The following is a 72,089-nucleotide window of genomic DNA, read 5'->3' as shown; positions in this document are numbered from 1 at the left end:
TAAAATTAAGCACAAAGACTTGGCTAGATTCAATCAAAACTTTACTCGACTATCTCATGAAAACACTCGACTGAGTATAAAAGAAACAAAGAGCATGCATAACTCACTCGATTGATAGATTCTTAATAGTCGATTAAAATATATCTTTAGAAAACATATAATTGACTAACTTGAAAATCACATAGACGAATACTCGAATAATTTTTCAAATAATAAAAACAATTGTGTAAGGCTCTTAACCAATAGATATTTGATTGATTTGAGTATATTAGTCGATTATAGAAATAGCTTTACTTCATTCAATGTATGCTCAAACTTTGATACTCTTGTAGATACTTGGTTAATCTCAAGGCATATTTGTGTAAAAAGGATTTACACATGATTATATGAAGTTCCAAACCCAATTGAAACTTTTAGAAGAGTATACTTTGTATAACACATATTCGAGTTAGAACTTTGAAATAATCAATTGAATCCCTTCAACACTCGATTAGTCATGAAGACAACGTTGAGCAATATTTTTGAGAAGGCTTTTATACTTAGTCAAATTTTGAAAAATATTTTCTCAAGATTTTATCATGCTCAATTGATATATATATATATATGTACGAACATATTTTGTCATTTTTGGAAATACATAAGTATATGAGTATGAATTTTTCAACACAAAAATATTTAGAGAAAAATGTTTTGCAGCTCATCACTAAACCAAATTTACCAAAAATCATTTTTTCAAAAATATTTTCTCCATAAATCAAAACATAAATTTCTCAACACAGTTTAAAAATAGATTAACATTGAGTATCCTAAGCATATATAGTGATTAATTGATAAGATATACATTCCTTTTATCTATTGCCATTTGCTTTGCTAAGACATTTGCTGGGGAAATTGTTGAGGCACTTACTAGGGCACTTGCTGAGGCACGTGGTCTGGCTCTTGTTGGGGTATTTCCTATGGCACATGGTCTGCCACTCTTGGACTATAAAGGAAAATTTTGAAATTAAACAAAATATAAGTCCATTTATGTAAATTCGATAAGGGTGACAACATTCATACCTTGGGAGGTCTTAGTGCTGCTACTTTATCCTTATTTGGGCAACCTCTCTTATTGTGACCAGTTTTCAAGCAGTGTTGGCATGTCATATGCATGCCATGCTTGCCGGTCATGCCTTTGTTTTGTTCATCTTCAGTAGCATCCCTAATTTGATTCTTTTTTGGTTTACCGAGCATTTTCTTATATGGAAGAAGCAATATGAGAGCAGCATAAACCCTTGGCCACATGTTTGACCCATTCAATGGCTCTAATGCATACTGGTATACCTTAGAGTATTCTGATTTTTTGTATTACAGATCTACATAAGCAATTAGATCATGCTTCAGGAAATAAATAGAGGCCAAAGTATGGGAGATGGGATGCCACTTAATTCCCATTGTCTACAAGAGCAAGAGTGTCGATCTAGACTCACCAGATAGCTTTGGTCCCCAAGACCAACTTAGAACTTATTTCCCACAGTAGGTTTTATAGTGCAATACTTTGTCCCTACCTTTTCCTTTTTTAACTTATCCTTGATACAATTGTTAGCTTAAGAGGGGGTGAATTAAGCTTTTTCACCTTTTCAAAATCTGAACTTAAATAACTGAAATTGAAATAAGAATGTAGTAATGGAAAGAATGCAACACACTTGATTTAAAGTGGTTTAACTATATAGCTTAGTCCACTACCTTGGTTTACAACTAAGGATTTAGAAAACACACACTAAGTGTATTTTACTATACCTTATACCTTTTAACAGGTTTAACTACACAACCTTTACAGTTAGGCTCAACCACTGTCTTTCAAGGATAAGGCGTAACCTATATAGTTGGTTTTTTACACTCGGCTTAGCCAAAATCAATACACAATGTTTCAAAGGATCGGGCGTAACCTTTTACAAGTTTCACAAATCTTGCAAAAAGATTTCTCAAGAGAAAAATATGAAATGAAATAGTAAGCATTGAAACTTTTCTCTTGAAAGAGAGTTACAAGATTTGAATGTAAAACACTCTCCTAAAAATGTCATAGAAGGATTTAGAAAATTAGCTCGTGAGAAGCAGGAATACTTAGAAAATCATCATTGAAAGGTTTTGAAGGTAGTTCTTGAGTTTGTGTTCAGTTTTTCTAACCTTTTTTAAGCAGTTTCATCTCCTATTTATAAATTTCCTGCATTTAATGTTTGTTGACATGGCAAATGATAATTAGAATGTTTCAATTGTCTCACAATTGTCATTTTTTTTGTCTCTTTGAGCATTAAACAACAAATATAAATTCACAATAGTACATACATGTTTGAAATGCATTTAATGAATTGAAAATATGAAACTGACAGCATTCAATGCGTCCAACGACTATATTTTTCAAAATATGATAGTCGATACTCGACTCTCATATAGGCTTACAAAACTAAAATAAAATCTTACTCGATTAGATATATGATGTAATTGATTATATGAATGGCTTACTCGAATATGACCAAATCCTTACTTGACTAATATAGGAGCCACAAAAATTTGCATAAATCACTCGATTACATGACTAAGATTACTCGACTAATAAGGATCTTTACTTGAGTACAAATACTTGATACCCGATTATCCTTAAGACCAAAAACTTAGCTAATATCTAACCTATCTTTACTCGATTAAAAAGATTATTCACTTGAGTATAAAATTACATTAGCCAATTATCAAGAAGGTTTGACTAGATTAAAAAGATGCTCAGAAGTTTAACACAAAAAATACTTGGTTTTCAGAAATGATTCACTCGAGTATAACAAATTGATGTTATATTAAAAAGAACTCCTTATTCAATTAAATTCAAGATAACAAAAAGTTGCATAATGCACTCGAGTAGGAATTATGATAGTCGATTATAAAATATTTTTACTTGATTAAACTGATACATGTAATCGACTAATTTTGAAAACAAACTAAGTATTAGTTGATTGGATTCAAAGCATACTTGATTAAACATATTTTCAAAAGCTTTACTCAATTAACACATAGAGATTACTCGATTGGCTCTCATAAGCTTTATGAAATACTTGATTTATATAAACATATACTCGACTATTTTTAAAATATACTTGAGTATAAAATTATCAAACTTAAGAGTATTTCAAAATGTTTTAGAAATCATCAATAAACTAAATTTACTGAAAATATATTTTTAAAAGCTATTTTCTCAATAAGTCAAAACGTAAGGTTGCGTTCTCTTTGTTGTTTTTAAGTCATTTTTAGTTTTTGATTTTCTAAAATAATGAAAACGCGTTCTCTTTGTTGTTTTTAAGAATATATTTTGGAAAATAAAAAAAAAATTTAAAGAAAACTCAAAACAACAAAAAGTTGTTTCGAGTGTTTTCAGCCAAAACAAATTCTAAACTCAAAACACATTTATTTATTCATATTTTATTATTGTAATGGGAAAAAAATTAGAAAGTTCATTAACTTTAAAATGTATATATTTTTTTATTAATATATTAACATTAAATATTTCTAATTTACTGAATAATCAAATTTATTGAATAAAATATCATTAAAAAATTATTTTCAAAATTTCAAAGAGAACGCGTTTTCTAATTTTCTGTTTTGAGAAATAGTTTTTCAAAATGACAAAGAGAACGCGTTTTCAATTTTCTAAAAACAGACTACCAAAACAGAAAACTGAAAATGAATTCAAAATTCAAAACTAAAAATTAAAAAACAAAGAGAATGCACCCTAATTTTCTCAACAATCCCTAATCCTAGGACAAATTTCATCTGAACACTTCATCATCATCTCCATTTTTTCGTACATTATTTTTGTGAAAGCTGTTTGGATCTTTTCTAACATGTCTATAATTGGTATGTTTCTGGCCTTGCATATATAACCATTGAATGTTTCAACCAAGTTGGAGATGATCACATCACAATTCGGCCGAGTATTGATGAATACCCTATAAAGATTATTTGGATGTTGCTTCATGAAATCATCATGTATAGTGGCATCCAACTCTTGCAAATCTTGCATGCACCTAAAAAACATCCCTCATGGGTTGCATTAACCACCTTCTAGAACAATGACTTGAATTCTATCCCCCTGTGCAACTTTTTCTAGTTGGCATAAATATGCCTTGCATAATTTCAATGTTTTGCATGAGCTACCAAGTCCTTGATTGCTTTGGCAAAACCCTTTTGTTAATCACCAACAATTGTTAGGCTAAGTCTATCAACAATGTTAAGGTCCTCCAACAACTACTCCAAAAACCATCTCCAATTATTTTCATTTTCACCTTTAACCACATCTTAACAGATATGAAATATTTGATTATTCCTACCTCTTCCAATTGCACTCAATAATGCACCTCATATTAGGGTCTTTAGAAAGCACCCATCAAGATAAATACAAGGCTTGCAAGGTTCCATATATCCCTTCCACGAACCTGAAAAGCCTACATACAATCTTTTAAACATAGGTTACCCACTAGGTCTAGTAGATTGAAGGTTTACCCCAACTCTTGGTGTATCAATGTAAGGGTTTTACCGATTTTTAAAACTTTTTAGAAAAACCATACAGAATGCAGTGGAAATAAAAGAGAGAATCACCTTGCAAGACTCGGTATCAAATGATCTAATGCATTACAACTAAAACCATACCCTAACATTTACAAAAATATACCTCACGGAGATTTCAGATCTAATGTAGAGGTTGGAATCCTCCCTTTGGCAACAATGACTTGCTTCTGAGCACTCATTCGGATAACCAATCTGACCCCCCAAAATACAAGGGACCTAGCTAGTCCATACTCCAAGTAGAGGTTGAAACCAATAAGAATGCTTATGTGCTAGCCAAGCGTCTTGTTGGTGAATCAAGCTGGAAATTGGTTCAACAAAGAATACCCAATCCAATAGACAATCTATTTGGATGGGATTGCTACTCTAGTAATCAAGAGATTAGAGGAGCAAGAAGGAGAGCAATAGGAAGGGTAGAAGGCTCTGGAATTAGAAGAAGAAAGAATAGCCAAGAGAGAAAAATAGAGCATCAAATGCAGCCGCAACACTCTATCATTTCTTCTTCTTCTTCACTTATATACCAAGCCCTACAAAATCCTAGCATGCCCAATATTCGGTTAATAGCCAAGGAGAGAAAGAGAAAACAAGTGGGAGACAAGCTCACGTCATAAAGAGTACACCCTATCCCCTAAATCATTCTCCCACCGACCACTTTAACGAACCGAAGCAAAAACATGAAATCAGGTCATGAGATTCATGACCCTCTGCAACATAAATGGTTGACAGTTCAAAGGAATTGTCGATCGATTGGCATGAACTATTGATAGCTTCTAAGGAACTGTCTATTAGATATGAGCCTTGAAGACTGATTCTAGTGACACAAAGGGACTCGATCTTGTAGTTCTTTAAATATTATTTAAATGGCAAGTTTATGTTTTTATTTAAATTGTAATATGATTTAAAAAGAAAAACATATATCCATTAGTATAATAAAGAGTGGATACCATTCTTAAGAGTTAAGAATACGAGTTACGGATAATCCACAATTCGTTATACTATAAACAAGTTCATGGCCGTAGAGTTCCTAATCTGGATAATAGCAACTCGTAAAGGCCAGCACATCGTCTTCCTCCTTCTTCAGTATGAGATACTAAAAAGATAAGGTTGATGAGTCTCATGTTATTCTGTATGAGATATAGAAGAAAGATGAGTGGGTGCTCGTTGTAGGAACGAGTACATTGAACGGGACTGTTAACATTAAATCACATTGGTTAGATCTCACGGTTCAATGATTCAATGTTAGCTGCAGATGTGCAACTAGTCCTTAGACCTGAGATGATATGTAAATCTATGTATTGGTGGATTAAGATATCAATATTATTATATGGTTATTCTAATCAAGAATAATCATATGTATCTATGTGCTTAATTTAGTGATACATGAGATATGTGTGCATCAGACATGGAATCTATCACATTGAGATTTATGAGGAGGATATCATGTGCGATCTAATAATCACTTGACAATAAATCATTGGCTGAGGTAATATGACAATGGAATTTGTTTCATAAGGATTGTGTCATAATTAGTCAAGATTGATTTTAGATTTGATCATATGACGAGATTAAGAGATTCTACCTATTGACTATGATCTCATATCTTGTCGAGATATAGGATGATAGAAGGACTGTATTGCATGGTAAAGTAGTAAAATGTTCACAATACCTGTTTCATAATAAATTGGATAATCATGACATATTGCTAGATGTCACTCATGATTTACGAGAATTAATCGTTGATTATTCTTGTTGCCAATTTATTTGTGAACCTAGAAATTCCCACTCAAAAGAAATCACTTTCAAGGAAAGATGGATAAATTAGTAATTTTATAATTATTAATAATAGTGCTTGTATTTATTGGATAAATAAGAATAATTAAATGATTATATCGTGAATATATATTGATTTAATCATTAATTGGATTGGGCCTTTTGCTAGCATATTAGGCTTGGCCCAATTGCACTATTCGATTGGATTTAAATTACACTCTATTTGATTGGGCTTAGCCCAGTAGTATAAATGGGATGGGCTTTGGAAGCCCAACCCATTACAGGAGTAAGGTTAATGGAACTCTATAAATAACTCAATTGACCCTTCATTTCTTTCTCTCGAAACATTTTGAGTGTTGAGAGAGTTTTGATGAATTGTGTGTGAATCCAAAAGGTAAGTTAGAAATTTTTGTGAAAAATTTCTTCTTCTTATCTTTCTCTTGATATTCTTGGAAAAAAGTGATTTTGGGTGGACCGACTCGGCATCCTACACTTGGAGGATTATACGGGGAGAAACCTAATGGTGAAATAAGATTTCATCTAAAGGGTAATTTTTTGTTTATGCTTTCAATTTCTTAAACCACATTTTCTAAAAAATGGGATACCTTCAAACAATTTTTTTTTTTTTTTGTTGCACAGATGATAAGATCTATATAATCTCAACAGTGTATTAAAGCCATTGTTTTTCAGATTTATGGTTTTGTTCATGTGATTATTGGACACTAAAATTGGTGTTTTTGAAAAATAAAAGAATTACCATATGAGATCTAAGCATGAGCTGCGTGCTAGCAGCACCGGAATTTGTTCTGGGGTGGTTGAGCAACACTGGGGGTACTCAAGGGGCTACTAGCGCGCAAGGCGTGGGCTAGGCCAGCGTCTATCTCAAAAACACCCATCCCAAGGACCTTCCGATTGAGACGGCTCTATACACACTTCTACCCCACAACTCGAACTTCATTTGACTCTCCCACCTCTTTAGCCTTACCCTTATCTGGAATGATGCAAGAAAATATGAGTCACAAGGCTCAACATGTATAACTAAAAGAAAGTGAGCATAAGAATGATGGGTATCGAGAGGCAAATTCACCTTTTTCTATCACTTTACATGATAACAAGACGAAACATGCATTTATGCTCATGTGCAATCTTTTAAAACCATGACCATGGGACCAAAGTCCAAAACCATAGGCCAAAGTCCAAATCATAACCATGGGACCGATGTCCATATCATAACCATGGGACCGAAGTTTGACTCTGAATTGAAGCTTTCTTTGTGGATGTATCTTGCGAAATTCGTCCGCCACACGTATCATGAAGCCTTTACATATTTTAAAACCATTTTCGTGTACATGCTCTTTGCATCATTATGCTATGCATATTATAATAACTTATCATATATAACTGACATACGATTATCCAAGGCTACATACATGGGAGAACAAAACCTATGCAAGATAACATCAAACATTTGTATGTCCTCAATAAAGGATCATTCCCAAAGGAAGATAGGGTGATACAAAACCCTATTTGAGATTCAATAGGTATAAATGAGAACCATGACAAGTTATCAAAGTAACCACATAGGCCACATGCAAGTCGAACCTTCCATAATCGAGGGTTACTTACTCTAAACTCAAGAAATTTCGACATCATAGAAGTAAGGGGAATAAAGTATTAAAGAGCTTGCAAGATAGAGGGAATGTGAAGGAAATTGCAAGAAAAGAAGAAGAACTTGCAAAATAGAAAGTTAAGAAACATGAACTTGCAACAACAAGGAATAGAGAATGGAACTTGCCTTAGATATTTTCCCTTAACCTTTGCAACGTACCAAGGTAGCTGACATCATAGTCCAAGTCCCCACGCCACCAAAATCTTCCCAATCTCTCCAAAATTCTCCATTTTCTCTCAAACATCCATCACATATATATATAGGCTAAGAGGAATGAATGTTGTAAGGACATCGTGGCAGTAGGGAATCATCAATTTCTGGGGTAAAAAGGGCTTGGGACACGTGGCATGGGGGTTGGTAATAGGTGGTTGCGGTTGGTAGCCGCATGGCGCGCTGTAGGGCCGCCCGCGCTAATGCTCATGGGCGCTATCTAGCGCCCTGAAACGACATCGTTTGGCTCCTGGCTAGATTTTTTAAACCCAACATTTTCCTTGCATGGATGTGGGTTTGATCCCGCGACCTCCCCCAACTCCTTAAGCATGCACTCCAACTCGCCTACAAGCTCTCTTAATTAATATTGCACACAACTTATATTTAAGGTAATTCAACTTATATTACACTTAAACCTCAATATTTATGAATAATTGCTAAAACTCTCTTGATAAAAAATACATTAAGTTGAATTTTTCCACTTAATTCCTTACACACAAATTTACATTAATTCATAAATAAATGGGTCATTACAAATCCTCCCCCCTTAAAAGAATTTGTTCCTCCAAATTCGTATCTAGTTATTCAAACAACTAAGGGAATGAACGCTTTATTTCTTCCTCTAACTCCCATGTGGCTTCTTCCAGACTGTGATGTTGCCATTAGATCTTTACATAATGAATAGATCAGTGTCTCAACATTCTCTCTTTTCATTCTAGAATAGCCATTGGCAGTTTGTCATGTGACACATCTTCCTTGACCCTATGAGTTTGATAATCAATAATATGTTGAGAGTCTGGCACATACTTTCGCAATATGGACACATGGAATACATTATGAACATTGGCTAATAATGGAGGTAAGGCTAGCCAGTAGGCTAAGGATCTTACCCATTCCAAGATCTCGAATGGTCCTATATATCGAGGACTGAGTTTTCTTGAGATCTCGAATCTTCGCACGCCCTTCACAAGCATTACCTTTAGCCATACATGACCCCAACCGCAAACTCGAGGTCACGACACTGTCTATCAGCATAACTTTTCTGCTTATCCTAGGCCGCCTTCATTCTGGCCCTGATAAGTCGGATCTTCTCAAAAGTCTGGTCAATTACTTTTGGCATGAGTAAAGTCGTGTCTCCTACTTCTTCCCAACAAATGGGTGATCTATATAGCCTACCATAAAGTGCCTCATATGGTGGAATCCCAATACTGGAATGAAAACTATTGTTATAGGCAAATTCCACTAATGCCAGATAATCATCCCAGCTACCGCAAAAATCTAGCACACAAGCTCTTAACATATCTTCTAGGGTTCGAATAGTCCATTTGGTCTGCCCATTTGTCTATGGATGAAATGCAGTACCAAATTTTAATTGAGTCCCCAAAGCTTCATGTAAGGCCTCCTAGAACCGAGAAGTAAATTTAGGGTTGAGGTCCGATACAATACTAGCTAGAATCCCAAGTAATCTTACTATCTCCTTAATATACAACTTAGCCAACCGATTTAAAGGAAATGTCGTCTTGATTGGCAAGAAGTGGGCTGACTTCGTTAGTTGATCTACTATTACCCATATTGCATCATGCCCCTTTGAAGTTCTAGGCAACCCTGTGATAAAATCCATAGCAATGTGATCTCACTTCCATTCTGGGATTGACAACGAGTGTAACAAACCACTAGGTTTCTGGTGTTCTTCTTTCACTTGCTGACACACCATGCATTATGTGACAAACTTGACTATGTCCCTTTTTATACCATCCCACCAAAATTGTCATCGTAGATTTTGATACATTTTTATCGTTCCTGCATGAATGGTATAATAGACTTTATGAGCTTCAATAAGAATTTCTTATCTCAAATCTTTATTCTCCAGTACACAAATTTGCCCTTGAAAAAGTAATAGTCTGTTGTCTCTCCGGCTGTATCCTACGGCCTAGAATTTCTCCATGTTAACTAAAACTTTAGCTAGCTTCTCATTAGTAGACTGTTTGACCCAAATCTGTTCAATCAATTTTGATTGCACCTTCATATAACCATAAAACACAATTGATTATTCCTTAGACGGAGAGATAGAGAAACCATTTAACTGCTCCATTCTTGCACCATCATAGTTGCAATGGACACTCCCCGTCGACTCAAAGCATCAGCCTCCACATTGGCCTTCCCTGGGTGATATAGAATGTCACAATCATAGTTATTAAATAACTCTACCCACCGACGCTACCTCATATTTAATTCCTTCTGGGAAAAAAGATACTTTAAACTTTTATGGTCCGTGTAAACCTCTACCTTCTCACCATATAGGTAATGTCTCTAAATTTTCAGTGCAAACACCATGGTAGCTAATTCCAAATCATGTGTTGGGTAGTTCATTTCATACTTTTTGGTTGCCGTGAGGCATAGGCATTTTACGCGACCATCCTGTATCAACACACATCCCAACCCTATATGAGAAGCATCACTATATATGGTGAATTTCTCCTCGCTCCTAGGGATAGCTAATACCGGGGTGGTAGTCAGTCTCTATTTCAATTCCTAGAATCAGGTTTCACACGCCTCATCCCACTCGAACTTTTCCCCCTTTCGTGTTAATTTAGTCATAGGAGCAGATAAATGGGCGAAACCCTCTATAAATCTCTGGTAATAGCTATCCAAACCAAGGAAACTACAAATACTATCGTAGGCCTTGACCAATCAACCACACCCTTGACCTTCTTGGGGTCGACTAAAATACCCTCTCCAGAGACTACATGAGCCATAAATCCCACTCATCGCTACCAAAAGTCACACTTATTGAGTTTGGCATATGATTATTTTTCCCTAAATCTCTGCAAGACTAGTCTGAGAAGGACCTCATGCTATTCTAGATTTGGTGAGTAAATGAAAACATCATCGATGAAGACAATTACGAGGCAGTCTAGATACTCCTTAAAGACCCGATTCATTAAATCCATGAAAACTACAGGGACATTGGTTAATCCAAATGGCATAACCACGAACTCATAATGCCCGAAGCGGGTTCGAAAAGTTATTTTCTGCACATGTTCCTCTCTAACATGCACTTGGTGATAAATAGACTTCAAATCAATTTTTGAAAATATCAATGCCCCTCGAAGTTGATCTAGTAAATAATCCACACGCATCAGTTGGTATTTATTCTTTATGACTTGATTTAACTAATGATAATTGATACACAACCTCATCGATTTATCCTTTTTTTGTACAAATAATATCGGAGCACCCCATGGTGACGCACTAGGATGAATGAACCCCTTATCAATCAACTCTTGCAATTGAGTCTTTAACTCTTTCAATTCATTCGGGGCCATTCTATAAGGACATTTCGAAATGGGTTGGGTGCCTAACACTAAATCAATAGAAAATTCTACCTCTCTTTGAGGTGGCAATCTTGGCAATTCATTTGGGAACACGTTAGTGAATTCACAAACTATCGAAAGCTCTGATAATTTTGCCTTATTATTCCCATCAGTAGTCACAAAGGCAAGGTACGCCTCACAACCGTGTTGTACACAACCTCACCGATCCATCCTTTTTCTGTACAAACAATATCAGAGCACCCCATGGCGATGCACTAGGATGAATGAACCCCTTATTAATCAACTCTTGCAGCTGAGTCTTTAAATCTTTCAATTCATTCAGGGCCATTCTATAAGGAGTTTTTGAAATGGGTTGGGTACTTGGCACTAAATTAATAGAGAATTCAACCTTTCTTCGAGGTGGCAATCCTAACAATTCATGTGGGAACATGTTAGGGAATTCACAAACTATCGGAAGCTTTGATAATTTTGCCTTATTGTTCCCATCAATAGTCACAAAGACAAGGTACGCCTCACAACCATGTCGTACCAACCTTTTTGCCTTCATTGTCGAGACCATTGGGATTGAGCTCATCGTCTTAATACCCTTATACACAATAATTGGTTATTGGGGTAACTCAAAATGAATCATCTTTCTCTGATAATCAACCTTAGCATAGTGTTGAGATAACCAATCCATACCTAGGATAAGATCAAAGTCCTTGATACCTAGCACCACTAAGTTTCCAAGGCATTCCTTGTCACACACCTTAATTTCACAATTTTGGGGTACCTTACTACCCATTAACACATCCCCAAGTGTAGACACAACCAGGTAATATGGAAATATAGTTATAGGGAAAGGAACATGACATATAACATGCAGTGCAATAAAAGAATGAGTGGAACTGGTGTCAAAAAGCACAAGCACATTAGCACCATATAAAGAAAGGATACTTTGAATAATCTCATTCCTTTTCTCTGCATCTGCTGCCATCAAGGTGAACACCTTTCCCTGCACATGGGATTTGTCTGTAGTAACAAGGCGTTGCGACATCGTCATCTGTGGGACTACTCCTTGAGCCCTAGGTGATACTGGCCTCTGGTTAAGTTGGGGTCCCTGTCCTTTGAATCTCTGCACTTCATACTGAGACTAGGCCAGTTACGAACAATTATTTGCTTGGTGCCCCTTCTGACCACATCGAAATCACTGCACCTCTACATTAGTCATTGGCCTATCTTGACTACGAGGACATTCCCTTCACATATGCCCCACCTATTTGCATAAATAGCAAACTCTACTACCAAAACGACATGGTTCCTTATGTCTCTTGCCACAATTATCACATGGCAAAATTCTTATCATCCCACTTTTCGGACGTGCTTCCCATTTTCTCTTCTTATTACCCATTCATCTTTGCACCCCTTGTCCATTCCCTAATTCAGTCTTGTCTCGCTCAATGACGTAAGCTCTCTATACCAAAGTCGAGTAATTCAAAATCCTTACTCCAGCTAGTGCATGTCGGATGTCAGCTCGTAGACCTTTTTAGAATTTTGTTGCTTTCTTTGCTTCAGTTGACACCAATTCTGGAGCAAATCTAGCTAAAAAAATGAACTCGATTTCATACTGGGCCACTGACTTACTTCCTTGCACTAGCTCAATAAACTCATATGTCTTCTGCTCTCAAATCTAGTTAATGAAGACATTTAAGGCACTTAAGACACACCTTTTTACATCACTCTACATGATAACAAGATGAAACATCCATTCATGCTCACGTGCAATCTTTTAAAATCATAACCATGGGACTTAAGTCTAACACCATGGGATCGAAGTTCATATCATAATTATGGGACAAAAGTCCGTCTCTAAGCCGAAGCTTTCTCTGCAGATATATCCTATGGAACTCGTCCCCTGTGCGCATCATGAAACCTTTACACATTTTAAAACCATTTTCGTGTATATGCTCTATGCATCATCACACTATACATATTATAATGACTTATCATATATAATTGAGATACGATTACCCAATGCAACATACATGGGAGAACACAACCCATGCAAGACAACATCAAACCCTTGCATGTCCTCAATAAAGCATCATTCCCAAAGAAAGATAGGGTGATACAAAACCCTATTTGAGATTCAATAGGTATAAATGAGAACCATGACAAATTATTAGAATAACCACATAGGCCACATGCAATCTAACCTTCCATAATCGAGGGTTACTTACTCCAAACTCAAGAAATCCCGGCATCATAGAAGTAAGGGGAATAGAGTATAGAGGTAATGTGAAGGAAATTGCAAGAAAAGGAGAAGAACTTGCAAAATAGAAAGTTAAAAAACATGAACTTGTAACAACAAGGAATAGAGAATGGAACTTGTCTTAGATATTTTTCCTTAACCCTTGCAATGTATCAAACGTATCAGCGTCACTGACATGACAGCCCAAGTCCCCACACTACCAAAATCTTCCCAATCTCTCCAAAATTCTCTATTTTCTCTCAAACATCCATCACATATATATAGGCAAAGAGGAAAGACTATTGTAAGGACTTTGTGGCAACAAGGAATCATAAAATTTTGGGGCAAAAAGGGCTTGGGACATGTGGCATGGCAGCTGGCAGTCGCGTGGCGCAATAGGGTCACGCTTGGTTGCGCGCATAGGCACCATCTAGTGCCTGGTTGGGGTTTAAAAAACCCAGTTTTTCCTTACATGGCCGTAGGCTTGATCCTATGACCTCCCCCATATAATGAAATACTAAGGCACAAAATACTGAGATCACAAGAAGGAGAGAAAGAAAACTCTCAATAATTTTCACTAATCCAGATAAAATGAAAATAGTACTTAACAAACAAGAGGTCCAGCTATATATATACATATCATAACACCTTTAGTAATAAACAACGCCTAGGCACCTAACTAACATATAACCATAAGAATAAGAAATACAACGACTGATAAAATGAGCAAATAAGACAATCAGGAACAACAATACAAAATACTTATGCTTCCACACTTTCCCTCAAATCAAACTCCTCTGTAGGAGAACACTCTGTGATCTGTAACTTGTTGGAACATGGAGTATCAAAAGTAGTTCTCTATACAAGAGACACCTTAAGTCCAAGCTTAGTATATATAAATCAAAATTGATCTCTAGCCAGACTTTTAGTGAATAATCTAATATCTGATAGGCTATAGGAATGTATCGGACTTCAATTTCACCATTCTCAACCTGTTCACGTATAAAATGCACATATATCTCGATATGTTTAGTCCGAGAATGTAACACAGGGTTTTCAGCCATACTTTTTGCTGCCAAATTATCACTCCAAACCACTAATTTAGCATGACATGGATATCCCAATTTAGTAAATAAAGATCTCAACCACAGCAGTTCAGTAACGCCAAGGGCTACAGCTCTATACTCAATTTCTCTTACTGATCTAGCCACCACAGATTGCTTCTTAGATCCCCACACAATCAAATTGTGTCCAAGGAAAACACTAAATCCACTAGTTGACCTCCTAGTCTCCTTACAGCCAGCATGGTCTGCATGTGTACACTGTTAAAGATAGATCACCAATAGAGGAAGAGAACCACAAGCCCAATCCAATTATCCCTTTGATGTATCTAAGGAGCCTCTTATAGGTAGTCTAGTGTTGCACTTTAGGAACAAACAAATATTGGCTTAACTTTTTAACAACAAAGGCAATGTCGGGACGTGTATAGGTAAGATATTGGATAGACCCAATGAGAGTTCTATATAAAGATGGATTAGGAAAAAATCACCTTCATCAGTTAAAGAAACACCCGAAATCATGGGTGTATCATAAAGTTTACTGTCTTGGATGTTAGCCTTTTTCAACAAGTGTAAGACATATTTAGATTGAGTCAAGTACAGACCACTGGTATCTTGAAAAGCCTCAAACCCTAGGAAATAATTAACTGAACTGAGAGTCTTTAATGCAAAATGTGTATCCAAATCAGCAATACAAGATTTAAGGGCCATATTATCCAAACCAGTGAGCAAGATATCATCCACATAAACTAGAATAACAAGACATAGGCTGAGGTCCATTTAATGAATAAGGATGCATTAGATGTTTCCCTAGAAAATCCCCAGCTCTATAAAGCCATCCTCAACTTATTGTACCAAGCCCTAGGTGCTTGTTTAAGACTATACAAGGACTTCTTTAATTGACAAACATGTGAGGGAAACTTAGAGCTAACAAAACCTTCTGGTTGGGTCATAAACATAGCTTCTTGTAAGTCTCCATTTAAGAAAGCATTATTTACATCTACTTGCTGCACATCCCATCCAAAGGCTACTGCTAAAGAGAACAATACCCGAATGGTAGGTGCCTTTACCACCGGACTAAACGTTTCACCATAATCCACTCCAGGATTTTGTAGAAAACCCTTTGCAACTAATCTGGCCTTATATTTAAGAATAGAACCATTAGCCTTATACTTGACCCTAAACACCCATTTGCATCCAATCAAATTCATATCCTTCAAAAATAGTACAAGAACCCAAGATAATTGCGGTGCAATGCAGAAATCTCCTCCTCCATGGCTTGGACCCATCATGGGTCTAAGAGAGCCTCACAAACTGAATCAGGGTCAAGAGTGCTTACTAAAACATGAGGAGAGATAGAAGCATTTTTGGTTTTGGATCTAGTGACCATAGTGTAATACCCGGTATTACATGGTGTTGAAAAATAAATAAATAAATAAATAAATTTTGATTATTTGGTCAGGACCTTGGGTGGTCCGGGAAGCCCAAGGGTCAATCTCGAGAATTAATTAATAAAATTGCTGAGTTGGCGGCCTGGAGTGCCTCGGGACTTGGATGTCCAAGGAAGAGAGCAAGGGATTGGTGAACATCTCGAGGCGAGGTTTATGACGCTGGAAGTAGTCCGATCAAGAATAATTTTCGGAATAAATTCTGTATAAGCTCGAGTGGGTGCTAGTACCGAATGGTCGTAGGGGACCTCCGGGAAGCTGAGGGGCCATAGGGGTGGTCCAGTTTTGTGGGTAAGGCAACCCTTAAGCGCTTTCAAGTCGAATAAAAGTCTCGTGCAGGCGCAAGGACGAAATCGGCATTTTCGAGTAAAAGTCAATTATTAATTTTGGAGAATTAAGGTTTGGTGGCTTATGGGTAATTAATTAAACTCTTGGGTGGGTCCAAGTATAATTATTAGAATTCCCAAAGTGCAATTAAGGTTTCCTTAAGTGAAATTATGGAAAATTAGGGGGTTTATTATATAAATTATATATATATTTATTCTTTAGAGGCGCGCGTGTAAGGAAGCTTCAAGGAAGCTTCCTAGTCTCTGTATTTGAAATGTAGAGAGCGAGAGCTGAGTGAGGGAGATGAGATCGAGAGAAAGCCATGGCCGAGAGGAGCGAGTTCGTGAGAAAGAGAGAGAGAGTGAGAGCTTTGTGAGGGAGAAGAAAGATCGGCCATGGCAGTAGCTGCCATGGCCGACGATGGAAGTAGCAACCGTGAGGCAGGTGGCCATGGCTGCCCGATGATGGAAGAAGAAGGCAGCAGTAGGCAGAGCAGCGAGGCGCGCACGGTGGAGCTCATGAAGGCCGGAGGTGGAGTCGGCCAGTGGTGGCTTCGGCACCTATCAGCACCAGAAGCAACCGTCAATGGCAGCGATTAAGGCTTGTGGTGAGGGCGGTTCAAGGCTAGCTGATAACCAGCGTTCGCATAGTGGTCGGGAGCAGTTCGTGGCAGTTAGTAGCAGCTGCAACGGTGGCTGGTGGTCCATGCGGAGGTGGCTGGCGGTCGACGGGCATTGTGTGCGGGTAGGAGCTGCGCGCGGTGAAGAAGAAGGCGGAACAGTGGTTGCGCGGGAGAAGATCAAGGAAGAAGAAGAGAGAAATAAAAAAAGAAAAGAAAAATAAAATAAAAGAAAGGAAGATAAGGTAAAAATAGAGGTAATAGATGAAAAATGTCCAAAAATTCCAGAAAATTCTGGAATAATCCTAAGAATTATTTTGGGGCTTGACGAGCATGCCAGAGGCTCGAAATTTGGATTTTTATGCGCAAGTGGCTTCCCGAGAGGCAAGGCCGATGTGGGCGTTTAGCCGCTTTTCTCTCCAGATTAATCGAGGTAATTAATTTAATTATTTTCAAAATAATTTCATTATGTGAGATAATGAATTATGTCATATTGGTTGGATTGAACCCTCGGTGGGGTTGATCGGAAGTTGTTGTCGAGTGAGTTTTGCGATGGGTGGTGAAGTTGAGGGCATTGGTTTAATGCCGGATGTTAATGGAGTTGGGTTTGTGTGTGTCTGCATCTAGGTTCGTCCGGGGAGGTGATGATCCTAGTAGAGCTTGGAGTTCGGGCTAGTATTCTCGCCGAGGCAGAGATGAGGCTTCGAGCCAAGTAAGGGACGACCCCATGTGGAGGAGGCCTTGTAAGTTGGTAAATGTGTTTGATAATGTTTTTATGTTGCATTTGCATGTAGTGGTTAAAACTTGCGTGATGCGAGATCTAGTGGACCTGTGGCTATAAGGAGGACTAGTGTTGTAAGGGATGATAGGTTAATGCCTCAAACCTTGGAGGGTTGTGAGGATGAGTGGGCCTAGCTTCATTTGCATGCATTGGCATACATAAACATGGTTATATTCATATTTACATGCATTGCACCCTTACTGAGTCTTATGACTTATGAGGTTTTACCTCATGTGTAGATGTTGCAAGTCCAGATGCAAGCAGGGATGGCACCGGGAGGCTGTTGTGGCAACTAGCTGTGTTGCCCGAGTTGTGTATTTTATTATCTCTTGTACATAGCCATGTGGTGTTATGTATGTATACCCTTGTGAGTAAATGTATGTGTTGTTGAGCGTTAAATGTAATTAATTGTTGTAATCATCATAGTGTGATAAATGATTGTGAGATTGTTCGTTGTATATGGCTTAGTTGGAGAAGCCGAGTTTCGGACCGAGTAAAGATCAGCGAGGTATGTTCTCATAAATCCCCAATACTCAGCGAAGTGTTTGTTATGCTAGCTTTGTGCCTGGGTCACCTCTGGCTTACTATGAGGCGAGCTGAAGAGAGGTGAAGCTTACTCGGGTTTCAGGTCTCGGTCCGCTGAGTTTTTCTTGTTTGAGTTGGGATCGATTCCTAAGTGGAGCAAAGGGGAGGACGAAGCCTAGTTCCCACCTAGGGCATTTCCTGTTGAAACATAGTCCAACCCTTTAATTGCGGTTCGTCGGGTGAGTAATCCGGTCGATTATTTATCGGTGGCGCCCGTAAGTGGGAGCAGGTCGTTACACATAGGGTGAATAGAAGGTGCAGGGGCAAGTTTGGATCTAGGTAAGGAAGTCTTTAAAACTGGCAGTGAAGCAGAACATGGAGAACTTGAGCTAGTTTGAGAAGCAGAAGAAGATGAAGACAAAATAGGATTAGGAGATAGTGCTACCTGAGGAGGTGAAGAAGAAAATGACGAAGAAGAGGATGGAAAAGAAGAAAACATATATATCCTTAAGGTAGACTTAGACACAGATGAAGAAGATTCAAGAAACAAAGTGGGATAAGGAAATTCGATAGGATTGAATTTGACATGATGTGACACATATATCTTTCCCGATGGATGAAAACATTTATAACCAGTTTGAGTGTGACTATATCTAATGAAAACACACTTGGATGTATGAAAATCAAATTTGTGCTTGTTATAGGGTCTAAGGTAAGGAAAACAAGCACAACCAAAAGGTTGCAACAAGAAATAATTTGGTGAATTATAATACAACAGTTCAAAAGGAGTTTTAAATCTGAGAGGAGAAACAGGTAAGAGAATTATAATATGAACTACAGTTTGAAAGGATTCAACCCAAAAATTTATTGGCATATGAGCATGAGCCAATAAAGTGAGTCCCATTTCAGCAATGTGCCTATGTTTTCTCTCAGCCACACCATTTTGTTGGTGTGTATAAGGACAAGTAAATCTAGGTTGAATACCTTGGCTTTGAAGATAAGATAAGAATGCTTTAAACTCACCCCCATTATCAATTTGCAAAGCCCTAAGTTTGGAATTATATTGCAATTCAACAAACTTGTGAAAAATGACAAACACCGATAAGCATCAGGTTTCAATTTCAAAGGATATAACCATGAATACCTAGTACATGCATCCATAAAGACAATGTAATATCGAAACCCTTCAGTAGATAAAGATGGAGAAGGTCCCCACAAATCAGAATATACCAATTCTAATGGTTTTGTTGCCTTAATTTCACAATCAGCAAAAGGAAACTGATAGAGTTTACCAAGTTTACAAGAGTCACAAAAGGATAAGCCAGACTGTGAAAAAGAACATGAATTTTATTCAACACTACTTTCAGTACATTTAATGATGGATGTCCTAATTTGGCATGTCATTGTAAACTAACAGTATTACATTGAGTATTTGAAGGCTGCTCATAAACAAATGAGCTGAGTTTATTACAACCAGAAACAACTGAATCATTTGACAACAAATGGACATTTGGAGAATGAGGATGAATTGAAATGCTGGAAACAGCATGATCAAGAGCTGGTGATAGCCGATATAGTCCATCCTTAAGACCTCCCTGAAGTAGCACTTTCCTGGAATCCTTGTCCTTAATCAAACAAGAAGTAGCATGAAATTCAGCAACAACATTGTGATCACGAGTGAGCTATGAAACACTAAGTAAGTTCTTTTTCATGCTAGGAACATGCAAAACATTGGGCAATGAAATGATAGAAACAGGTTGCTAGTAAGTATATAAATTGCTATAACCAATATTTGATATAGGTAAGGTCTTGCCATTTCCTACGGCTACTTTGTCATCACCAGTATAAGGAGCATGGATAGTGTTGTGGCCAGAAAACCACGATAATAGAATTTATAGAAAGGGAAAGCTGGAGCCGAGGCAGAGCGAAGTTGACATCTGGTCGGAGCCTGTTGACGAAGATAGGCATTGGGTGGCTTCAGTCATCGATGTCCTGACCGGGGTCGTAGATGATCTCCTGGGGATATCTTTGATATCGCTGGGGATTACCCTCCTGTATGCTTGGGTCATATTTGAGCTCATAGACACAAGTTAGAAGGCACGTGGGGATTCCTCGCCCGTGTATGCCCTCCAATGCTTAAGTTAGTACCAATAGGAAAGAAAAGCGATAGACAAGTAAAGCGTGATATAATTGAATAGGGTACGGTTATACCTTACCCCGTCAAAGAGGGTTGACCACGGTATCATTACACGAAATAGGGGGTCGACCTGCACATTAGCAGCGATTGCACGGGCTTAAGAAGAATCCCCCCGAAGGACCGGTCTGCCTAGGGGGTCCTCCGGGAGAAGGTGGGCCTAACGGCGAGCTGCCGAAGTAGGGTTTTGGCCCCTGAGGGACCTACCCGAGCACAGCTTTGAGCTTAATGAGATATGTCTCGAGGTGGCTCTTACTTGACCACTCCTCCCTTAAGGTATATATCTCATTCCACGGATATAAGCATATTGAGTTACATCCTATGGACATATCATGCATGGCACAATATAATATGCATTATGTTACATGAGATAACAATTCATGGGCATAGTTACAATGCCTGCTGAGTGTATTATTAGCTATGCGGGCGTGAGGATGCACTTGGATGTGGGGCCTACCATGGCTTTAGTCAAACTAGCGTATCCATCATCTGGGCATGTACATTATATTACACACATGGACATGCGCATTACACATATGTATATATATATATATATGCTGAGCTGGTTATAGAGAGAGACTGCTGCGACACAGACGAACAATTGCCGGGAGAATGAACAACCACCAGAAGACATGACGCCAATTGTTGTCCTTGACGAGAGAAACGCAGCCCTCTCTGCAAGGGCTATTGCTGCTGCTGCCGAGAGAGAAATTGGGAGAGCTTGTTGGTGGACACTGCCATGGCCGCGGAGAGGGAAGCTTGCCTTCCCGAGAGATCACCGAGAGGGGGGAACCTCTTCAAGAGAAGCTGGTTCTCTCCGAGAGGACCCTAGTTTTTTTCCAAGAGAGAGGGATCCTCTTCGAGAGAGGAAAACCTCTCTCGGAGAGAGATCGATAAAGAGCGTGCACGCGTGTGAGAGAGAGAGAGAGAGAGAAAGCTGATGAATAGTCCCATTCTCTCTTTGTCTTTTTCCTCATTTATACCCTTGGCACTTTGGTTTATTACACTTTCACCCTTCGCCTAAGCTTTACCTTATGCCACTTTTGCCCCTTAAATCCTATATTATTCGTTTGGCCTCCGATTTAAATAATTTCTTCGCCGTTCGTCCACGATTTTTTCTAGGGATTGAAACCTGGGCTTGGGACCACTTTTGGGATTCACTCGCCTAGGCCAAATGACTGAATACCCCTAGGTGGATGCTCGAGAATCCTATGGCACAACAATACAAGAGGTGCAGCTATATCTATATAATAAGGCAAGAAGGTTTTTGAAATGTCTCAAATGTATAGACATTTCAATAACTGAGATTAATTTGGCTGAGATGAATGGCTGAGATTACTCTATTCATTTGTGTGTTCCCTTCAATTTTCCCTCTCTATCTTTGTCTCCCTATCTACCCTCTGTCTCCCTACCTTCCCTCTCTATCTCTCTCTCATTTTCTCTGTCTACCCTCTTTATCTCTCTCTTCCTCTCTATTCTTCTTCCTCTCTCAGCGAGAAGCTCGTTGTCTATAACCTTTCGACAAGACTCTGACCCCCGTGGGTCGGGGCAAATGACAGTGGGAGGGGCAACCTGCAGGCTGTGGCAGCGGGAAGGGACAACAGGCGGTGCGAACGGTGGGGGGTCGACGGGTAAGGGCAGTGTTCTTTGCAGTGGTAGAGACAAGGCGGTGCGAGCACAAAGGGACGGGCGACAACTTCCACCGACAGTCGCGTTCCTCGTGGCCGCCGATGGTTGTGATGATGGGTATACATGGAAGAGAGAGAGAGAGAGAGATGATGGGTGTAGGTGGAATTTAGCATCCCCAAACCCAGCGATTCGGGGGTGCTGGGCATCCCAAGTTCGGGGATGCCAAGCACCCCCGAATCCCATCCCTCACTTCTCTCTCTCTCGGGGGGCCTCGAACTACTTCGCTGACCGACGGCCATAGCGGCTTGCCGATCGTTGTGTGTTGTGTGTGTGTATATATATGTATATGGGTGTTTGTGTATTTATATACTTAACGGTGTGTATGTGTCTATATATAGATGGATGAAATAAAAAAAACAGTGTAAGTTTTTAAACACACATAAACTGATAGACGGCCATAGCGGCTTGCCGGGCGCTATGTGTTGTGTGTGTGTATATATATTATATGTATATGGGTGTGTGTGTTTATATATGTATATGTGTGTGTGTGTGTTTATATACTAACTGTGTGTATGTGTCTATATATAGATGAGTGAAATAAAAAAAAAAATAGTGCAAGTTTTTAAATTTTTTATTTTTTAAAAAATTTATTTTTTAAAGCATTTAAATATCAACCGTGTAAGTTTTTTAATTTTTTTGAAATATCATATAAGCTTTAAATAAAAAAATACCAATAGTGTAAGTTTTAATTTATAAGAATTTGACATGATGATTCAATTCTAAAAAAAATATTTTTTTTAAATAAATGCTAAATTGGTTAATCTATTCTATTGAATTATTTAAAAAAACAAATATTCAAAAAGAATTCATTTATTTTTTTAATTTTATTTTTGTTTTATTAATTTTATTTTTTATTTTAGGCATAATAAAATATTTTTTAAATTAAAATAATATAAAAATCAAAGAGTTCCCGACTATGCATGGTCAGGGAACCCAAGGCTCTAACCCCGAATCGGGGTTCCCCCTCCCCGTGGATGGTAGCGGACATGGCGGCCGTTGATAAATATTATTTAATATTTAATTTTTAATTTAATTTATTCAGATTATAGAGCATTTAGTGATGTGTTTTATTATATAGATTTAGTAATTTTTTTTCTTTTTATTATAAAACGTTAACAAATATATAATAAATTTAATTTTTATTTTTTGTTCAGTATTTATAATTTTTTTTGCAATATTAGTGAACATTATTATATTTTAATCTTAATATCATTTACACCGTGCTTTTAGGCACGGGTATTCACTAGTATACATACATAGCGTAGCACCTTTAGTAATAAACAACGCCTACAATACCTAGGCACCTAACTAACAGATAACTATAAGAATAAGAAATACAACGATTGATAAAAAGAGTAAACAAGACAATCAAGAACAACAATACAAAATACTTATGCTTCCACACCCCAACAACTCCTTAAGCACGCGCGCCAACTCGCTTACAAGCTCTCTTGATTAATATTGCACACAACTTATATTTAAGGTGATTCAACCCTAATTTTCAAAATTACACTTAAACCTTAATATTTTTGAATAATTGCTAAAACTCCCCTGATAAAAAATATGTTAAGTTTAATTTTTTTCACTTAATTCCTCACACAAATTTACATTCATTCATAAATAAATGGGTTATTACATGAAATGTCAGGATAAACGTTATCTATAAGAATTCTAATTCTAATAAATCTTTAAATATTAACATAAACATTATCTGAAAAAATCCTAATACTAAGGGATTTATGAAAGCTCTATGCTCGACTATAAATAGATAAGCTCTTATTTCAAAGATATACATTTTTTATAATGATTTTGATGATACTGGACCGATCACCGAGGTCTGCCTTGAAGTAAGTACTTGCAAGGGTGGGGCCTTTAATCCCCCAGGAGAACTCCGACGCTCAAGTTAGTAGAAGAAGAATGCCCAAAATGGAAAATCACACAATAGTCAGATGATCCATACCTGTAGAAGTTGACCGCTATTTAAAGATAGCGTAGATCATACTCTGAAGAGATAAGATAACCTCTAAATAATAGAGATAATCTCGGTTGACCGAGTCAGCCTCGTTCAAAATCAAATATGGATTGAAGATCTAGATGACATGTGGCGCTTCCTGAGAGTGCCATGTGGCGGCACCGGGTTGGTATACTTCGAGGGTAGTATAGTAATTTTGCCCTTAGTAAAATATCCCCTCATCACTTGCCCCCCCAACTCCTTGAGTTGTGAGGGTGAGGAGCTCGGGCAGCTGAAGGAGTAGTCCTCTAAGCTTTTCTGCTTTCCTGTAAAAAGGAGTTCTGCAAAATAAATAAATAAATAAGATTAATGATCTCAATTATTGGCTCGCTTCCCAACTCAAGGTCCCATCACCCTTCACATGGCCCTCTAAGGACTCTATAAAAAGGGATGTGGGCATGGTCCCCTCCTCCTAAGAATTATTGGAGTGAGAGCATGTTTGGGGTGGAGTAAAAAGGTAAGAGGTCTTCCCTATCTTTTTCCCTTTTTTTTAATTTGCTTTTTATTTATTTGCTTTTTTATATTTCTTTTTGGTCTCGGCCACACTTTTTATTTTTTTATTTTTTTTTTATTATATTTTTTTTGGGCGTGGCCGAGACCAGCGGTCTCGGCTGCGCTGGCGGAGGCCGCGGCCTCAGGGCCGCACGCCTCGGCCGCGTGGCTCGCGCGCTCTAGTCGAGGTTGCGCGGCTTGCCGTGCCCTGGCCGAGGCCGCGTGCCTCGGCCGCGCGCGGGCCCTACTGCCTTCTTAATTAATTATTATTATTATTATTATTATTATTTTTTTATACGCCTGCCTCTCTAATAATAATTTTTTTTTTTTTTGCAGGCTTCTCACAAAGCACGAGAGACTCCAAGCGGCGCTTTCAAGCTTAACAGATGACGAACCGGCTCCCTCATAAGGGTTTCTCTCGTGCATTCCCTTTCATCTTTGGAATTCTTCTCATTCGCCGGTATTCCTTTGCCTCTCTTCTCTTATTTTTCTGTGGTTTTTCATTGTCTCTCTTCCCATATCACGTTGTTTTAGTAAGTTGATCCCCATAACCTCCTCTAGCAACCTGGATGGGAACATCTCGGACTCTTCTAGCTCCTCTTCCCAGTCTGGTATGCAAATAGGAGACGTTGGGACTTCCCGGCCCTATCCTGATGCGTCATCTTTTGATAACTATACTGACCTAGAGTTAGAGATTTATCATAGTGGTCTCCCTGATGACCTAACCCCTATTTATTCTTCCTTATCCGAGAATGAGATCTCCGGGTACGCCCAAAAATATCATCTCCCCACCAAGGGCTATTGGTACTTTGCACCCTCTAATCTTAGAGTCCATCAATCCCCTCATGGGGGTTTAACCATCTATGAAGCCTCTCTTGAAGCCAGGTGTCGGATCCCTTTTGAAGGCACCCTAGCTGAGATCTTTCGCCTCGTAGGATTATCTCATTCTCAGCTAGTGCCCAACGGGTGGAGGAACTTAGTCTCTTTCGTTATATGCTGCCGGGGGAGAGGTATCGTCCCTAAAGCTGAGCTCTTCTTAAAAATTTTTCGCCTTGTATGTGTTGATAAATCCAAAATTCGCTACTCGTTCAGTTTCTTGTAGATACCTCGTCCTCTTTGAAAGGTTGGAAAAGTCGATATTTTTTCATGGGATCTTCCTCCGCTACTATGGGTGTGCCCACCGCCTAGCGTTGGCCTCCTTGTACAAATTTTTCACGTGAAATGTCCCCTTTAGAGAGGAGGGATGCTGAGCTGTTGATGGGTTTGGAGCACGTCAGTACTGCCAGATTGATTAACGAGCAGACTCTGTCTCTCGGGGGGTGTGTGTCGATATCCCTGTCCAGCAGCCGACATTCCCTTAGATTTATTTTTTCAATCCTTTCGTTCTGCCTTATGTCTCCTATTTATGCGCACTTCTTTATCCTAACCCTTGATTTTATTTTGTCATGCTTTATAGCCAAGATGATTGACGACGCGGAGCTATGGGGGACCGATAAGCAGGCCGCTGAAGAGGCCAAACGGGCCCGGAAGAATGCCAAGCGACATACTAAAGACTCTCGGCTCCCACCTCGACACAAAAAATCGAAGGCCTTTGGGTCTCGCTCTTCTTTGCCCCGAGCCGAGATGGGGGGCTCCCAAGGCACTGAGCCTTTTTCTGACATAGTCGAGGGGGAGGCATCCATTCCTGCCCGGGCTCTTCACCGACCAGACTAGAATGTTCATGAGTCAGACCACAGCAGTGAAGCCTGGGTGGCGACTCAGCTTATTCAAGGTCTACCAACTCAGGCGGACCTGGAGGGGGCCGCAGATCTGACTTCAGAGACCTTGGAGTCGTGCTACTGTCAGGGCTTGGTTTAGGTTAGTCTCTTGGTCCTTCTTTATCATGGAGAACTTTTGGTTCCCCCATATTCTAATCTTTGCCACTTGCATGCAGAGTATTGTTGCTCAGAACGAGCTCCAAGGGCGAATGGCGAGGAACTCCCGAAAAATGCTCGAGTTGGATAATGCCCTTGCTGAGTGCCATAGGACCGTCGAGCAGCGGGACGAGGATCTGAGGGCTCAGCATCAACGATACGCGGAGCTGGAGGGGCGCCTACAAAGCCTTGAGATTAGCTGCCATGCAATGGAGGGAGAGTTGGGGCAGTTTAAACAGCGTGTTCAGGAGCTAGATGAGAGATATGCAGACCCCACCCAGCTCCCCGAGGTGAAAGGGTTTATCCGACAGGAGTTGCAGGGTGTCTGGAAGAAAGGCTTCATTTAGAGCAAGGAGGAAATGCAACAAGCCTACCCCAACCTCGATTTCTCCCCCGTCAGACCTATGGAGGATGTGATTGCTGAGCTCACCCAGGCGTCATCCTCCAAAGCCTCCGCGATTGAGTCTGAGGAGTCCGAAGAAGAAAACTAGTTATTAGTTTTAGGTTCGTATGTACCTTTTTGCCATGATCATGAGTTGTACTAGACCTTTGATCCTTTGCTAAATAAAATGCCTCGAAGTTATACTTTTTTGCAACAGTCCGAGTTAGGTGGTTCCTGTTATCTAATTTCTTGTAATTCTCATGTTGATGTAGTGGTGGATGTCGTTCTACTTGGTTTATTTTTATTAGGGGTGGTCCCCTGGGTCACATCTGCCCCTTTTAGTTTTAGCCCTCTTTCACTCCGGTATGGAGGTGAGGACTTAGGAGTCTCCCCTGAGACCCCTTAGGTCGGCTTCTTTGGGGGTCATTTTCACCCCCATTTTCCTTTTTATTTTAGGGGTGGTCCCCTAGGACCATATCTAGTCCATTGTTCTCGCTATCTTTGATGACGAAAAGACTTCAAGAAATCTCTTTGGAGGTTTCTGAGATCAGGGGGAGACAATTCCTTCCCCTTCACCTCTTTTGTTTTTTTTTTTATTCTGTAGGATAAAAAATCTGCACATGTAAAAAAGAAACATATTGAGATTTTATTGAGAAAAATACGTAGCTCTGAATTCCTTGGAGTAAACCCCTCATTGATAAAATTTTCTCAAATTTTGAATATTCCAAGTATTCTTTATGGGGGTGTTGTCCATGGTTTCGAGCCGGTATGCCCCAGGGTTGAGGGTCTCGGTGACTCGGTAGGGGTCTTCCCATGTTGGCGACAACTTGTTGGAGTCTCGGGGGTTGCTAACACTTGCTCGTCGAAGAACCAGATTGCCAGGTAGAAAACTTCGAGCTTTCACCATTCGGTTATAGTACCTCTCAATTCGTTGATTATAAACCGCCTGACGGACCCTTGCTTCGTCGCGAAGCTGCTCCACTGTATCCAAGTTATTCCTCAGGCCTTGTTCATTAGACTCTAGGTCAAAATGCTCCACTCTAAAAGTTGGGATCCTGATCTCTACCGGAATAAGGGCTTCTGAGCCGTAACATAAGCTGAATGGGGTCTCCCCGGTGGACCCCCTCCTCGTGGTCCGATAAGACCAAAGGATGCTCGGTAACTCATCCACCCACCTTCCGTCTGCCTTGTCCACCCGAGCTTTTAATCCATGGAGCATAGTCCTATTGGCAAGCTTAATCTGTCTGTTAGCTTATGGATGAGCTACCGAGGTGAAGTGCTGCTTGATCCCCAACTCCTGACACCATTCCTTGACCGTTCGATCTGTAAACTAGGTCCCATTATCTGAAACAATCACCCGTGGGATCCCAAATCGACAAACCACGTTCTTCCATAAAAATTGCTTCACTTTTCGCGCAGTGATGGAGGCTAGGGGCTCGGCTTCTATCCATTTGGAGAAGTAATCTATAGCTGCGATCAAGAATTTTACTTGACCTACGGCAGGCAGGAACGGACCTAGGATGTCAATCCTATAACATCCCGCTCGAGCGATAGGAAGGACCGGAACAACTTACCCTGATGGGCCTACACGAACTTCCCAGGGGGGGTCACCCATCCCTGGATTATCCTAGGTCAAGCACGCTTAACTTGGGAGTTCTTTGCCAACATTCAGCCCAAAAGGTATCCAGCTGGTGTTATTTCATTCCTTACACTATCCTCGATATATACTAACTTCTCTGGGCTCTCGGGGTATTGCATTCTCCCTCCTTCCTTAAGCACATGACGTCCTCGTTATGCGACCTTACAATTGGTCCCAGATCTCCCCCCTTGCATGGATGATGTGGGATTCGCCTAAGGTGCCTACACGCACCCCCCATAGGGGCCTACACACACCCCCCTCGGGACTCAACCTCCTCGCTAAGGTTTGCCCCACCATCGCGCTCAAAGGCTCGGGGGTCGGCTCTGATACTGCCTGTAACATCTCGCTCGAGCGATAGGAATGATCGGAACAATTTACCCTGATGGGCCTACACGAACTTCCCAAGGGGGGTCACCCATCCCTAGATTACCCCAGGTCAAGCACGCTTAACTTGGGAGTTTTTTGCTAACATTCAGCCCAAAAGGTATCCAGCTGGTGTTGTTTCATTCCTTACACTATCCTCGATATATACTAACTTCTCTGGGCTCTCGGGGTATTGCAAATCCCCCATTGGGCGAAGGGGCATGGCTGGACCAGGTGGGTGAGCATGGCACTAGGAACATGAATCAGGTTAGAGACCCGTTGGCATCTTTCACATTTCTTGACCAACTGCACTGCATCAGACACCATAGTCGGCTAGTAGTACCCTTGTCGAAGGGCTTTCTGGTAGAGAGTCCGGGCTCCTATGTGACTCCCACATATTCCCTCATGGATCTCTCTTAAAACATAGTCAGCTTCGCGAGGCCTCAGACACCTCAAGAGTGGTTGGGTGAAGGATCTCTTATACAACTCTTTGTTGACTAGTGCAAACTTCTGGGCCCTCCTTTTTAGCTCACGGGCCTCTAAGTCACTTTCTGGTAGCTTGCCATCCTTCAAATAACTGACAAGGGGGTCCATCCAACTTGGTTCCAGGTCGAGACCTAGCTGCTCCGCCATCTTGTCAATGCTTCTCTGGGGTAGTGTCCCGATAAAAATCTGTCTGGAATTGGTGGGGGAAAGAAGCCGACGCGATCCGGGACAAAGTGTCTGCTTCCACATTCTGGGATCGAGGCACATGCTCAATTTTCACAGATTGCAAACAACTCATCAATTCCTGAACGAAAACCAAATATTTGGACATGTGGTCCTCCCTGGCCTCGTATTCTCCTTTCACCTGCTGAACCACAAGGTTAGAATCAGACTGTACGTTGAGATGCTTCGCCCCAAGCTGTGCAACAAGCCTCAACCCTGCTATGAGGGCCTCGTACTCTGCCTCATTGTTAGATACCCGGAACTCAAAATGCAGAGCGTATAGCCAGGACTGGCCCTCTGGGCTCTTAATAATCAGCCCAGCTCCTCCACCCCCAGAGTTTGAGCTGCCATCCACTGCCAACATCCATGGTCCTAAGCTGTCCTTTGGAGATTCGCCAAGCCCAAATCCTTCGGCGATGAAGTCTGCTAAGGCCTGGGCCTTAATAGCTGAACGAGGCTGGTACTTTATGTCGAATGTTGTTAACTCCATTGACCACTTCAACATTCTCCTTGAGAGCTCTGGTTTCCCCAGAACCTGCCTTAGAGGCTGGTCAGTAAGCACAATGATAGTGTGCACCTGGAAGTAGGGTCGTAACTTCCTCGTTGAGACGACCAGGGCAAATGCTAATTTCTCCATGGGGGAATACCGAGCCTCAGTCCCAGACAATCGTTTGCTCGTGTAGTATACTGGCCTCTGCCTCTTATTCTCCTCGCGCACCAGTACTGAGCTTACTGCCTCTTTTGCTACGGCTAAGTAGAGGTAGAGCGGCTCGCCCGTCCGTGGCTTTGTGAGGACTAGTGGCGAGGCCAGACATGCCTTGAGCTCGTTGAAAGCCTCCTGGAACTTGTCATCCCAAACAAATTCCTTAGTCCTGGATAGGGCTTTGAAGAAAGGGAGGCCCTTTTCTGCCGATCGAGAGAGGAATCTCCCTAGAGCCGCTATCCTTCCCGTGAGCTGTTGGACCTCCTTAATGCTTCTTGGGGTCGGCATTTCTAGTATCGCTTTAATCTACTCAGGATTCACCTTGATCCCCCGATGATGCACGATGTACCAGAGGAACTTCCCTACAGAGACACCAAAAGCGCACTTAGAGGGATTAAGCTTCAATTGGAATCTGCGCAAGGTTTTGAAACATTCTTCCAGGTCTGCCAGATGCTCCTCTGCTAGTAGGCTTTTTACTAGCATGTCATCCACGTAGGCCTCCATGTTACATCCCAACTGGTCCTGAAAGAGCCTATTTACAAGCCGTTGGTATGTAGCTCCTGCATTTTTCAGACCAAAAGGCATAACAGTATAACAATAGGTGCCTCGGTCCGTCACGAATGCTGTCTTCCCCTAATCCTCTTTATGCAACGGGATCTGATGATATCCTTGAAAAGCATCTAAAAAACTCATAAGGTGGCATCCGGTCATGCCATCAATTAGGGCATCGATCCGGGGAAGTGGATAACTATCTTTTGGATAGGCCTTGTTTAGGTCAGTGAAATCAATACATAACCTCCACTTACCTTCTCCCTTAGGGACCATAACCACATTAGCGAGCCACTCTGGATAATCAACCTCCCGAATATACCATGTTGCCCTCAATTTTTCAACCTCGGCCTCTATAGCCCTTGCCCTATCTGGGTCAAAATTCCTCTTCTTCTGTATGACGGATCGGTACCCCTGCTTTAATCCCAAACGGTGAGTCATCTCTTCCGGATCTATGCCAGGAATGTTATGGACCGACCATGCGAAAATATCTGCATATTGGCGAAGAAGGGATACAATCCGAGCCCGAAGAGGGTCTTTCAACTAGGCGCTCACCCTTACGCATCTATCGAGTTGGTTCGAGTCCAGTGGTACTTCTACGAGCTCATCCACCGGCTCAGCAGTCTTCGGGTCCTCTGGCCCTTCAGCAAAAAACTGACAGTGGCGGAAGGGGAGATTCCGACCTCTCTCCCTTTGGGGCCTTGTCCTTGTCCTGAATCTTCCAGGGGTTCTGACCACTCCTACACGATACCCCTAGCAGTGTTGATGGATGCCATGTAGCACTCCTGGGCGGACCTTAGGTCTCCTCTGACTTCGCCAATCCCCGCAGCAGTAGGGAACTTAAGCACCATGTGGTAAGTGCTCGGCACGGCCCATAGAGCATTTTACCCCGATCTTCCCAAGATCATATTGTAGGCCGAGGGGACCTCTGCTACCAAAATGTCTAACATGACCTGGGCAGGCCGAGAACCCTTTCCAAGAGTCAACAAGAGCTGAAACATACCGTCCGCATACACCACTTCTCCGTCGAATCTAATCAAAGGGACCGGAGCTGGCTTCAACTGTTCCATCTGATATCCCATGCCCAAGAAGGCCTGTCAATATAAAACCTCGGAGGAGCTCCCCGGGTCCACGAGGATCCGTCGAAGCTCCCATTTTCCCAACTTCGCTGTGATGACCAGCGGATCATTAGAAACCGGATATCCGAGCAAGTCGTTATCCATAAAAGAGATAACGTCCCCTGGCCGAGCCCTCTTGACTCCAACATGTCGATGCAGACTAGAACTTTCTCCTGACTCCTTGCCTGGCACCATCCCAGCGGCTAAAGTGTGAAAAATTAAATGTTGTGGAGGACTTCCCTCCCTCTGGCGACTCTCTCTCCTAGGCGGAGTTCTGGTCCTGCGACTTTCTTGGGATCTACCATGTCTATGGGGAGGGCTCCTTGATCTCCGGCGTTCGCCCCTTTGTGGCTCAGTATCCTTAGCCATGAATCTCCTTAGGAAACCCTGATTGATGAGCTCCTGAATCTCCTCTTTCAGCTGATGGCACTCCTCCGTGTCATGTCCATGATCTCGATGGAATCGACAATACTTGTCTTTACTTCTTTTGTTAGCTAGGGCCTTCATAGGTCTCGATTTTTTCAAGTAATCTTTATTCTCAATTGTAGCCAGGATCTCTGCCCGGGGAGTATTAAGTAGGGTGAACCTGACTGGACTCCATCGGGGGCCCGACCTTTCCCCCCGACGACCTGGTTTATCTTCCGACTTCTGCTCCATATTCTAATTTTTCTTCTCTTTCTTATCCGAGTATTCAATTCTCTTGGCCCGCATTACCTCCTCAGCATTAATGTACTTGGTGGCTCGACTTAGAATCTCCGTGAACGTCTGGGGAGGCCTCTTAGCCAGTGATTGGATAAAAGGACCAGCCCTCAAGGCATTCTGAAAGGCCACCATGACAATACTTTGGTCAAGATTCTCAATGCTCAATACCTCTATATTAAATCTAGCCACAAAATCTGTTAATGATTCCCCTTGGTTCTGCTTGAGATTCACAAGGGTCATGGTTGATCTTCGGTGTCTCCGAAGGGGAGCGAAATGCGCCAAGAACTTGTTCCGAAGCTGTCCGAAATTAGCAATCGACCAGTGCGCCAAGCTTGAATACCAGGCTCGTGCATGTCCTTCCAAAGTGGCCGGGAAGACTCTACACCACATAGCATCAGGTGCCGCCTGGACCATCATGTGAGAGGCAAAAAGATTCAAGTGGTCAACAGGGTCGGTTGTGCCTCCATAGGGTTTGATGGCAGGGATTTAGAGGCGCTCAGATGGAATAATCGCCATGATCTCCCGACTTAATGGCTGACTGGAAACAACATCATGTGGCTCTTCCTCCCTCCGTCTCAACTCTGCAACCTCCCTCTCCAAATGTCGCAGACACCTTTCTCGCTGAGCCCCTCCGGCTCGGGCATACTCGGGACCAGATGACTTCTCCTCCTCTGAGCTCGGCTTCCCATACTCGTCATGCCTGGAGGGTCCGCTCCTTCTCTCTTCTCGATGGGACTCCCTCCCAGCACGAGGGGACCCGCCACCTTGGAATCTAGAGCGACAGTCCCCTTGGTGCCGACTATCATGGTTGGAGTGCTCCTCTTGCCTCACATCTGGAGGCTATTGTTGGGTCAAAAAGGTGTTGAGCAACTCTGTCAAGCGTTGGACTTGTCCCTCTAACTAGGTGACATGATCTTGTGATGGCGAGGGATCTGGGGGATGACCCCCTACAGGTCCACTCTCCGGTGGTTGATGTTGACTCTGATCTGGGACAGGTTGGGTACTAGTAGCTCGCGGTGGATTTCTTCTTGTCACCATAACGGGGGGAAACTTGAGCTCGTCTAAGGTACTCAACGAACAAGAGTAGATAGAGCAATCAGCCCCACGGTAGGCGCCAAATGATGATACTAGACCGATCACCGAGATCTGCCTTGAAGTAAGTACCTGCAAGGGCAGGGCCTTTAATCCCCAGGGAGAACTCCGACGCTCAAGTTAGTAGAAGAAGAATGCCCGAAATGGAAAATCACACAGTAGTCAGATGATCCATACCTATAAAAGTTGACCGCTATTTAAAGATAGCGTAGAGCATACTCTGAAGAGATAAGATAACCTCTGAATAATGGAGATAATCTCGGTTGACCGAGTCAGCCTCGTTCAAAATCAAATATGGGTTGAAGATCTAGATGACACGTGGCGCTTCCTGAGAGTGCCACGTGGCGGCACCGGGTTGGTATACTCCGATAGTAGTATAGTAATTTTGTCTTTAGTAAAATATCCCCTCATCAGATTTCAATACGACTTTCAAGTCTTTAGTGTTCGATTTAAGTATCAGGGTATTTGCCCTCCGATTATTCTCTTTCTTGTAGAATTCAAATGGTTTAACGGCGACATTTTTAATTAATAAATTTATTATTATGTTTAAGCGACAATAATTATTTTTTCTATAGGTATTGAATATAAAGTAAATTTTTTCTTATTTATTAACAAACATATGAACAAATTAAATGAAATCTGCATACCGTGCTTGTTCTAATAGGATGACAAAACACACGCTAATTTACTAATGATATAGAAAATTAACTTAAAATTTGAACATTTTCATCTTTGAACTCGGTTTCATCCGAATATTCAAATTCCATAGATTTATTTAAAAAGTGATAATTTTTTCCTTATTTTGAAGCAGTTATTACTATTAGAATATGTATTAAATAAATCTATTGAATATGCTTTAACTTATATATGTACTAAAATTTTAATTCGTTTATTTAGCATGGGTGGTTTATGAAAATATTTTTACGTGTTTAATAAATTTATTAAATGTATATTTAAATAATATTAATTATTAAAATTGTGAACTATTTTTCATGCCCAAAAATTTTATTTAATATAATCAATTATGATATATTTTTATTAGAAAAGTTTAAAAAAATATGAATTACGTAGATTAACCATACAAAGATTTGCTTTAATTTTCTTTAAAATTGATTGCAAGTGTTTACAATGGCAAAAGTGTAATTATATATAAGTTCTTCCCGACCGTTTTTTATTGCCTCGCTGTGCCTTCGCCGAGGACTCTCGAGAAGCTTCCGTCACTTCCTGCCTGATCGCGCTTGCTTCGTTCTCTCTCTCTCTCTCTCTCTCTCTCTCTAGGGTTGCAAGAACCGGAAAAAGGAACATGGCCACTGCGACAGGTATCCAAACTCACTCAAATTGATTTCTTCCTCTTTCGGAGAAAATACTATCGTTTAGCTTGATTCGTTTCTTCTCGGTTACTCTTCCAATGTCATGATTGCGCTTCGAATACTTCCGCAGTTCGATGATTTTGGTTCATTCGCATGATTGTAACATAAATAATTCGGGAGTTTAGTTAGGCCTCCGTTTGCGTGAAAAATAATATTTCTGTAGATGGACGGAGACTATTTCGCGTCTATTCACTCAACTTCATTGAATGAATTGGTTAATTGGTATGCAAGATAAGTTGATCTGTTGCTTAGAAAGATTCTTGAGGATGAATTCCGACGCCACTCTATTTGTGAAGTAATTTCACTGTTCTTGTTTAGCGCATGAATGCATCGAGATTTTCCACCCTGTAAACGGGGATAGAGATATGGTTCTTCTTGTTCATTGCCCATTTTTGAGTTTGAGTTGGGCTTCTCTTTCTTTCTTTTATGGCTTCTTGCTGGCCTTTCATAATATTTTTTGGGAAATTTGGCAGCATTCAGTTTTCATATTCCTAGCTCTGATGCAGGAAGACTTTGCATAAGAATGTTGCCACTATCCTCTGAGCTATGGTGTAGAATTTTTGTTATGGTACTAGCTATGAAAGTGAGGAAACTGAGTGGAAAATGAAGTTAGCTGCCTAAAAAAACAGAAAAGAAAAGAATGAAAAACTCAGGTGGTGCACTTCCGGTTTAACTTATTAAAGAAATTGCTAAGAAACTGCCAATCATGTGCTATTTATTTCACCTTTACATTTTTATTTCATGAACCAAATTGTGAGTTTTAATATTGGCTCGTGACGCATTCAACAGTGATAATGCCTGTGGGAAGTTCCCAGAAATCCTAATCTGACAGAACTGCTTGACGTTGTCACAACCCTAGGGTTAGTTAAGGTTGTGATAGGAATTGGGAGAAGAAATCAGAATTGTAGGAGGGGGAAAATCAGTAGAAAGAGGGAGAGATATTGAGAGAAAGGGGGAGAACTTGAGGGAGATTGGAGAGAGTCTTAGAGAGAAATGAGAATTAAGAATTCATTCAAATTTAGCATATCCATCTAACCACAGCTGAGGCTTATATATAGCCTAACATCCTCCCATATACTCCCATGTGCAATATAACAACTAGTCTAACTGCCTGTAGAATAGGACAAAACACTATAACAGAAAGAAAGAAAAGAAATTACAATTATTGTATATTGTATGCCAACTCCTACTATTATATTTACTAATATATCCTTGAGTAATTCTTAGGGTCATGACAATTTCCCCCTCCTTGAGAGAGTTCTTGTCCTCAAGAACTTGTAGCAAGTAGCCATTGCTTCATCCAATTCCCGCCTTTGCTATTTGATCTATCTTTATTTCTTTCTTTCTCCTTTTAGGCCTCTTTTTCTTCCTTGTTCTGAAGTGTCCAAGATCAACTCCAAGCCTAAGTTGCCCCACTTCCATAGGAGAAACTTTATCGGATGCAAGCTCCATACAACCACCTCTCCCTATAGCTGTCCAATCAATTTCGGTCTTCCATTGGAAAACATGATTAGCCACACCTGGCCTGATATGGTTAGTAGTTGGAACTTGGAGTCTAAAGGAAGAGTTAACTGTACCCATGGCTTCCTTGGATAGTCCATCCCCATCCCATACAAGTAAGTAAGTTAAGCAAGTATCCCTAGCTGTAGTTATTGCATTTCCATCCAACCCACTGCCATGTTTTATTGTAAAGTTACCAGCAATATCCTGGAAATGCAGCAATGGAAAATTGTTGACTTGCCTCAGATACTTAGACGAGGCTTGCTTGCGAGCTTCAAAAATAGGTGCTGCCACAACCCCAATTCCAATAGTTGGTTCCTCTGTCAATACAATAGACAGAAACATGAATTTTACCGCTGGAGCAATAACCACTAGAGCAGCTATAGTTCCATCCCTTACTACCAAACTTTTGACTTCTTTAGTTATCTCTCTCAGCTTCCCACCAATTATCAACTGTCCCTGACATTCCTTACCCAATCCGCACATCTTCACAACGTTAGAAGACGTTTCCACCAGAGATACATGCTCAATCATGCCATTTCCAGTGACAATAAGGGACTCAATCTTCCTTGCCAACCAAAACCAGCCCTGATATTGCAGCTCATCAATCGGAATTTGAACAATGGCAACAGCAGGAAACTCCTTTCCCAGAGCTGTTTCCTGATCATTGTCGTACACACCATACTTATCTTCTCCACTTTCCTCTTCCAGCCTTTCAGTGGGTACTTCCTGAGGTATTATTTCTTCTTCTAACTCAATCACTGCAGCTGAATCACTCTCCGATTCTAGAGATTCCTTGGTGTCTCCTGTCATTCCTGACAACTGATTGAATGCCTCAAGCATCTCTTGTTTTGGACTTCCGCTATTATCATCTGGATCATCTTCATCAACAACCTCCTTTCCAAAGGAATTAGAGTACTCCTTTAATTCTTCTTTTATCCAAACACTTTGAGCCAATCCCTCGGACTTTCTGTTATTGCTGCAAGCACTGTCCTAACAGCCACCATCCTTGTCAATTCCACCGAAACCAATATCCTTCTTCCGCTCCACTCCAAGGAATTCCTCCTTGTTAAAACTTCCGTGATAATCTTCAAAGTATTATACCGGAAAGTTGTAATGATACTTCTTAATAAGTATCATCGCAAACTCTTGCAGCTTCTCGCGTATCATAAGGCCAAATTCCATGCTCGTATCATGTATCCCGTTGCTTGTTCCTTTGTCCCTGTTGCTGCCAACTGAAAATGCAACCTCCCTTGGCTGCCATTGAGGCTCCATTCCAGCTGAAAATGAAGCATTCTGCTTCATGTATGCACTGCCTCCCCTAGCTTCACGAGTAGGACAACTCGAAGGCCAATAAACAGGAGCTTTGTACATCCTAAATCCCTCACTTCTCTTTAGTATGTACCTCTCAACAGTCACCCTGAAGCTGATCCAAGAAGTGGCAAATTGCAGCCATTGTTTTGCTTCAAGGTCAAGTCTATTGTAGCAGCGGAAGAAGTTGCACAGTTCTAGCAACTTGATTGGTCTCCTAGAGTCTCCTAGAGCGTCTGACTCTTAGCTAAAAAACACAATCGACATCACAGCAATTGAATGATCAACTGCCTCAAGGCCAATTAGCCAAGAATTCCTCCGTCGGAATCAGGGAGGTTGTATTCGCCTGCAAGTCTGATCAACCGGAACTGCTCTAGGCGTCTCCGAAAGCACCGTCGAAACCAATTGGCCCAGTCACCTTCAAATTTCCAAGCCCAAAGTATTAGTCGACACTCACCTCCTAGTGTGTCGGAATCCAATTCCGAAATCCAGAAGGAATTTGATCACGGGAACATAGCAGAGAGGTGTTGCAGTCACAGAATTTGTATCTGCTCGCGATAGCTATAGCTTCCAGATCACCCAAATCTAGGTCTTCTTCACGCCTTCACTGCTCGCTGGAACTGAAATGGTTCAGCGATCTTCCTAGCCGCGCTTCTTTTTTTCGGCCTCAGCTATCCGCCTTCCTCTTCAAGACTTGGAACAGGAGTGCCTATTGCGCCTTCCAGAAATTAATGGCGGTTCTTCTCAACCCAATCACCGTCCAAGGCTCCTAACCCAATTGCGATCACCTCTAATTCCAAAATCACCAGAACTCACTGTTAGTTCAATAGCTACACCCACTCTCGAGTCCCAATCGCAACACCCGTTGTATCGAGACACCCCCCGAACACCCCCTGAGTCCAACCCACTACATCGCAACACTCCCAAGTCCAAATCGTGACCTCCTGGCCATTCGCGTTCGCTCAGAACTCTTACACCAGTTGCGACTTCCTGGATAGAACGTTGTAACAACCGTCGGCAATCGATCTGCTAAGAATCAACTTCCTGGGATTCCCTCGGTCCTTCAAAGTCGCCTTCAGCAACCTAACTTGCCTTCGACTCTGATTCTAGGAGTCGCGAATTGCAAGTGTTGTTCCTCTTCAGGCTGATCCTGCTAGCACAGTTTCCTCCTTGGCCGCAGAATCAAATTCCGAGGTTCAGCCAAAAATTGCCTAGAATCGAATCACCCAATCGCTTCCTGTAACTCGATCGGCTCCAAAGCTGTCCTCCAAAGTAGCCTCAATCAGTTCTGAGGGACGCCTCGCTTGGTGACGATCTCTCCTTGGTTCCTTATGAATCGGATCGAAATTGTTGGTCGATCGGTTCTGTTAAAGCTCTTCGACAGTTCACCAATATCACTATATTTGCCTCAATTCCGTCTAGAATAGATTGAAATCACAGTCGAGGAACATGCTCTAATACCATTTGTCACAACCCTAGGGTTAGTTAAGGTTGTGATAGGAATTGGGAGAAGAAATTAGAATTGTAGGAGAGGGAAAATCAGTAGAAAGAGGGAGAGTTATTGAGAGAAAGGGGGAAAACTTGAGGGAGTTTGGAGAGAGTCTTAGAGAGAAATGAGAATTAAGAATTCATTCAAATTTAGCATATCTATCTAACCACAGCCGAGGCTTATATATAGCCTAACATCCTCCCATATACTCCCATGTGCAATATAACAACTAGTTTAACTGTCTATAGAATAGGACAAAACACTATAACAGAAAGAAAGAAAAGAAATTACAATTATTGTATATTGTATGCCAACTCCTACTATTATGTTTACTAATATACCCTTGAGTAATTCTTAGGGTCATGACAGACGTATTGAACGTTTCTGTCAGATTAGCGTTTCTGGGAACTTCCTGCTTTTTTGCACATTAATGTTTGCCTTCTCATCCTTTGAAACAATTATATATGCTCCCTATGGGGCTTGCAGCTGGATTTAAATCTCGAGAGGACCATCGAAAACAGCTGGACTTGGAAGAAGCCCGCAAGGCTGGCCTTGCTCCTGCCGAGGTTGATGAGGATGGAAAAGAGATCAATCCTCATATTCCCTAGTATATGTCATCTGCACCATGGTATCTGCATGCTGAGAAACCGGTATATTTCTATTTTCCATCCTTCTATTACAAAGTCAGTGGTGTGGAAGCCGGAGGTGTAGACTTCTTAATTATATGCTTGGTTCTTGGTAGAGTTTAAAACATCAAAGGAAATGGAAGACTGATCCAAATTATACAAAATCATGGTATGATAGAGGTGCAAAAATTTACCAGGCTGAGAAGTACAGGAAAGGAGCATGTGAAAAGTAAGTAAAGACACCCTTTTTCTTGCTACATTCTCCATCTTGTGAGCATATATTGTCTCTTTTCTTTTTTAGATTGAAGGTTATGTCACTATACTTTGGTACTCCTATGGGTTCTTCTACAGCTGTGGGGCCATGACACATAATGCAAAATCATGTGTGGAGCAGCCCAGGAAAGTCGGAGCAAAGTGGACAGAAAAAAACATTGCACCAGATGAAAAGATAGAGACCTTTGAGCTGGATTATGATGGAAAAAGGGACCGTTGGAATGCCAACGACCCAGCCAACTATGTCTATGTCATTCAGAGATGTGAAGCAAGGGATGAAGCTAGAAGGAAATACTTGAAGGAGCTACAGCTGAAGAAATTGGAGGAGAAAAACAATAAACAAAATGGAGAGTGTGGGACTAGTGACGATGAAGACAATGAAGATCCTCTAAAGGTAGATGAGGCCAAGGTTGATGAGAGTAAACAGATGGACTTTGCAAAGGTTGAGAAGCGTGTGCGTACTACAGGTGTTGGGAGTACTGGGACTGTAAGGTGAGTTGCCTTCTAATTGTCAGAATGTATGTGTGGTGATGATTGTTGTGAGTTGGGGGGGGGGGGGGGGGGGGGGCTATGTATATTCAGAATCTAACCGGATATTATTATGGTGTTGTCGGTCTTCTGATGCTGCAATCAGTTCTCACTTCAGGGTTGGATGCCAAACTATATTATATAATCCTCCACCTATTTATTTACCCCTTCTTTTGGGTCAGGAACCTGCGAATCCGAGAAGACACTGCAAAGTACCTTCTGAATCTTGATGTCAACTCTGCCTACTATGATCCTAAGACCAGGTCTATGCAGAAGATCCTGTTCCAGACACAGATCCAAATGAGAAGTTCTACACGGTAAGTATTCTTGTAGTCTAACAAATCCAAATGAAATTTTATAGTATCACACTTATGGTTCAGCTCTATATATCTATACTAATCCTCTTGGTTTCTTTGCATTGTAGGGAGATAATAAAAATAGGGTAAGTGGCCAAGCTTTGGAGTTTAAGCAGCTTAACATCCATGATTGGGAAGAATTTGAGAAGGGACAAGACATTCACATTCAAGCAGCTCCATCACAAGCTGAATTGCTTTATAGAAACTTTAAGATCAATAAGGAAAAATTGAAGACTGAAATAAAGGAGACTATTATGAAGAAGTATGGCTGTGAAGCTACTGAAGAACAAGTACCAAAAGAAATTTTATTGGGACAAAGTGAAAGAGAGGTTGAATATGATCGTGCTGGACGGATCATTAAGGGGCAGGTAAATTTGATTCCTCATTGTGTTTTGAGTTGTTTATGGTTTCTATCTATTCTCTCTTTTTTATTATTATTTTTTCTTCCTTTTTGAGGGTGGTATCAGTCATTATCCATGTATTAGAATTTTGGTATCACATGTGCACAATCTAAAACATATTGATTTGCAGAATGTAAAACATCATTATCATCATTGACTGCACCTTATTTTAACTGACTTAGGGTTTGTGGCACAACATTCATAATTTCAATTGACAATACAAATCCATGTTGTTGAGAAATCTCCTGTGTAAACCAAGAACTACGGTAGTATCAACGATCCAAGAAATCCGAACAAAACGAAAAAATGAAAATAAACGCAACACAGACAACACAACAGAAACTAAAACAAAGAACACCGCATGTACGTGTTCGGATCAAAAGATTCTACTCACGGCAGAGGCTCCGCCTCTAGTCAATCCACTATAATGATAATCAAGGGATTTACAGAATACATATATAAGATCCTCACGGCAACTCACAAATAAGAAACCATAACAACGAGAAATGCAACAAAATATAATGCTCCGAATACCCAAGCAACCCAGCACTCATACCTCACCAATCTCTCACAAAAACCACCCCAAGTGATACATACTAACCGTGAGACAAGATTGGAAACGCCTTGTGGTTCGTTCGTCCGTTCTGATCGTCGAGTGCCTTCCTGATTGTGCTGATTGAGCTCTTCGTGAGCTCTGTTCTTCTTCTTGCTTGATTAGGGCTTTTGTTTGTGTGTTTGTGTCAAGCAAAGTGAAGCTTCCTTCTAATTTCCCCAAATCTCACCCATATATATATATATATATATGCGGGCCAAGGACATGAATGGGATAAATGGGTTTGACACAATAAACTTGGGCTTGGGCTGCAGACACCAATGACCCAACCCAACTTATTTATATATAACCCAATTTAATTATTTGACCCAAATAAAACATATGATAAAATCAGCATAAACTTTGTTAATATATTTAATATCAAAATATAATACCATATGCCATATGCGACATACATGAATTAATCAAATAACATATAACATATCAATCTATTTTGAATCACAATATTAACACATGTGAAGGAACTATGTGGCAAAATTTTATTCTAGATGCGTTAGCAACCCTTCCTAATGCAACCCTTTAGTGAGGGAATGATGAGATAAAATTCTAACACTATCTTCTTATGGAAAAGTTTCGTGAGATGGCGATGAATGAAGCTAATAGATATGGTCATATTCCATCACATACTTGGTACCATAACCATTTTTCATTTTGCTATGGAACTATTCGATAATATCATCATAATAAACCTTAATCCCAAGGGTGGGATGTATGGATTCTAGCTTATCAATTATCTCTATCCATGGCCAAAGCTTCTATAAGCCATTTTATTTTACTATCACGTATGAGAGTATCCCACCAAGTTCTCTTTGGTTTTCCTGTACTTTATTCTGCTACAAACTTCTTCCATTTCATCTACTATGTTCGAAATTGTGTCTATTGATTGTTTTAATTGCTTCCCCACACATTTTTCATTCAATAGGTTCCACTATAACTTTATTACAATTAATTGATTTTTAGTTCTGTTGTTTCTTCTATAACCGCACCTCCATCATAACATTCTGATCTCAATTATACTTATATATTGCATATTAAATTGTTAATATTTTAATTATAATAATTCTTACCAATTATATTGCCATTATTGTATATTAGTCAACATGAATGTTGTGTTGAAGTATTGATCTTATAACATTCATAATTTAATTATTAATTTTGAAATTTTAATATTATATAATGCTAGTATTATAATATTAATTACTATGATAGTATGGGAAGAACATTATAAAACAAAGCAACATTATTCTGGAAACAGGTAGAAACACCATTATCTTGTGTTTATTTTTCATCTAATTTGTTTCTCTCTCTTTTTTGTCTTCGCTTGTTTTTTTTAAATATAAATAGGCATTGAATAATTTTTTCATTGTTTTCCAAAACAAAAAACAAAAATAAAAGGTTAAAACAACAAATAAAAGCATCATCTAATAAGCTCTAGGTGAGTAAGTGGCTTTCCATGCTATTGTATTTAGGTTTTCTCTCTACTTATAGGATTTTGTGTATTTAGGTTGTCCGTTTCTGTTTCATTTGACTCAGCTTTCTACACACTCTGTGTTTTTCTGCATTTTTGTGCCTGGTGAACATGTTGCCTAAAGTCCCTCCTATTTTAGGCATCTCAGTAGAACTCAGTTTGGTACCTGGATGATGTAGGTGGCCTTACCTAACTCTGTCCTTGTACTTCTTTTCTCAAAGCAACTTTTTGTTGTGCTTCCTAAAGGTGTTATAGCTCCATTGAAATAAAAATAAGCACCAGTTCCTGCAGCTATTGAACAGAAGAGAGAAGAGTGGATATGATTAATTTTATGTTTCATTCAATTTGTTTACTTTTCCAACTGACTTGAAGACAAAAAAAGTTTTTACTTCTTCTGTTGAGCAGGAAGTAGGCCTATGTCCCCTCCCTTTCTTTTTCCTTTGTATATTTTAACAATTCGGGATAATCTTAACTTGATGCTCTCATCAGATTTGCCCTTCTCAATAAATTATGAAGTATGTTCTAACCTGGCATGTCTACTGCTATTTTGCAGGAGACATCCCTTCCCAGAAGTAAGTATGAAGAGGATGTTTACATTAACAACCACACGAGCATTTGGGGTTCGTGGTGGAAGGATCATCAGTGGGGTTACAAGTGTTGCAAACAGACTATTCGAAATAGCTATTGTACTGGTACTGCTGGAATTGAGGCTGTTGAAGCTGCAGCAGATTTGATGAGGGATAATGTGGCTCATAAAGTGGCCACTGATGGTTAGTGTCTAAACTCACATCTGCTTCAGGACTCCCTTGCCTTGATGGAGTGAAGAGATGCTTTATAGTTATTTGAATTTGGCTTTTTGGTCCATTTGTCGAGGGATACATATGGAGAAAGCTCCAGGATGGTAAGGTGGTTGGATGGAGGAAGTACTTTTAGCGAACTTACCTTTTACTAATGTTATAAAAGTAACTGCAAAGCAAGTCACATTGTTTAATTTTAGAGTCATCTAACCCTTGAAACGTTGCATAAACCTTTTCTTACACATTTTTGTGAACTCAGAGTGCATTCGGCTAACCCTAGATTGCCCTTTATTTTTATAATAAGAAAAATCCTCACACTGCCCTTCATATTTATAATAGAAAGAACATTCCACATAGCCTGCCTCAGAACCGTGAGGGGGTTGCAGTGGTCAACCTGTCACTGTTTATACCAGAACTCTCCTGCCTCTCCCTAACAAAATTACACAATAGTAACAGTACAAGAAAATTATTAACATAATTAAGAAATAACTCGTAGAGCATTATATGAGAAACATCAATTTTTCATCATATATGGTAAGGGTGTTTTGTGCTATTAGTATAAATAAGTGTATAGAGGGTATTGGACAACACAATGTGGTGGCTTGGGTAGGATTTAGGCCTCCACACCCTTGGGCCAACCAAGTTATAGCTAAAAATGTTTTGTGCCTTCTCTGGGGTCAGACTTTGTAGTTGTTGAAGTCCTAATACTATGTTGTGTCTTTTAACCAGCGAGATTGGGACAATTAGTCTTGTTAGTTAATTTGTCATCTGTTTCATTGTTTTATTTTGCTATTTGAATTTTACATTGAAGATTTGTACATTTTGCAGTTACATTATCTTAGTCTTTTTCCTGATTACTTTGTCATGTTGGAATCAGAGATGGCTAAAAACACGGAGGAAAAGAGGCTTGCTTCTTGGGGAACTGATGTACGGGAGGATTTGGTTCTGGACCAAAAATTACTTGCTGAAGCATTGCAGAAGGTAAGTTTAGATTCTTCAATGGCTGTGTGTGTGGTGTGAGGTGCATATGCAGTGCCTCTTGCATCTGATGGAATATTTGGTGTCGACAGGAAGATGAAAGGAAGAAAGCAGAAAAAGATGAAAGAAAACGCAAGTACAATGTTAAATGGAACGAGCGAGGAGGTATGGCTTCATCCTCTCATTGCTAAACTTGTACCAAGTAATTAATATTCTACCTACATCAAGCGGGAAGCTTCCTCCTCCCTTTTTATATAATTCGCTTACGATATTGTTGTCGCCAGGTTGTGTTACTCCCGAGGAGATGGAGGCACACAGGATGAAGAAAATCCACCACGATGATCCGATGAAGGATTTCCTGCATTAAGATCGGACCACAATATACTTGCAGTTGGTTTATTCTTGGACTCTTATATAAGTTGCAACCTCTTGAGGCTGTCTTCAAACTGGAATTTTGTCATTCATCATGCTTTAAAATTGAAGCATTCTAACAATTGGAAGGATTTCAGAGAGCCACATGCTTTAATTTTGTACTTAGTTTCAATTCTAAACCATCTTTGACACTATTAGATATTTTACAATTAACTGATGGCATGACAAGTTGACGGGACAATTATTCATCTTCATGACTGCCACGTCAGCCCCCTATTTTTCTCACTCCTCCCCGCTGAAAATGGCAACCATGGCTGAACGCACTAGTTCGATTATGGTTGCCTCTTTCTCTCTGTCTCTTTGATACTAGTGTTCATTTTTGCGATATATGGGAGATGTAATTATAATAAATTTAAAAATTAATATTAAAAAATTTATATATTAATCTTGAAAATATAATATCTTAAATCTTAATTAATATTAAAAAATTTATGCATTAGTTTTGCATTAAATTAACGGTAGTGATCTATTAATTATTAAAATAAAATTATTTATTATATTATATATTTATTTATAAATTATAAATATAAATATAAATTAAAACTCTTAAATGTAAGAGAGCATGGACTTTTCAATACTAATTAAAAATTTACTTAAAATTTTTAATTTCTGATATTGAAATTTAATTTTTGTAGTGATAACAAAATTTTGAATATATGAATTTTGACTTTTTTTTTTTACTATGTATTAATTTTCTTCCATAGCCTTGCAAATGTGATATGTTAAATCTTAATTAATATTGAAAAATTCATACATTAATATTTATTTTTTAACAATTAAGGAATTAATCAAAAATAATATTATAAATATTTTTGATTAATAATATATATAAAAATATATATATTTTTAATTCATTGAGAAATTATATATCTATACATGACATAATTAATAATTTAAATTATCTATTCAAATTTTTTATTAATAATATTTATTTAATTGATAGTGAAAATTTTCAAAATACTTTATAGGAGATCTTCAATTGCTTTGGAATAATAAGTACTAAATATAAATTATTTTTATTTTATATAAATGAACAATTTTCTATGACTTAATTAATAGTTTAAATTGTCTATTCATATTCTTCAAAAATAATATTTATTTTTTATTGATTGAGGGATTAATTGAGGAATTAATCAAAAATAATATTATAAATATTTTTAATTAATTGATGAGAAGATTAATTGAGTTTAAAATTAAGTTATAAATAAATATTATAAATAGTATTGGAAACCCATGCTTAATTTTTTACTTTAATTATTAATTATAACTATCTTTAATTTAATGTAAGTTTTAGAGATAAAAAATACTTTGGCAAACTACTGGAGAAAAAAAATGCTTGATAAACTATTTAATAACTAAATATTTATATACACATAATAATGTATTGAAAAATCAATGCTTAGAAGTTAGCTAACTAAATATTTAAATGGGTGAATAAATAATATACACATTATAAATGGCTTTTAATAATTTTTTAGCAAGTAAGCCGAGAAGACTATGAAAAATCATTACAAAAGTGATCTTCTAGCTACATCTTGTGTAGTTTCTTGGTGTGTATCCATTCTTGCAAATTAAAAATTACCTACGTGAGGATGTCAGTAATGGGGCATAATTCAAAAAAAGAAAAAAAATTACCTACGTGTATATGTATATTCATCTATTTAATTGTGTACACAACAAATTATTTATTAACTAAATATTTAATTTACACATAATAATACATTGAAAAACCCATGATTAGCATTGAAAAACTCATGTATTGAAAATTTTATTATTAAATTTATAGTAATTATTAATTACTACTACTTTTAGTAATAATAATTTAATTATTATTAATGCAAGTTTGGAGGAAATTTTTTTTTGCAAACTATCCTACTTTTATAATAATAATAATATAAAGATAAAGATAATTTAATTATTATTAATGCAAGTTTTGGGAGAATTTTTTTTTTTTAAGACTATCTTACTTTATTATGTGTATATTAACTAAATATTTAATATACACAAAATAATGCATTGAAAAACCCATAATTAGTATTGAAAAACTCATGTATTGGAAAATTCATTATTAATTTTACAATAATTAATACTTTTAGTAATTAATGCAAGTTTTGGGGGGAAAAACTCTTTGCCAAACTATCATACTTTTATATATATAAAGATTTTTGTCTTCTTCTCCCCCATCTTTTGTACTTTCCAGAAAGACAATAGCAATGGTTGAACTAGTGGGGTTCGACCATTGCTAGGGGCGAGCAATCGAACCGATTGAAATGTTAAAATTGAATAGATAAAAGTTGTGTAAAAAATCAAATTGATGATGCGGTGTCGATCACTTTTTTCTGTCTCGGACCAAATACTTGCAAACAGAGTCGGGGACTTGTTCCTCTATGATCATTCCGACGCTCAAGTCAGTTTACCGAGTTATCAAAACTAAAGTAGGTAATAGAAAACTAAAGAAAAAAGGTCCTCATTACCTGTCTTGGTCGTTTCAATTTATCCTCATGCCTCTTCCCCACTCCTGTCAAGATAAGAATTCTCCTTTCAAACTTCTGGGATTAGGATCTCGTCCCTTACAGAGCCATGATCTTGATGGAATGGATTCGGTAATCAATTTCTGAGGGGCTCGGGATAATCCCTACCTCCATGATGTCCAACGTGATGATTGAGGCTGAGGAATTCAGGGAATCCTTGTTGAGCAAAAGGCTAAGATTACTAGTCAGTTTGTTGAGACGTATCTACCACGTGTCCATCCCGGACTTGGGCTAAATGGCGACCTTGGCTTGGTTCTCTGGCGAACAGGTCTCTTTGCTATTATTGGCTATTTTTCCAGGGTATTAGGGTAATTTTGAGCCTGAGAGCATTTCTCTCATCATTTGCCCCCCACTCCTCGAGTCATTCAGCTTCAATGGTTTATGGAGTGTTGGAGTCAGCTTGTGTCTTTAAGTTTATCATCCCGAAGGAACTTGACTTCTACACCATCCATAAAGTTTTCTTCGAGGGTTCGAGCATAACGCATCGATTATCTTCGAGGGCAAGCTTCCTTTTCCTCCAAAGGTTGAATTCTAATGAGGAGTTGAGGAGTTTTGTCTTTTCATAGTCACTATCAATTTTTCTCGGGGTTAACATCGATTTTTTCTGGTGTTGTCCTAACTTTCTTTCTCGAGATGCACAATCCAGGGCAATTAATGCTCATCATTACCCGTCTCCTTATTCTTCGCCTATAAAGCTCTGATACGTGACTCTTGCCCTTCTGTTCATTTCTTCTCCCCGATCTTTTTCTTTTTTGTTTTTTGGCTAGCTTGCTGTTGCTTTGTTATGTATAGTGTTTCCTTTTCTTCTTGCTCCTTCCTCGTCTTCTCTTTCCTCTTTTCTTCTATGGTGATTACCGGATCTGGAAGACTCAACTCGACCGGTGTAGAGCAAATCAAGTGGGAAACCCACCCTGCTTCTTCCATTCCCTGCCAATGGATGAGTGAGTCACAATGTTGGCATTTTATGGAGAAGTACAATATTTTCGAAGACTAGGAGGTCGAGTTTAACACACATTTGAGGGCATGCCATCTCGTTACCGGCTGCCTCTATGTCTACAAATGTGCTTTTGATAGGGGCTTTCGCTTGCCCCCCTGAAGGAGGGTCATGTCACTTCGTCAACATCTCACCATCGTTTCAGCCCAACTATCCCCTTTCGGATGGAGGTATTTGATGGGTTTTGTCGTTATCTGCAGCATTGGCTAGGTAGACCCTTCGGGGGAGCTATTCGATTACTTCTTCACCACCAACCACGATCCAAGAGGTTGGATTTCTATCTCGCTGAGGGTCGTGAAGGAAGGCTACCTCCTCGTGTCCAAGGACTGTCCTAGAATTGAGGCCACGACCACGTCTCTTATTTTCTCTAAGGGATCTAAGGATTCAGATGAATGGAAGGAGCGCTATGTCTTCATCCGCCCTTGGGGTTCTAGCTCTACACAAGGGGTCTGGTCTGTGTGCAATGGGTGGACTTTGGACACCAAACGTAAGCGTTCGAGTGTCAAGACTATTAAAAAGTCAGCCAGTAGGATCCTGGGTATCAACAGGGATTGGAAGGAGGAATGGCTTTCAAATCCAACCCTTGCTGACGTGGGCTTAGATGGTGGGACCTTTAAGTGTTGGCCCTTATCTTTCTTCCCTACTCCTTTATTTTTTTCGTCATTGCCGGACATTGACTCCATTAATTTTTTTCTACGCAGTTGAAAACCCCTAGGAGATACCTTACTCCTTCGCTATCGAGGGGATGATTTTAGATTTCCCTGAAAGCAAGGGGCCTCTAGCCCGTGCAAAACTGAAGAAAGTATTCGAGAAGACTCCCAAGACCTCTCAAGGTAAATAAAAGACCTCCTGCTCCTTCTAGGTCGAAGAAAACGGTTGAGGAAGACCTTAAGACCTTTCAGGAGGTCTCAAAAGGCAGCGCCGAGGCTTGCCCAAGGAGCCCTTCCTCCAGATCATGAACTTCGAAAAATAGGAGGGACCCCCAACCTTCTCTCCAATTAGCGACGCCGCTTGCTTTACCACAAGATCCATCTAGAGGCGATGATGAAACTATCGCCCAGGTGCCTGAGGTGGCTAGAGTAAAGACTCAAAGAGGTCAGCCATTTTCAAGTACCCTAATGCACCCCGCCGTTCCTATTCCTTCTATTTTTAGGCGCATACTAACGTCCCTATCACCGGAGAGCCACCTAGAATTAATAAGGAGAGCTTTGATAGAGGAGACCTCAGTGCTATCCACCAAGGAGATTCTAGCCGAAGGGCAAAGCGACGAAGGGTTGAAACTGCCCTTTCATCTTCTTCAGCAAAAGCGACTAGAGCCCTCGAAGTAGTCGGGGCTTTCGCTAATGTCCTTGCGGCTCCTCAGGTCTCTACCGCTTCTGTTCCTGATTCAGGAGTAGACCTTTTGCATCCAGTGATTTCCAGCGTTTCGCCTACCTTTGGCAATATGGATTACTACACTGAGGCTATGAAGGTAATGTTAGTTCTTGATTCCCTTTCGGGCTATTCCTTTATGTAAACAGGCTCTGATAATCATTCTTTTTTTTTTTTCGAGTTTTTTGGGCAGTGCCTCTCAGTCTTCAAGAATTCAGTAGCTTAACAAGAGTCAGGACACCTAGCTCGCATTGCAGCCCTGGATTCGAAAGTCCAAAGGCTTTGGGAGTCGAAGGCCTTCTCTTCTAAAGTAGTAGATCTCGAGCACCATGTGCGTGTCCTTAATAAATCAGTTGAATTGGCTCGGGAGGAGGCGAAGCTCGCCAGCAAGGCCAAGGCTCAAGCTCGCCAAGACCTAGAGCTGGTGCAGAATGGGATGTTGGAGGCTCATCAGGCCAACTCCCGACACTTGGGAAGGAGTTAGATGTTGTGAAGGTCGAAAATGAAAAGCTCGGAGAAAATATGAAGAGGCTAACCTTATAATTGAAAGAACCTAAGAAGAGTTAGGTTGAAACAATGGAGTCCTATTCCCGATGTAAGGAGGATCTCCAAGTAGCTAACGCAAAGCTCCGATCCGCCCTTGAGGATGCCTGTGTGGCTTTTTAGAACAGTCGTGAGGAATTTTGAAACTCAGAGGCTTATGCTTCGGAGCTAGAGGGAGTTCTTCGAGGCAGATTCGAGTATATGAAGGAGCGCTTCCCCAAATTGGACGTAGACTTCATTACCTTCGATGTCTTAGTTACTTTATCCTCTATAAAATAGATGGAATGTACTTGTAAACATAAAATCTTAATAGAATTTAACATTGACATTTTCTTGTTCCTTTTTTCGCTTGTTTTTCAAAGCTTACAAAATTTTCAGCAGTTCCACTTTGGATCATGAAAATTGAATGCTATCAGCATTAATTAACCACTCCTCGAGGTGAAAGTTAAGTACCCCCACCTTAACCCTCTAGATGCATTAAAAACAGGTTTTATCACTGTCAGGAACACTTTTTTCATAGCAACCCCCTCTTTTTTTTGTTGAATGAGGCTATTTTTAGAACTGGGAGAGTTATATCTAACCCCTTTTTTTATTCGGGGGATGACCCCCCCGAACTAATCCGATCTTTATTAGGGGTGGTCCCCTAAGGATCGTACCAGCTTGGTTGGTCGGGGGTTCGGGGCCCCCAAGGATCATATCTAATCATTTTCCTCTTTATTAGGGTTCGGGGCCCTTAAGAATCACACCTGATCATTTTCCTCTTTATCGGGGGTTCGAGGCCCCCAAGGATCACATCTGATCCTTGCTCATACTTGGGGGTTTAAGCCCGAAGTTATCCTTATTTTTTGGTCAGGGGTGGTCCCCTGGGACTCCTGTTGCGAGGAACCGACCTGTTGGAAGAATAATTTTTATTTGAGAAAATCATAACAGGAAGACATATTATTGATAAAACTTCCTCAAATTTTACACATTCCAAGTATTTTTAACGGGTGTTCCCTCTGCGGTTTCGAGTTTATAAGCGCTAGGATTGAGAGCTTCTGCTACTCTATATGGGCCTTCCCAATTAGGCGTCAACTTGTTTGTCTCCCAAGCACTTCGAATGTCTGCTCCCCGCAACACCCAACTCCAGGTAGGAAGCTCCGAGCCTTAACCCTTCGGTTGTAGTACCTCTCAATACGTAGATTGTAAGCAGCTTGTCGAACCCTCGCCTAATTATGGAGATCATCAAGGAGGCGCAAATTATTTCTTAGATTCTACTCATTGGACTCTGGGTTGAAATGCTCAACTCTGAGGGTTGGTACCCCTATCTCCATCAGGATTAGAGCTTTCGAACCATAACATAAGTTGAATGGAGTCTCACTCGTAGACGCCTTCGTAGTGGTTCGATAAGACCATAGAATACTCGATAATTCATCCACCGAGCTTCCATCTGCTTTATCCATGCGGGCCTTTAAGCCATGCAATAAGGTTTGGTTAGCAAGTTCAATTTGGCCATTAGCTTGCGGATGAGCCATCGAGGTGAAATGTTGCCTTATTCCCAACTCCTGGCACCATTCCTACACTGATCGGTCAGTGAATTGAGTGTCGTTATCTGAAATCAGGACTCGAGGGATTCCGAATCAACACACTACATTCTTCCATAGAAATTGCTTAACTCGTTGAGTAGTAATGGAGGCCACTGGTTCTGCCTTAACTCATTTTGTAAAATAATCTATGGCCGCAATAATATACTTAACTTGCCTAGCTGCTGGAGGAAAAGGACCCAGGATATTGATGCCCCACTGAGCAAAAGGGCAAGGTGTAACTAGATGGGTTAAAGCGACGACTGGTAAATGGACCAGGTTGGAGATTTGCTGGCATCTATCGTAAGCTCTAACAAGTTGCTTCAAATCCATCGTCATCATTGGCCAATAATACCCTTGCCAAGAGCCTTCTAACCAAGGGTTCGAGCCCCAATATGGCTTCCACATATCCCTTCGTGAATCTTCCTTAGGATGTAGTCTGTTTCTTGAGGCCGTATGCACTTTAGTAAGGGTTGCGAAAATGACCTCTTATAGAGCTCCCCATCGACTATCACAAATCTTCAGGCCTTTCTCTTGATTTCTCGAGCTTCTAAATTGCCTTCAGGAAGTTTTCCCTCCTTCAAATATAGGAGTAGGGGATCCACCCAACTTAGTTCGGCATCAATACACATCTGTTCAGCTGACTCCTCAATGTTCTTTTGTGGTAAAGACTCAATTCGAATCTCTCAAGAGCTCGTAGGAAAAGAGGACGAAGCAATCCGGGACAAAAGATTTGCTTCAACGTTCATAGCCTTAGGAACCTATTCCCGCTTTCACTGACTGGAAACGCGACATTAGTCCCTTGGCCATAGCTAAATATTTTTTCGTGTGCCCCTCCCGAGTTTCATATTCTCTGTTTACCTGCTGCACCACCAAGTTCGAGTCCGAACTTACTTCAATTTGTTGCGCTCCCAGCTGCTCAACAAATCTTAGCCTAGCTAATTGGGCCTCATATTCTGCCTTATTATTGGACACACAAAACTTGAAATGTAAGGCATAGGGCTAGGTCTACTCATCAGGGCTTCTAATCATCAGCCCTGCTCTACTACCGCCCGAGGTCGAGCTCCCGTCTACGGCCAACATCCATGGCTTTTGGTCCTGTTCCGAAGGCTCCTGGAACCCGACCCATTCGGCGATAAAATCTGCCAATGCTTGGGCCTTAATAGTCAGACGAGGCCTATATTCAATATCAAAAGTTGTCAGCTCCGTTTCCTACTTTAACATTCTTGCTGAGAGCTTTGGTTTACTAAGCACCTACCTTAAGGGTTGGTTAGTAAGCATAATAATGGTATGAGCCTGACAATATGGTCGAAGTTTTCTTGCTGAGGTTATTAAGGCGAAGGCCAACTTCTCCATGGGAGAATATCGAACCTCAGCCTTGGTTAACCACTTGTTAGCATAATAAATAGGCCTCTGTCTTTTGTCTTCTTCACGAACCAGCACCAAGCTTACTGCCTCCTCGGCCACTGCCAGATACAGATATAACGATTCCCTTTGCTGAGGTTTGGTCTGGATCGGGGGCAAAGCTAGATGTTCCTCAAGCCTGCTAAAATCTTCTTGACATTCATTGTCCCATATGAAGTTCTTTGCCTTCAACAGGGTTTTATAAAAGGGAAGACCCTTTTCCACTGATCGGGAGAGGAGTCTCCCTAAGGTTGCCATTCTTCCTGTCAGGCTCTGTACTTCCTTGATATTCCTCGGGGGTGGCATGTCTAGGATGGCCTTAACCTTCGCTGGGTTCACTTCAATCCCTCGGTGATGAACTATGTAGCCCAGGAATTTTCCTGCAGAAACTCCAAAAGCACATTTGTTGGATTAAACTTCACATGGAACTTACGGAGGGTTTAAAAGCATTCTTCCAGGTCGGCTGGATGGTGTTCAGCAATGAGACTTTTTACCAACATATTATCCATGTATGCCTCCATATTTCAACCCAGCTGATGCTGAAAAAGCTTGTTCACCAGACGTTGGTAGGTGGCCCCAGCATTCTTCAACTCGAACAACATTACCGTATAACAATAGGTTGCTTTATTAGTGATGAACGCCGTCTTTTCCTGATCTTCCGGGTGTAACGGAATCTGGTGATATCCCTGAAAGGCATCTAGAAAACTCATCAGTAAACTTCCAACCGTTCCATCAATGAAGGCATTATCTGGGGAAAAGGGTAACTATCATTTGGGCAGGCTTTATTAAGATCGGTAAAGTCAATGCAAAGCCTCCGCCTGCCATCTCCCTTGGGTACCAGTACCACGTTAGACAACCATTCGGGATAGTCTACCTCTCGAACATATTATGCCTTCATAAGCTTCTCCACCTATGCCTCAATTGCCTTAGCCCTTTCAGGAGCAAAACTTCGCTTCTTCTGCTTGACAAGTCGAAAACCTAGGTGTATTCCTGTTGTTGTACTTTTTGTATATTAGTTTTGATGATGAAAAACATATTTTGTTTAATCCCTAAGTCATGAATCAAGGTTATGATTTTCAACATAAATCAATTTCAATATTAAGTATTACTTTGTGAGAATGAAAACCAAATGAATTTCAAGTATCGAGATTTCAAAGTTATATTTTTTCTAAGTCTGGGAGATTAGTACCTTATAAGGAGACCTATAAGAAAATGTTTCTTTTTAGAAAACTAACTCCCGGTAATTCAATAGCTAACATTCATTAGTGATAAAATGATTTTTAACGATTTTTTCAAGAAATAGAAAGTATATATCTTGGAGGTGGTAAAATCGCAAAATCATAAGTTTGTACTAAAACCCAAATTCTACTTTCTTATTCTTATGGATTTTGATTTTTTTGATATTTTTATTGAATCCAAATGGGGGGTACTTTGTTATTTACATTTATGTATTAAAGTAAATGGAAGGTAAAATATAAATTAAGAAAAATGAGGACATATTGTCGACTACATGCCTTCACTCTGTCGACTACATGCTTTCATTTTGTCGACTAACATATTGTCTTGGTCGACTAAGTTATAGGATCAGTCGACTAACAGTGTGTTTGTTTGTGCCTTGGTTGACTAACGATAAGCATTGGTCGACTAATAGTATATATGTTTTGGTCTTGGTCGACTAACCTTAAACCTTGGTCGACTAACAATGCTTTTGATATGACTTGGTCGACTAACTCTGTGAGTTTGTCGACAGATGGGTTCCCTTGGTCGACTAACTGCCATGTGCATTTTTGTCTTGGTCGACTAAGTGCCTTGTTGTCTTTATGACTTGGTCGACCAACTTATTTTCTCTGTCGACTAAGCTTGTTATTTTTGCTTGATTCTGTCGAATAACCATTTTCATCTGTCGACTAAGTTTCTTTCGTAAAAAGCACAACGACTAGTTTTTTCAAATCCCCAACGGTCTCAAACGGCTAGTTTCTTCTTCAATCTTTTTGGATGCCTATATATACAACTCATTGATGACCAAGAAGAGGCTAATGGGTGGGAATGAAGTGAAGTGAGCTTAAGAATTATTTCATACTTCTCGATTTACATTTGTGCTTCAACTTTTCTCTCAAAAGGCTTTGTACTAAATCTGTTTCATTTGATTCAAGCCTTGTATCTTTATTGAGAGACATTGTAACTAAGAGTGCATACTCTTAGAAACTCTCTTTTGTATCCTTCTTATTTTTCCTAGCTTGTATTGCTAGAGGGCTTGCTTGAAAGCAAGAGGTTGTATTTCCTAGCTTGATGCTAGAGGGCTTATCCGAAGTGATAGGAGGTTTTAGTGGATTGTTTGCAAAATCCTTAGTGAGGAGCTAAGGTAGCGGATTAGGCTTGGGTTAAGCCGAATCACTATAAATCCTTGTGTCCATCTCTTGCTTGCGCTATTTGTTTATTTATCTTTCCAAGCAATTTCATTATTCCTCACTTAGTTCACATATTTATCTTTGCAAACTTATATTTGTCACTTTATATGCTTGACGTTTTTAAATCACTAAAACCTCAATTTTTATCAAAAAGTTTTTCAAGTTCAATTAAGTTTTTAAAATTATCCAATTCACCCCCCCTCTTGGTGTGTGTCATAATACTTCTATTCTAACAATTCCCAACCTGTGTGTCATGACCTTCGGGTCTAGCCTCGACATGTCTTGAACTATCTATGCAAAAACATCAGCTTATCGTCGAAGGAGGACTAAAACCTAACCCCGTATGGGGTCCTTTAGCTCAGCGCTTATCTTTATACACCGGTCAAGATGGTCCTCTCTTAGAGGCACTTCATCAAGCCTATCCACTAGCTCCGCCATCTTCTGGTCCCCCGGGCACTCCAATAAAAAGCTAACGGCTAGTGGAAGTTCCCTCATTTTCTCTCGATCCCCCTCCTTCTTAGGGTCAGAAGTTTCTTCCTGAACTGGATTCTCTTCTATTGTCCTTCGCGGGCTCTCAACCCCCCCGTGCCACTCCTATGGATGCCATGTAACATTCTCTAGTCGAACGCAAGTCTCCTCGTACTTCTCCTACCCCATTAGCCATGGGAAACTTTACCACCATTTGATAAGTGCTAGGAATAGCCTGAAAAGCGTTGAGACCCAACCTTCCCAAAATCATATTATAGGCTAAGGGCACATTTGCTACCAACACCTCCAGCATGATTCTAGAAGTACAGGAACCCTGACCCAGGATCAACACGAGCTGGATGATTCCATCTGAGTATACTACTTCGTCGTTAAATCCCATTAAAGGGACACAAGCTAATCTCAACTGCTCCATCTGATACCCATGCCCAAGAAGGCCTCTCGGTATAAGAGCTCCCTGGATCCACTAAAATCCGTCGAAGCTCCCACCTTCGAAGCTTGGACGTGATTACTAGGGGGTCGTTACGACTAGGATACCTAGGCAGATCATTGTCTGAGAAGGAGACCGTTTCCTCTTTTCTCGACCTCTTTACCCTCGAGGTTCGAGTCTCCGTCAAATCCTCCCCAGTTTTTGTGCCAGGAACCTCCCTTGCTGTGAGAGTATGGAAAACTGGGGGCTGTGGGCGATCTTCTTCCATTTGAGGTGGTATCTCCCTACGGGGTGAATTCCGAACATGATCTTGACCATTTGCTTTGTCCTGCCTAGGAGGAGGACTTCGCGTACGTCGCTCTTGATCCTTTCGGGGATCCGCCTCCCTGGCTACAAAACTCCTGAGGAAACTCTGGCTAATGAGCTCTTGAATTTCTTCTTTTAACTGGTGACATTCCTCCGTATCGTGGCCATGATCTCGATGAAAATGACAATATTTATTCATGTTCCTCTTATTGGATAGTGCCCTCATAGGCAGCGATTCTTTCAGATAATCCTTGTCCTATATAGTAGCAAGGATCTCCGCTCTAGGAGCATTTAGGGGGGTAAACCCACTCTGTTCCCACAGAGAATGGGGCTTCTCTTTGTGATCCTCCCTCCTACCTTCATTCTTATGCTCTTCGATATGTTTCTTTTTCTCATTCTTTTCAGTATACTAAGCTCTTTTTTCCTACATGACCTCTTCGACGTTAATATACTTCGTTGCGCGGTCAAGAATATCCGTAAATAAGAGTGGGGGAGTTTTGGCCAATGACTAAGAAAAGGGCTAGGCCTTAGGGCATTCTAAAATGCCACCATCGCGATGATCTGGTCAAAATTCTCAATACTCAAAGCTTCCATATTAAATCTTGAGAAAAAATCCTTCAAAGACTCACCCTGGTTCTACTTTAAGATGACGAGAGCCATTGTGGACCTCTGATGCCTCCAAAGAGGATAAAGTGGGCTAGAAAACTACTCCAAAGTTGCGCAAAGTTAGCTATCGAGTGATGGGCTAGATTTGAATACCAGACATGTGCATGCCCCTCCAGTGTAGCCAAAAAGACTCTACACCACATTGCTTTGGACGTATCCTGGACCATCATGTGAGAGGTGAAGAGATCTAAGTGGTTCATTGGATCAGTAATGCCCATATAAGGCTTGATAGTCAGAATGCGAAGACGCTCGGGCGACACCGCAACCATAATCTTCGGGCTAAGAGGTTGGTTTGCAGTTGCATTGCAAGACTAGGATTCTCTAGGCTACTGTAAGGACCCGCTCCCGAAAGTCCCATAAACACAAGAGTTTCAAGAGGAAGCCCTCACGGAAAGGATACAGATGCAAACTTCAACAAAACATCTCAAATGAGATTTTCATTAATATACACAACGGAAGCAAAAATCTTATAGTATACATTCTCTGATGACAACATTAGGGCTCACATGCCCGCACACACAAAAACACCATGTCTAGCATAGCAAGATAATATACTTCTTGGACTCAAAATAAGACAAAACGTCTAAGAATCTTCCAGTTAGGGTGCCTCTGTACACAACATCTAACATAGGGAGAACTAAGCTTGGTCCCACCCTCAATTGTTTTTCCACGCTTACCTGAAATGATGTAAAGCAAGAGTGAGTCACAAGACTCAGCAAGTGTATATATAAAAAGGATAACAGGGCTGATAGCTGACTTGTCCATAAATATACCCACCCATGATATGTATCGCATATCAAACCATGTCATGTACCACAATGACAAATCATAACGTAAATGCATCAATGCACAGACATAATCCTTGGGGTCCACATAAGACAAGACACACATTGGCCCCCAAGTCCCGCATACAAACTTGTTGTAACCCAATATAGGCTACTATAGACTTCCGAGGTATACACTAGATCATTCTCCGAAGTCTAAAAGTACACCTGTGGAGTATACACCAGATCATTCCCCACCAGGCCCAAATAACTTCCACATCCAAAGACTCCCGAGGTATACACCAGATCATTCCCCAGAGTCCCATATCCTCAACATTCAATGCAACAAATAAAGAAATGCACGGCTTATGCAGCATAAACGTGATGTCAAGGCCCCCATAAGCCAAGCATTAGGCCATGCTACGCCCACATAAGAACTCACACATACACATGCTCCATGTGTCCATGCTCACCTACAATACACAGGTCGATACTCACAAGCCAACCATGTAATGCCAATGCTCATGCCACCACTGAACACAAAACATGATCCCAGATGTATGCAAACCCATACCCCAATGTCCCAATGCATCACCATGCAATGTGTAATAATAAATAAATCAAAATATAATACCACCCCAAATAGAAACCATCTGGAACCTACCCCGATAAGGTTCGACATCATTCCACAAAGAAATGTAGGGAGAAATAGCCCTACTTGGCTAGCAAATACAAAATGCATTAACAATGCTCAGGGAACCTTTTCTATTCTCATAAAGAATTACATCTAGAAGCATTATAATCTAGCCTATTAGTGAATCTCATCATACTCCAATGATGCCCCAAAATAAACTATTTATCTCCCGAACATTGGGGTAAAACAAATCGCTCAAACAGAAGAACTCCATATTCCATGCCAAGATTGGTTGGATTGCTACGGCCTCAAAACATATTTAAATGATCCAAGATACATTCTAAAACAAATATTAATAAGCCTAGTTTTTTGTACAAAAATGGATTTCAAGTTGGACAATGCCACAAATAGTTATGCCTCAAACACCAAAGCATTATTGGATTGGAATTGAAGATTTTAATTTCTAGCTTCTAGTTCATCTGGCTTCAACTCATCCAATTTTTGTCCAAATACCCACAAATTATATACCAAATCGATGATTATCGAGTCTAGTTTATGAAAATTCAAACGATTCATCAATCGGATATCTACACAAAACGTTATGGCCAAAATAGTATAGGGTGCGCAGTGTAGTCTACTGCGGGAGTCGACTTTCGACACCTGGGAGTCGACTCTCGAGGCAAAGTCTACTGTCACATACCCAGAGTCGACCTAGCCGAGAACCCTTCATGCAAAGTCAACTCCTAACACCCCAGAGTCGACTGTTGAACCTCCAGAATCCAAAATTGAAGAACAAAACACCCCCAAAACCCTTCAAACCCCTTCCAATACTCCAATAAACTCCAATTCCACCATAATCCCTCATCCCAAAGGTGCTACAGCCTCTATTTCAAGACCCAAATGAAACCAAAAAAATCAACCAAATGGTTTGAGAGATTTACAACAATTTTTACATAGCTTTCCAAATCAAGCTTTTCTTGAAAAATACCCAATCTAAAGGAATCAAAGGGAAGAAAAAGGAGTTTAGAACTTGCCTTTAGAAGCTTTTCCTTTAGGATTCCACTTGAAGAGCAACCACAACAAAAGAAACCCAAAAACTAAGAAAAATAAGCAAGGAAAGAAGAAGGGAAACAAACCCAACTTGATCAATCTCTCTTGGAAGCATAAAATCAAGAAGAAATAGGAAAAGAGAGAACCCTAGCTCACCTTGGCTCTTCTCTCCTTCTCTCCCGTTCGGCTCTCTTTCTCCCTTCTCCAATTTGCTTTTTAATCAATGTAAAACAAGCCCTCCTCACTTATATATATATATATATATCTCATATCTCCATAATTACAAAACTACCCTTACACACAATAACTTAAATGGAAAATGCTTATATGCAAATAATACCTTGGTTTGATTTAGACGCCACAAACTTTCCAAATAATTATCACACACATACCTTGCAAATAACTGTGGGTCCTGTTTCCTCTTAAGTCAAGCCTTTGACTTCTACACATTTCCATTTCCTTTGCACAACACTTGAAAATATCATGCATAATTCCTCACAATTCTCTAAGATTATTATCCAAATAAATTAATTAGTTCGAGTTCATACACTTCACTGTTACCCGGGATGGGTCGTTACAGCTACGCTTCCTCCCCTTTTGGCTCCTCGGGGATTATTTTGACTCGGTTCTGGGGCAGGGTTACCTCTAATAGCTCGAGATTGGTGTCTCCTAGTTTCCATCAGAAAAAAAGAAAAGGGACTCGAACACCAAAAAATTTGTACTTGACAAACAGAAAGAAAAACGACGGGCCCCATGGTAGGCGGCAAATGATGATGCGAAGCCGATCACCCTTTTCTGTCTCGGACCAAGTACCTGTAAATAGAGTTGGGGACTCATTCCCCTGTGATCACTTCGGCGCTCAAGTCAGTTCACCAGGTTATCAAAATTGAAGTATGCAGTAGAAAACTAAAGAAAAAAAATCCTCATTACCTGTCTTGGTAGCTTCAATTTATCCTCATGCCTCCTCCCTACTCCTATCAAGATAAGAATTGTCTTTTTGAACTTCCGGGATTAAGATCCCGTCCCTTGCAGAGCCATGATCTTGATGGAATGGATCTGGTAATTGATTTTCGAGGGGCTCGGGATAATCCCTACCTCCATGATCTTCGAAGTAATGATTGAGGCCGAGGAATCTGGAGAATTCTCATTGAGCAAAAGGCTAAGATTACTAGTCAGTTTGTTGAGATGTATTTGCCACGTGTCCATCTTGGACTTGGGCTCAATGGCGACCTTGGCTTAGTTCTCTGGCGAACACATGTCTTTGCTATTATTGGCTGTTTTCCTAGGGTATTGGGGTAATTATGAGCTCAAGGGCATTTCCCTCATCACAAACTGAACTAACTGAATACATACAAAAATTGAACAAATACAAAAAAATTGAATTGAAAAAAAAAATTAAATTTAAATGAGACATCTCTATTAGATCTTAGTCCTCGATACATTGGCCCATTTGAGATCTTAGAATTGGTGGGATTGTTAGCTTATCGACTAGCCTTACCTTCTCAATTACCAAGTGTTCATAATGTTTTCCATTTGTCGATGTTGAGGAAATATGTGTCAGATCCTCAACCCATCATTGATTACCAGACCATTGAGGTGGGGGAGGATGTTTCGTATGAGGAACAACCCGTTTGCATTTTAGAGGAAAAAAAAGGGTATTAAGGAATCGGTCTATTTCTTTCGTGAAAGTTCAGTGGTAGTGTCACTCTTCGGATGAGGCGACATAGGAACGAGAGGAGGAAATAAGACATCTCTATCCTCATTTATTTGAGTGATCAGGTATGAATTTGGGAGACCAAATTCTTTTAAGTGGGGGAGAAACTATAATGACCGGTTAAGGGTTTAAATTATTTTAGTGTTATTTTTATGTGTTATGCCTTAACATAAATTAATCTAATTTTAAAAATAAATAATGGGGTGTGTTTAGCGTTAAATTTAAATGAAATGAAGTGCGTATGGGAAAGTTAAATTATGTGTGTGCATTATGTGGCATTTAAATGGAAAATAAAGAAAGAAAGAAATTATATATAATTCCTATTTATTTAAAGGAATTATAGAAAGGATATGTGGGGGATTTGTTGCAAATAGTGAGGGACAAATTTGGGAAGAAAAAAAAAAGGAAATAAGAGGAAGAATGTGGAAGCTACGAGAACCACTTCTTCCCCTTTTGTTTCTTCATTTTCTTTTTTCTTCTTCTTCCACCAAGTCAACTCCTCTTATTCACCTTCTATCTTTTCTCTTCTAACCTTGATCTTAAAGCTTTTGGAGGTGAGAATTTGCAAATCTATAGTTCTAAATGTCGGTTAAGCTGTCCAAAGCGCCTAAGGCAAGTTCTTGCTTCTCTTCTCTATTTTAATAGCAAATTCTTGAATTCTGACCTTGTTGTACTCCTTGCACCATAACTTCTTGTGGTTATATTCAAATTAAAATTCTCTTTTTGATCCAGAAACTAGACATCATAAGCTTCATTTTAATTATATGAATCGAATTATTTGACTAGGATTTAAACTTGTAATAGCCTAATGAATCACTGCATAAAATTTGAATTTTTCTACTATATTTTTTATTTTTATGGTATAACTTTTTGTGGTTATATCCAATTCGAGATCTGTTTATTTTTGTGTAAACTATACTCGATAAGTTTCGTTTCGATATATGGATTGAATCATTTGGCTTTTTATTGGACCTGTAGTGGCCTTGTTAAACTCTGCCTAAAAATTCTGCAAGTCATTGTAGCACGAAATCTACCATGCTTCGATTTTTGGGGCATAATCTTCTGTGGTTATATTCGATTTGGAATCCGTTTGTTACTTTGTAAACTAGACATCATAGGATTCGATTTGCTATACGAATTGAATTAATTAGTTATGATTTGAGCTAGTTATGACCTTATTAATTAATTTCAATCTAAAATATGAAATTTTCTATTATGACTGAGATGATAATTATTGCCTACATTACCATGTTTAATCTTGTTAATGTCCTTAAATACTCGATGTATTTTATTCAAAAACCTCAATAGGGTTTCGATTTATCCTATATTTCCTAAGGAATGATGCATTTCTTGATCAGGGTGTTGTTTATGCAAGATATTGGTGTTGTCTTATTTATAACTTTGATTGTCTTAATGTGGAAATACCTAAGTGTTGCATGATATATATATATATATATTGGCGGACCTATTATTTTGTGCTATGACTTTTCTGTGTGGGAAACATGATATCCAAAAGCAAGCTCAGAAGGCATTTTCCTGTTCGTGGGGAGCCTTAGCTCATAATGCTCGTCTGGTTTAAAGCCAAAGCGAGGGGTGGACAATGGTTCACATTATACTTGTTTGTATATGGATAATATGGTTGTGGCACAAATATTCATAATTGTCTTAATGTTGCATAGAATGATACGATGTATTATGAGATAGTGAATGATGAACAAGAAATTACGTGTTCATTTCAGGGAATTTATTTCCTTTCATATTTGATGCCCATATTTCCATTTCATATTTGATCAGCTATTCCTTTTGTATATACTTGCTAGGCCTTGTGGCTCACTTTGTTTACTTCGCTTCATTCCAAATTAAAGGTAAAGTTAAAGAGGGAATCGGGCCTAGTGGTGTATGAGTTCATGGGATAGGTTATGTATAGAGTCATTCTAGCCAGAAGATCTCTGGGAGTTGGTTTTGAGGGCTGACAGAGTAGAGTTTGTTTTTTTACATATTATGTTATCATTTTTATTTCGTTGTATAGGCAATTAAGCCCTAACCAGAATTATGAAGTGAGTATGGTGGTATGTATATACCATGCGAGCCTGGTTGAAATAAATGAAATGTGTATGGTTGTTTATATTTTAGTTGTTTTATATCATTCATTTCATTACCTGCTCATGAATCTCCTATGCTAGCGGGTGCTTCGGGTGGTGGGCCATGACATTTTTGGTCCTTCTCAAAAGGCTGCCTCCCAAGGTTAGTCCTCAATGCTATTTCTGTATGGTTATTGCAATGATTACGTTGAATATTTCTTATTAAATATATGAGATGATGTTTGATTCACTACCCATATGGTAATGCTATTGATTTCATGCATCTCTTCTCACTGCTCGCAAGTTCTACCATTTGCTTTGGGGCTTTTTAAAGGAACTTAGATCTACATAGGGTAAATAGACTTGACTTCCCTTAATGCATGGGACTCCCACTTCGCGAGATGGTTGTCTTTGTATGCATGAGGTTGTTTCTACTACTTGTTGTATCATGCAGACACCACCATATGTCCATGGACTCCTCTGGGGTTGCATCGGATGACCTCCTTGGTCTAGTAACTATCTAAACAGTGGGCTTCCCAACCTCCACCAGAAATATTGTTCATCATTCTTTGGCCAAAAGTCTACACCACCCTTTCTTGTTCCAAGATGAATCAACTCTGTTCCACCACTGTCCCATTGTCCTTTATCCTTAATAGCAAAGATCATACATCCATGAGGACAATGGTAGCCAATGAAGCCTCCACGTCATACATATGATAACTGGATGTGAATGGAGCATTCCTGCATTAATATGTTCAAAAGAGATAAGTTTTTTATCCTTAGTAGCAATTATTGTTGCGGAAAAACACTTACAAAATAAAGGGTTAGTACTGATAATAATCAAAACCAGACCGAAATGAGAACATGAAGAACATAAATATAGAACTCCCTGTTGATCGAATTGAAAACGATTCAAGACTCAGATATGTGTTTGTCCAGAAAGTACCATTCAGGTAATGCCAATCAATAAGGCCACCAAACCACAGAGAAGCCCCAACTCCCCAAGAACCGAAACCCTCAAATGCCCAAACCCTCTCGGTCGATTGACAACTCTCACCGAGACTACCCAAAGGTCACACACCAAACGATCCACCAAGGAACATAGAGCACCACTCACAAAGAAGATGGAATCAACAATAGTAGGTCGAGAGCTTACCTTAGAGAATGCTAACCGATAATATAAATAGGTATCACCGACGGATCGACCAAAGGATTCGCAAGGAAAGGAAGACTACCGCCATGGAAAGAGGGATCGGACTGAGAAAGGAAAGGGAGAGTCACGAAGATAAGCCATAAAAGGAAACAATCGAGCGAACAATGAAAAGGAGATAATCAACCGTTAATAAGGGCAACAAGAAAAGGAAATAGTCCTTTTATATGACAACCCTAGGGCAAAGCAAACAGAAGATGGGTTTAGGCTTATTGGGCTTCCTTAAGCCTTGAGCAAATGGGCTTAGCCCATTTCTCCTCCAAAGGCTTAACTAAGGGCTTATGGCCTGACTTCTAAATGGGTTGCCAATGAGTGGTACTTTGGAAGATACTTCAATCCTAGGTTGAAGCTTATGAAGATAAACTCGAAAAATCATCATAGCCTTGGGCTTCATTAGGAATCATATAACCAATAAATCTCCACTTGATTCCTAATGAGGCCAGCACACACAAACAACAGGCAACAAGCACATGCAACAAAATGGAACAAATGCATAAGCAATTATCATGTAACCTTACAAATGTTAAGAAGATCGAGACAACTTCTAAATTTAGTCACAGATAAAATTTTAGTCCCCATATCAGCAGGATTATATTCAAAAAGTACTTTTTCAAGTCTAATAATATTTTGAGACACAATATCACAAATAAAAGGCAATCTCACATCGATATGTTTAGTGCGTTTGTGAAAGACAAGGTTCTTACATAAGTGAATTGCAGATTGACTATCTAAGAAAACAATCAGATTGTTTTATGCTATTAATCATCCTAATGCTTGGACCAATAAGAAGCATGTCATCAACATACAATAAAAGAAACACAGAATCTTTGTTTTTATGTTGAAAGTAGAGGCAATGATCAAATTCACTTCTTTTGAAACCAATTGATTTAACAAAAGAGTCAAAACGTTTATACCATTGTCTTAGGGACTGCTTTAAACCATATAAGAATTTTTTTAAGAAACACACAAAATTTGATTTTCTTTTGTCTTCAAAACCTTTGGGTTGAAACATAAAATTTTTTTCTTCTAAATCACCATGCAAGAAAGCGGGTTTTACATCTAATTGTTCAAGTTCCCAGTCAAAATATGCAACTAATGCAAGCATGACTCGAATGGTGGTATACTTAACAATTGGCAAAAAAACCTTATTTGTGTGAATCCCTTGGTTACTAACCTAGCCTTAAACCTTATTTGTTCACTATTACTTGTACCCTCCTTAACCTTATAAATCCATTTGCAACCCACAATGGATTTGTCTTTAGGTCTAGGGACTAACTCCCAAGTTTGGTTCTTGTTGAGGGAACTCATCTCCTCTTTCATTCCTTCCATCCACTCTTTGGAATAATTCTTATGGCTTCCTCATATGTGCTTGGCTCATTTTCAGTTAGCTCTTGGTAACTAGCATAGGCTACTTCGAAATCTGAGGCTAGCCTTTGAGGTAACCTATGAGATCTTCTTTCCCTATCTTAGGCTAGCTGGTAATCAGAAACTGGTGACTAGTCATTAGGGTATTCTTCTCTTGTTGTTTCTCTCTCCTCATCTATTTCAGGCTAATTTTGACTCTCCACCTCACTAGAGGTTGTAGGGGTACTCTCCACCTCATCTGAGGTCATAGGAGCATGGGTACCTAAGTTCTTCAACTCTTTTTATGGACTCTTGTCCTCACTGACTTTGTCACCACTTAGCTTTGAACAAGGCATTTCATATTCATTAAATGTGACATCTCTACTAACAATAATCCTTATCCCCTTTTGGCTTCTATTCCACAGTCTATACCCTTTTACTCCCTCAGGGTAGCCTAAAAAAACACATTTCCTAGCTCTAGGCTCTAATTTTCTCTCATTTTGATGAGTGAAGGCAGCACAACCAAAGGTTCTAAGAATTGAATAATCGGCACATTTTCCATGCCATTTTTCATAAGGAGTATCACCATTTAAAACAGCTGAAGGAGTTAGGTTAACTAGGTAACACGCAGTCATAACGGCTTCTCCCCACAACAACTTAGGTATATTTGAACTAATCATCATACACCTAACCTTGTCGAGAAGGGTCCTATTCATCCTTGTTGCCACTCCATTCTATTGAGGAGTGTATGAAATTGTTTTATGCCTAGTAACTCCATATTCTTTGCACAAGTTATCAAAATCAGAATTACAAAATTCTAGACCGTTGTTAGTCCTAAGGTATTTTATGTTCTTGTCCATTTGATTCTCTACTTGAATTTTCCAATTTTTAAAACTTTTAAAGGTTTTAGACTTATCTTTCAAGAGAATGACCCAAACTCTCCTAGAGTAATCATCAATCATGGACAGGGAATACCTATTACCACCTGACATGGGATTTGACGCTAATCCCCATAGATTTGAATGAATGAATTCTAAGGCTCTAGTGGCTCTATGGACATTAAAGGAGAAAGTCAACCTATGATGCTTTCCAAGCACACAATGATCACAGAAAGGGATATCAGACACAAAGTCTTTACCAAATGCCCCCTTATCACTTAGCAACTTAAGCCCTTTAACACTCACATGGGCTAATCTATTATGCCACTTGACGGTGGCATCAGGGTTTATTGATGCAATGTGGGATTCTAAGTTACTCATTACCTAAAAATTTGATACATAAATCCCATTTCTTCTTACCCCCTTACAAACCACCATAGCTCCTTTAATCATCTTCAACATTCCATTTTCAATTTTTTCAGTAAAACCACTATTTTCTAACTCACCCATTGAAATTAAATTCCTAGCCATTTCGGGTATATACCTAACATCTTTTAACTTTAAGACATAACCAGTGTCTAACTTAACAGTGATGTCCCTTACACCAATGACCTTATATGCAATGTTGCTACATACTATGGCATGCCCACCTTCAGATTCATGCAAATTTTCAAACCAATTCTTTTATGATGTGACATGAAATGATGCACCTGAATCTAAGATCCATTCATGCATGTTTGACTTAGATGCAACATTTATTTCAGTGGAGTCAAAATCTAAGAACATGTATACCTCACTAGGGTCATACAAGGTTACTACATTAGTCATTTCTTGATCCCTGCACTTTTCTTTATTTTTTTTGTCTCAACATAATAGTCTTTAATAAAGTGCCCAATTTTACCACACCCATAACACTTCTTACCCTTCAATTTTCTCGATTTTTGGATTTGGACTTACTTCTACCCTTTTTCTTACCACCTCTCTCTTGACTCTTAGATTGGGACCTGCCTCTCATCATATGGACCTCACCATATTTTTTCTCATGTTTTAGTTCCATTTCTTTACTTCTTAAGGAATCTATGACAATTTTCAGTGTTAGGGTATCACTACCATACTTAATTGCATTTTTAACCCCTTTATAGATATTGGGAATAACATTTAAAATGATCACAACTTTATATTCTTCAGATACTATTTCACCACGATTTGTGATATCTTGAACTAATTTTTTGAAAACATCTAAGTTGTCATCTAGATCCTTAGAGGGGTCAATTTTAAAACTGAAAAAGTTTTCTAACAAATAGAGTTTATTTGGTGTGGACTTTTTCACATACAATTTTTTCAATTTTTCCCATAGCTCTTTAGTTGCGTCAAGTTTTCCTACTTTCCTTAACACTGAATCAGAGAGATGCAAGTTTATAGAAGTATAAGCTAATTCATCAGCTTCAAGTTTTTGTTCCTCTTTAGTACCTTCAGGATATTTTTCATCTATAGCCTTAGAGACTTTTTGTTGTACTAAAATTCCCTTCATTTTTTGTTGCCATATAGAAAAATCCCCCTTCCCATTGAAAACTCCCAATTTGAAGTGTGTGGTCAAATTCACTAAGTATATGTACTACACAGGGAATATGAAACCTAGTTAACTTAATGCAAACACAGTTTAAAATTTAACTAAGGTAGCAGATTCACAGAGGGATAACAAATCAAAACAGGAACAGGATTAAACAGAGACAGATAAACTAATTAATAAAATAAACAGTATTCTGAACCTGATTGCACATAGCAAAATAACAGATATCACACAATAGATTATCTGAATACACACAACAAATTATATATAGGCACAGAAAGGAATTTCACATAACATAAGCTGCAAGACAAAATCTTAAACAAGCTGATACTGATTTACCAGGCCAGATCTCAAATATTAGATCTAGAATGAACACAGGTCAGGTCTCGTGGACTTGCTGGCCTCCACTCACCACAGCCTGCAACTTCACGCCCCGATTAGGGCAATGCTACTCGATCGGACGATCACGAATATGGGGTTGGTTTACCTCGAATCACCTACTGCACAAAGCAATTGAAGTTAGATGATTCGGATTCAACGTGAACCCTAAAAAAACTCTTACCATGTAAAATCGACCAAGAAAACTAGAGGGTTTTTTCGATTAGGTTTCGATTTCGCACAACCTAGGAGCCACACGAGGCTCTGATACCATTTGTTGCAGAAAAACACTTACAAAACAAAGGGTTAGTATTGATAATAATCAAAACCAGAATACCGAAATGAGAACACAAAGAACATAAATATAGAACTCCCTGTTGATCGGATTGAAAATGATTCAAGGCTTAGATTTGTGTTTGTCCAGAAAATACCACTCAAGTAACGCCAATCGAATAAGGCCACCAAATCACAGAGAAGCTGCAAATTCCCAAGAATCGAAACCCTCAAATGCTAAAACCCTCTCGACTAATTGACAACTCTTCCCAAAACCACCCAAAGGTCACTCACCAAACGATCCACCAAGGAACAGAGAGCACCACTCACAAAGAAGATGTAATCAACAATAGTAGGCCGAGAGCTTACCTTAGAGAATGTTAACCAATAATATAAATAAGGATCATCGACGGATCGACCAAGGGATTCGCAAGGAAAGGAAAACCACCGCCATGGAAAGATGGATTGAACTAAGAAAGGAAATGGAGAGTCACGAAGATCGGCCATCAAAGGAAACAATTGGGCGAACAATGAGAGGAAGAGAATCGGCCTTCAATAAGGGCAATAAGAAAAGAAAAGAGCCCTTTTTATATAACAACCCTAGGGAAAAGCAAACAGAAGATGGGTTTGGGTTTATTGGGCTTCCTTAAGCCTTGAGCAAATGGGCTTAACCCTTTCTCCTCCAAAGGCTTAACTAAGGGCTTATGGTTTGACTTCTAAATGGGTTGCCAATGAGTGGTATTTTGGACGATATTTCAATCCTGGGCTGAAGCCTATGAAGATAAGCTCGAAAAATTGTCATAGCTTTGGGTCTCATTAAGAATCATAAAACCAACAATTACCATACATCCACGAGGACAATGGTAGCCAACTCAGCCTCCACCTCAAATATCTGATAACTTGATGTGAACAAGCATTCCTGCATTAATATGTTCAAAAGAGATATGTTGGAATTTTTGTTAGCTGGATGAAGATTGATGCAAATTCCACTGACATAGAAGGATTTAGAAAATTTTACAGGGAGAAAAGTAACCTTTTCATTGAGAAAGATAGTGTTAAATAAAGAACGAAGAGTTGAAGACAAAAATGAAAGAGATGTTATCAAGTGTTAAATAAAGGAGAATATAGAAAAAGGAGGACATCCCTCATCCATTGTAAATGGTACAGAGGTGCACTGATTTCCTTAAGCCCTAAGTGGCAACTATCGATACCACACAACCTTGCATGATGGAT

At 39.7% G+C, this 72,089-nt stretch overlaps 3 protein-coding genes and 1 pseudogene across 3 annotated transcripts; 1 reads left to right on the top strand and 3 right to left on the bottom strand.

Moving 5' to 3' along the window:
• Positions 1-32,302: 32,302 nt before the first annotated feature.
• Positions 32,303-32,980, bottom strand: LOC127811156 (uncharacterized). Its single transcript, XM_052350863.1, has one exon. It carries the CDS (start codon positions 32,978-32,980, stop codon positions 32,303-32,305), a length of 678 nt encoding a protein of 225 aa, XP_052206823.1.
• Positions 32,981-32,983: 3 nt separating this feature from the next.
• LOC127811154 (uncharacterized) lies at positions 32,984-33,439 on the bottom strand. Its single transcript, XM_052350862.1, has one exon. It carries the CDS (start codon positions 33,437-33,439, stop codon positions 32,984-32,986), a length of 456 nt encoding a protein of 151 aa, XP_052206822.1.
• Positions 33,440-35,420: 1,981 nt separating this feature from the next.
• Positions 35,421-46,461, top strand: LOC127810869 (pre-mRNA-splicing factor SLU7-like; annotated as a pseudogene).
• An 11,468-nt stretch (positions 46,462-57,929) lies between these two features.
• LOC127811153 (uncharacterized) lies at positions 57,930-58,493 on the bottom strand. Its single transcript, XM_052350861.1, has one exon. It carries the CDS (start codon positions 58,491-58,493, stop codon positions 57,930-57,932), a length of 564 nt encoding a protein of 187 aa, XP_052206821.1.
• Positions 58,494-72,089: the final 13,596 nt, after the last annotated feature.

Source organism: Diospyros lotus, chromosome 10 (genome assembly GCF_014633365.1).
Source record: "Diospyros lotus cultivar Yz01 chromosome 10, ASM1463336v1, whole genome shotgun sequence".
In the NCBI taxonomy this organism is placed as follows: Eukaryota; Viridiplantae; Streptophyta; class Magnoliopsida; order Ericales; family Ebenaceae; genus Diospyros; species Diospyros lotus.
The sequence above is the reverse complement of the archived record's forward strand: the minus strand, read 5'-3'. Positions and strand labels throughout refer to the sequence as shown.

Coding starts and splice junctions, on each gene's coding strand:
- LOC127811156 (XM_052350863.1), bottom strand. CDS start 32,980: ATGGAGCAGAAGTCGGAAGATAAACCAGGTCGTCGGGGGGAAAGGTCG.
- LOC127811154 (XM_052350862.1), bottom strand. CDS start 33,439: ATGGTCCAGGCGGCACCTGATGCTATGTGGTGTAGAGTCTTCCCGGCC.
- LOC127811153 (XM_052350861.1), bottom strand. CDS start 58,493: ATGAATAAATATTGTCATTTTCATCGAGATCATGGCCACGATACGGAG.